Here is a 72,089-nt window from a genome sequence, read left to right on the forward strand (position 1 = left end):
AACGCGCACAATTAACCTAATGGTTCCCGTTGAGTACAACGGACGTGAGGGGTGCTAATACCTCCCTCTTGCGTAATCGACTCCCGAACCCTGATATTAGTTGTGACGACCATAATCATTGTCGTTATTTCTTGGGTTTTATCGATATTTCCCCTTTCCTTTTTAGGAATAAATAAAGTTCGGTGGCGACTCTGTTTAGTCCATCATGCGAGCGTTCTATTGCGTTTCGCTAAGCCGTGTTCTCATTTTTTCGAGGTGCGGCACCTAGTCTATTAGGTATCTGCATAGATTGCCCCAATCACAAGTTATGAAGTAACTTTGTCATAGAACGACCTCGATCTGACCTGCCCTAGTGTCTTGGAACAGTATACCTATGATTAACCATCTTTGAGATATTTACTTCTTATGCTCTTGGGGTGGCCTGCCCCAGTACGAGCCTTGAAGTAACTTTTCCTCTGATTGACTGATCTCTGAGGAAAAGCCCTTGACTAATCGGTCTTGGAGAGATTTGTTGAATCTTGACGTGACTACCTCAGATAGACTGAATCTTATCGATACTTCTCAACGTGATTGCCCCCGATTGACTGAATCTTGAAGTGACTTGTCTTTCTCCTCAACGAAGTCTTTAAATATTCTACCCCTATATGGGATAAACTAAAGTGACTTGCTCCTGCTCAATAGAGTCCTCAGGCGTTCTGTCTTTAGAAATGACCCACCAAAATGGTTTGCCCCTACTCAATGGAGTCTTCAGGCGTTCTGCTCCTTTGATGTGAACAATCAAGATGATTTTCCCCTGCTCAACGGAGTTCTCAAGCATTATGTCCTTTGCTATGATCAAGCTTCTCAATTCATGCTCAGTGTGGAAACTTCCTTGGTGTCAAATGCTTACTCACGAGTAAAACATGTTCACTTTAGAAATGATAATTGCAATGTTATGTTTGTACAAGTTTTGAAATCCAATTTTATTCACTGGAATTATGACATATAGTTAATGGGTCACTAATGAGAATGTCATATCGATACCAACACAAATGATAAGCAAATCATTAAGGAGACAATTTTAACTTAATCTTACTTACTGTAGTATGCTTTCTAAATAAACCTTTCTTCAATTAGATCTTTTGAGGGTTGTAACATGGTCTGGTTCACGGTTTTATAAAATTTGTTTTATGGCTCAAAACCTATTCTAACCTAATCATTTTCCTTGATGTCCTTCGGTCCTACGTTCAGCTAGTTCGACACAAGCACTCATTTTCCGAAATGGATTTGGAAGTGAAATTGATAAACCAACGAGATTTTTGGAGTGGCGATCACATATCTTTTGTTTGGTTTGTGGCCACATGAATTTGTTCTTGTTGAGGATTTTTCTTTGATCCTTTTTCTTTTGTTTCTCTATTTTTTTATTTCCCTACTTTTGCTGGATTGATTCATATTTGTAATCAATAAGGATTCCATAATTTTTTCCTAAGTCACTTGTTTTCAAAATTTTCGACTTAGCGGGCTTTCTCTTTTTCTTTGATTTTTGTGGTTCCTTGTTTTTCTTTTGTTGAAACAAATCATGTAACATTTGTTTGTTTGACTCGAATGGATTGTGACTGCCTCGTTCCTTCTGTTGGTGAGGGACAATCGTTACATATTTGTGGTGTCAGACCTCTCGTGAGGGATATGGTATGGTTGACCCTCAGATGGGACACTCCCTTTCTATCTTTTGAAATCTGAACACATGCTCAAATTAGCTGAAGACTACCCTACCCTGAGTTAAAATTGAAGGTTTTATAGTTTGGAAAGAAACTCTTACTCCTTGGATCAAGGGGGTTAACTAGGGATTATCTTCCTTATACCTCTGGTGTTTGGGGATTTGAAATAATGTGTTACATTATCAACAAGGTTTTATTCAAAAGCATACATGCAATGATTTCGTGTATTTCAATTTCATCATTCTCCTTTTGATTTTGCTTAAAGAAAAGTTAGATACTGACAAAATAAAGTATGAGTGAACATGAATGGATTGATTTAAAACCATGCATATTTATTTCATTGTCATTATCAATTGAAGACAAACGAGTCTTTACAAATGAGTATTACAAATGACAAACAAGAAAGTTACACATGAACATGATTGAATAGAATAATGATTGTCAATGTGGCTAGCCTTATTCCTCCCATAAGTTGGGGCTTTTATGCTTACATAGATTAATGGGGCAGTCCTAGAGATGTAACTTTCTCTAGATTTACCACTGCTTCAGCTATGGAATTGCAGATGTGCTTGCCTGTGGAGGAAAATGATTATTCCATATGTTTGAGTTGCTTGATGTGAATGAGATAGCCCTTGAGTCGATCAAGTCTTGTACCTTATGCTTGAAGATATTACAATTCTTGATCAAGTGCCCCGGTATCCCAGAGTGGTACTCACAACTGACGTTCATATTATACCCTGGAGGAAGAGGTGTTTAGATGAGCCTTAGCTTCCCTTAGTTGAATCAACAAGCTCTTGAGTAGCTGAGCAAGAAGATGACCATATAGCATGGGAACCAGGTCAAACTTTCTTGGAGGCCTTCTTGGTCCCTGCCTACCCTGCTTATGGTAGTTCTGTTGTTGTGGGGCATAAGGTTGTTGAGGAGCGTAAGGTTGCTAATACTGCATTGGTGGAGGACCAGTAGGGATATCATACATTTGTTGTTGATATGGGTTAGGTGCTACTATTGCCACCTTATAGTACGACATTTGGTAGGCTTTATCTTCCCCTTTGGCTGTCGTGGCAGCATTGGTCTCCCCTTCCTTCTTCTTTGGGAATCCGGAATGGGATTTCTGTAATCCACTAGCGACAACTGTTGTATCCTAGATCTTACTGATCTTCAAGCAGTTCTAGATTCTCTCACCAACAACCAATAAATATGAAAAAACAGCAGAAGTACTTCCTATCAATGTTTCCAAGTAGGGCCCATGGAGAATGCCCATGAACATGTCGACAAGCTCCTTTTCAAGAAGAAGAGGTTGGACTCTAGCAGCCATCTCTCTTCATCGTTGGATGTACTCTTTAAATGATTCATCAATTTTTTGGGTAAGGCTCTGGAGCCGAGTCCAGTTAGGAGTTATGTCCATGTTGTACTGATAATGTTTGAGAAAGGCTTCAACTAACTCTCTCCATGTCCGAATATGAGTGCGTTTCAGCTGCATGTACCATTTAAGATATGCCTCACTGAGGTTATCCTAAAAGAAGTGCATAAGTAGTTTCTCATCATCAAAGTGAGCAACCATCTTTCTTCAATAAGATTTGATGTGGGTCTTCGGACAGCTAACCCTTTTTTACTTTTTAAAGTCAGTGACCTTGAACTTGGGATGGATCTTGACACCAGGCACCAAACACATATCAGCGACGTCCAATCCAAAGGCGTTGGAATCTCAAATAGCTTTCATTATCTCTTCTAGAGCATGGACTTTCTTCCCCACTTCAGCAATTAGTGGTCCAAGGGCATCATAAAAGATATCGTGATGATCATCAACTGGCACCCTTCCAAGCAAGGTGGGCCTTTGAATTTGGGTGCCTTGGAGAATAAAAAGAATGATGCCTATAATTTTTTAAACAATAGATACATAAGGATAAAAGAAATAATTGGATAAAAAACACATTTTCATTTGACATTATGCAAAAATAATACAAGTATGAATCTTTGAATCAATGTTTATACTACATCAAAACATAAACCACTATAAAGAGACTTCTTCTTCTTCTTCTTCTTCTTCTTCTTCTTCTTGATCCGATCTTTTTCCAATAAAAAAATTGACCAAACCTTTAAATTATTTAAATACCATCCTCTTAGCATTTTCTGTTGCAAAATTATTAATAATTCGTTCATAATCAAGGTTCTTCAAAAAATTATTTTCAATTGAAATCAACGCAAGACTATTTAATATATCTTGTGACATAGTAGATCTCAAATAAGATTTTAATAATTTTAATTTAGAAAAACTTCTTTCAGCAGATGCAACACTGATAGGAATAATCAATATTATTCTATAAGTTATGCATGCATTAGGAAAACAATTAAAAGTATTTAACTTCACTCTTAATTTTGGGATTATTACTTGTTCGGCTAGTTGAAGTAGTGCTTCTCTTACATCTGAAGTTTGAGACTTAATTGCATATACACTATTCACATGACTTTCCCAACATGTTTGTGACAATGGTTTAATAGTTAAACCTTTCACATTGTCTCTAAGAATTTTCCAACATTTTGTCGAATGAGAAAATACAGTATAAATACATTGTAACACACCAAAAAAATCTTTAGCTTTAGTACAAGAATTTGCAATATCACAAAGTGTCAAGTTAATGTTATGACAATCACATGGTGTGTATAATACTTTAGGGTTAACATCTAATAGTTTTCTTTGTACACCTTAATGTTTACCTTTCATGTTTGATCCATTATCATATCCTTGTCCTCTCACATTATTAATATCTAGACCATGAGTTTCTAATACATTTTGTAATTCCTCAAACAATCTTTGACCTGTTGTGTCATATACTTTTAAAAATTCTACAAAAAAAACTCTTCAATTTTTATTGGACTTGTAGAAGCATCCACACAATATATAATGAGAGTCATTTGTTCTTGATGACTTACATTAAGAGTACAATCAAGAATCACAAAATAATATTGTGCTTCTTTGATTTTTTCGACTATTGTACTTTTGACTTCATTACCTAACATATTAATGAATTCACTTTAAATCTTATGACTAAGATAATGATAATGAATTTCATTATTCTTAATTCATTCAAAATAATTTTGCATGACAGGATCCCATTCAACAATCCTTTCAACCAGAGAAAGAAAATTTCCATTGTTTTCCATATTAATCCTCTCATTTTTCCACGAAATGCTAAATTTTGCTTAGTTAGATATCTAGTAACATAAACTATCCTAAGTAAGACATCATTCCAATGCCCTTTTTCATTTTTTATAAACTCTTGAAGATGTTTATCAATTGTTATATTTTTCTTAAATCTAATTTGTAAGTCAATTCATTTACTCATGAAAGACTGTGTGCACCACTTGATTCATGTTCTTTAAGTCTTTCATAAATATGTTTCCAATCATTAAAACCTTCATTTGCTAAGCGATTCATTCTACAACCTGTACCAAATAACTTACAGCAAAAACAAAAAATTATATCCAATTCTTTTGAATAAACAAGTCAATTCCTATCTTGCTCTTCCCCATTAGAACAATAACGGATATAAAATGATGATGAGAAATGCCTACCAGAAGTATCTTTAGGATCAATCACAATTGACAGATCTCTTTTAGGATAATTTCTTAGAAATTCATCTCTTAAGTCATTGTTAAGGTCATTCCATGTTCTTGGATCAAAATAGGGATATGTTCATTTTCATTATTATAACCTTTATCATCAAAATTTTCAGCTTCATCATCATCTTCATTTTTATTGTTTTAACCAAAATATTTTGCTCTTCAACAATCCTATTCAGTTGTTCATTCTCTAAGTTGTCAACTTCAAGGTTCAAATTTCCTAGATTTGCATCATTTGAAATAGAAATTGGAGGGTATTTTCAAAAAAAATATATGAATATCACCTTTTTGAGATTTATTATCAATTTTAATTAGGTTTTTTCTTTTTCGTTTTCGATGACCAGACAATTATTTTCTAGGCAACATTTCAAGCAATCAAAGAGATGAAACAATAGTACTTGATGTTGATTTTTAACCTTTAACTTAAATTATGATCAATTTGTTTCAAAAGTCTTTGAACACCAAATCAAGTTTGATACTGAAAAGTGAAAATCAATATGAAAATTAGCATCTTATAAAAGATTTTTTTAAATTTTTTTGACTAATAAGTAATAACCACACACATATATATTGATTTTTGGCACTTACGATAGCCACTTATGCTTTTCCAATTTTATTGTTGAATTGACGGTCAGAACTTATGTTTAGAGATGATAATTAGATTGAGATTTGAGAATTAGAAAGAACACATATTCATAAACTAAGGTAATGTTCTCTGACATTTGAGTCTTAATAAAAAAATTAGAAATCTCACTTTTCAATGATTCATATTCCCTATATCATTATTTTAATTTTAATGCACCAATTAGATTCTTTAGTTGCTAAAATTATGGGTATATTAATTGATTTTATTTTAGGGGAATTGATTGATTTTATTCAACTCTATGTTTTATTTAAGAAAAATTACATTCATTTATTAATTTTTACTTTGTAGTGCCCGTATAATTTTGTTAACCAATATTTTTCAAAAACAAAATTCTATCAAGTATTTTCATAATAGAACATTCTCTTTTATTATTATTATTATATATATATATATATATATATATATATATATATATATATATATGGTGGCCCTAAAATTATGGTTTACTGTTTGTGAAGTCAAAATATTTTCAAGCACAAACCATTGATAATCATTTGAACATTCTTTTTCTTTCCCGGTCATAAAGTGAGTCTAGATAAATCAAGAGCTTACACCTCAAAAGGTGTCAGTTAAACCACTATAAATGATCTTGAGAAGCTTACCCGTATCATATTTTTTGATCAATTAGAAAGATATTTGGGATTCAAAATAAAATATGAAAACATAAGGAAAAAGGATTTCTTAGAAATCTATGATAAGGTAGCTTCAAAATGATCTTTTTAACTTTTTTTCTTTTCTTTTTATAAGTGAGTTTAGATAAATGAAGAGTTTACATTTATAAAATGTGTCAATCAAGCCACCATAGACGATCTTGAGAACCTCATAATATCAGATTTACTGATTGCTTAGAAAAATACTTGGGATTAAAAATGAAATACGAACACACTAGGAAAAAGAATTTGTTGAAAATCTATGATAAGGTAGCTTCAAAATGTGCTTCATGTAAAGGTAGATTCTTGACCAAGTTAGGGCATGTCACTCTTGCCCAAACCATTCTTATCTCTACCTATATATAGTATGCAAGTTTGATGGTACCCTCAATGTGTTTGTGAGACCTAGGATAAAGTTATGAGAATTTTTCTATGACATGGTAAGATCGAATGATCCATGAATATGATAAGGTCGGAACAATGTTATTAAGTCTAAAAAGATAGGTGGTTTAGGGATTCGTCCGACTAGATTGAAGAACACTACTATGTTAGGAAAATTATTTTAAGAAAAAATGATTCGCCTACATGGTAAGTCATTCTCAAGGCTCTTAATGTGTTGAAAAATGATTTTATTTTTAATATATAAAATGGAATATCAATGTTTTGTTTTAAACCTAAATCCCAAAATATCATATTTTGCAATATCCAAAATATCTTTTTTACCACTTATGAGGTTGAAGATAAAAAGTAAACGTATAAGTTGATTGTAAAAATATCATAAGTTACTCCTCCTCCTCCAATTCAAATATTACAACCAATATATATTATTTCTATTGAAAATCGTTAATTGTAGAGTGAAAATATTAATAGTAAATAATATTTTTTCCGTCTCATAAAAACGGTTTTATTTTCATTTTTTTTTATATTTTAAAATAAATATTTTTTAAAATATCAATACAATATTTATTTATTTTTTCATTACTATATCCCTATTTTTCAACAACTCTAGTAACTATAATAAATAAGAATATTTTAATAATTGATACTAATTTTATCATTAAAATCAACGTATATAATCATTTTCTTAATAATCACGTAGAGTTTAAATAAAAAATTTACTATGAGACGGATGAAGTAATATCATTAGAAATCAATTTTATTATCTATCATCTCATATCACAAAAAATATTTAGTAAGTAAGATTCCTCTTCTTCTTTTAAAGAAAACATTTTTGATAATAATAATAATAATATTTTCTCCGATTCTAGCTATAAATTTTATTTTTTATTTTTTTAGATTTGTTAAATAATTACTATATTTAAATTATATAATAGATCGCCTACATTAATTATTCAATTTTTTTTTATAAATAGAATTAGAGAGAGGGATATTACTACTTGAGTTCTAAATATTAATAGGAGGGCATTAAAAAAATGAGATAAATGTATTAAAAGTGTAAATTATTTTATATTTCATTTTTTGCTTTTTAATTTTTTTCTCTTACGCAGAAAAAAACACGTCAAGCATTTTTTATCCACCTTTTATTATTTTGGTGGATATCCACGTTTTATTGTTTCGTTGCCACGTTGAAAGGAAGTTGAAACGTAAAAAAATGTAAAAAGCAAAATCAAGAAAGTATAATCATCAGTCATCACCGTTACTTACTAATCTTCCTCAATAAAAATTATTTACCTCATCATTTTTACGCCGTAAACCTACCTCTCTTTCTCACACGAATAAACAAAAAAACAAAAAAACAAAAAAAAAATCTCAGAACCGGTAACTAACTGACATGTACTCACGTAACCCGACCCGATTTCGACCCGCCAAATTCCTCACCTCGAGGGCCGAGCGTTTACTTGGCGTCCCACCCCACGCGCCGCGGCTCGATAATTCCACACCCTTCGAATTCAGCGAAGACGACGTCGTTTTCGGTTACGACTATTCTCACACCTCTTCTTCTTCTTCTTCGATCCCCATCCCCCGCCTCCGCCACCAATACAACCACCATCAACATCATCATAAAAATCTATCTCCCTTAGGTCCTCACGATTCGTCTGGAATCCATCCCGTCTTGCCGGAAAACAAAGAATCTCCCGATGTGGTAGACGGTTCGGATCGTCTCGACGATGATATCGATTCTGTTTCACTCTCCAGTTCCGTTTCCTCCAATTCATCTTCATCCTCCGCAACGCAACCGATTCTCGTCCAGAGATCGGTGTCAGACCGAACTCGGCCGTTTTCGTCGCTCGCGGCGACTAAATTCTACCATTCCGCGCCGATTAATATTCCGATGATGACACCGGAGATGGCAGAGCTAGCAAGGAAATACGAAGAAGAGGAAGCACGAAAGTTGGCGGAGGAAGAGGATTTCAAGAACAAGATTCCTCCGCATGAGTTTCTCGCGAAGCAAGTGGATTTTTCACGGATGCATTCGTGTTCGTTGTTCGAAGGAGTTGGAAGAACCCTAAAGGGAAGAGATATGCGGAAAGTTCGGAATGCCGTTTTGAGCCAAACAGGTTTCATTGATTGAAAAACAATGAGTTTTTCATTTTTCTTCTTTTTCTTCTTCTTTTTGATTCTTTATATTTTATCATATTTTTTGTTTTGTTTTTAATTTCAGCCTATAAATTTTGGTTCAGAAATTGCAAATGAATAAAAATCCTAATGAATGAATATGAAATCGAAGACCTGGTCAATAATTGCTCCATTTCTTTATAGAAACAAAGTATTCAATTTTATTATTTCTTTAATCAACTAGAGTTTATAATTCTTTTATGATCAATGTGATCAATGTGTTATTTTGGAAGATATTGCTGTGAATTTTGGATAGTTGATTTGAATTATATAACTCTAAGGATTATTTTTGAGATGCAACTCCTTTGAAGTAGTTTGTTTATGTTTCCATAGAACTTTTGTTTGGAAATTCTGGTTGAAACTATGTGGTGCTTGATATGATTGTAAGTCACGGGTAGTATAGTTTCTTACTATTTTTGGAGTAGTTTGTTAGGAAATATTTGTCCTTTTATGGTTTTGTTGATGGTGGATTTAGGAATCATGATGATTACATTGTGGATGATGAAAAAAAATTGGTGTCTAAAGGCTTACCGACTTGCAAGCCGACTAATTCGAATGACCAATCACAATGTCCGCTAGCAGGAGCCCAATTTAAGCAAACTAATTTGGAGGACTAGTTCCACCGTCCATTAGCAAGAGCCCAATTAAAGCCAGAGTTAAGCTATGTATGAACTGATCCATTACAAAAATTATTAGCACATAGCGAAGTTCAAACCTGAGACCTTAAGAAGAACATGCTTTCTGAATCAAAGCCTTCACCAAAAGACCATCCCCTCGAGGTTAAAAAAAATTGTAAACACATTATTTAGACTTTTGAATCCAGGGGGCTTTGTGCCTTCTAGATTCATTTAGCTCATATACCCTATATGTTGTTGGGCTTTCAAAAGCTGTTACCTTCCAATGGCCCATCATACTAATTGTACTTGTCAAATTGGATAATATCTCAGTCTGGAGAACCTAGATTCAGCTTACAAAAAAGGCTCAAACCCAATAGTGATATGCTTGACATATCTAAGCCAATCTAGTAATGTTGGTAATCACAAAGCCAAAAAAAAACCCTGCCTAGATATGTCAAGCATTTCACTGTCACATGTTTATGTGTGGTAAAAATTATTTGATCAACACCTCTGGTTTTTTGTATTTAGGGTCCGTTTTTCCAACATGTTCTTTCTTATCATTTGTTTGATCTTTGTTTTAAAATTCAGAAGGCTTCTCGCCGACTCTGTTATCTTTAGGATGATTTACACACTTTCATACAGCATTGCAAATGAAGTATCACGCAGAGAAGAGATGCCAGAAGTAAGTTTTAATAGCTTAGTGAAAGATTCAGAAATTATTCCTAGATTTCTTATGTTATCTTTAGGATGATTTACACACTTTCTCATACAGCATGCAAATGAAGTACCACCATGCACAACAGAGATACCAGACAAAAGTGTGATAGCTTGGTGAAGGATTTCGTAATTATTCGTTTTTCTTCTGCTACAAATCTATAAGCCAAAAAAAGTGGTTACATGCAGCATCCTGTAATGCAATTGCTTTCATTTTGATTTGTGTGCCTTTAATTGTTATACACCTTCTTACTTGTTCTCCCACAAAACTATCCCACAAAACTATAATACTAACAATTTGTTGAGGATTCAACCCCAAACAACAAAACCACTATCACTTAAACAAACAGAACTCTAAAAATATACAACAAATTAAAAGTTGGAATGTAGGTAAAGAGAAAAGTCTGAATGGTGCATGGTTTCCGCCACCATCAAATAATTGGAAACATATGGATGAACCCATAAAGGGAAACCAAAGTCCTAACTAAGTAATGAGTTAGGAGAGGTAAAGGCTTCGTTGCTGCAACAGTTCGAATTAGTGAAGAGAACTTGTATAGAATGTTTAGACGAGGTAATTTTAAATTTTAGAAAATTGAAGTGCATCAAATCAATTCACTTTTTGTTTGCATAAATTAAAAATTATTTATCCTTAAATTTTGGAAACATATGGATGAACCCATAAAGGGAAACCAAAGTCCTAACTAAGTAATGAGTTAGGAGAGGTAAAGGCTTCGTTGCTGCAACAGTTCGAATTAGTGAAGAGAACTTGTATAGAATGTTTAGACGAGGTAATTTTAAATTTTAGAAAATTGAAGTGCATCAAATCAATTCACTTTTTGTTTGCATAAATTAAAAATTATTTATCCTTAAATTTTGGAAACATATGGATGAACCCATAAAGGGAAACCAAAGTCCTAACTAAGTAATGAGTTAGGAGAGGTAAAGGCTTCGTTGCTGCAACAGTTCGAATTAGTGAAGAGAACTTGTATAGAATGTTTAGACGAGGTAATTTTAAATTTTAGAAAATTGAAGTGCATCAAATCAATTCACTTTTTGTTTGCATAAATTAAAAATTATTTATCCTTAAATTTTGTTGGCTATTTTTATAAAATTTTAATAAGTTGAAGAACCAATTTGGATAAATTGTCAACAAAAGTTGCAGGGACTAGTTTTTAATATTTAAAATTTACAGGGGTAAATTTACTTTTTTGAAAATTTGTAAGGACGAATTTTCATAATGAAACATAATGGGATTGATTTTGCAAAATTTGAAAAAATTCTTAACAATGTATTTGAGATTCACATTGTATTAAGGTAGTTTGAGATTCTTAAAAATGAATTTGCTAAAAATTACCAAATAGTTTGCTGCACATTAATTTTACCAAATAGTTTAACCTTGAAAATTATTTGAGATTCACATGATAAAAATTACCATATAGTTTTAAAATTATTTGGTAGAATAATTTTTTATTTTATTTTTAAAGTTTAACATCATAGTTTTATCAATTGTTCTATTCACTAAATATATGGACCGAAGTCCCACATAAACTTCAAAATACATGAATGCATGGTAATATGAATCACAAATATGTATTTTATGGGCAAACATCATAATTCACCAAAATTACGTATAATAATTCTTATAAACACCAAAATTATTCCAAAGGATATCACTAAAATATGTTCCATTCACGAACTACAAATTATCCAATAAGGATCGCCCAAATTCAAATCACCTAAAATTTTGTTTACTAAACAATATATTCACTTTTCCTACACCCAAAATTACTTTTGTTCTGAAGATTTGGAGGCACTACTTATATGGTTTCAGATTTGAAGTTTTCAGTGATCACAAGAGTTTGAAGTATCTCGTTGATCAAAATGAGCTTAACATGAGACTGATGAGATGGTTAGAATTTTTGAAGGACTACGACTTTGGTTTGAATTACCATCCTGGTAAAGCCAATGTTGTAGCAGATACTTTGAGTAGGACATTTTTGCACATGTCGACGATGATGGTCAGAGAGCTAGAAATGATTGAACACTTTAGAGATTTGAGCTTAGTATGTGAAGTGACTTCGAATAGTGTGAAATTGGGCATGTTGAAGCTAACCATTGGTTTTCTTGAAGAGATCAAAGAGAAACGGAGTTTGGATTTGGCTTTGGTTGATCGACAAACATTAGTCGGTCAAGGCAACGATAAGGATTTCCAAATTGATGAGAATGGAATTCTGAAGTTTCGAGGCAGAGTTGTGTATCTGATGTGCCAGAGTTTAAGAGGATGATCTTAGAGGAGTGTCGTCGAAGCAGTTTGAGTATTCATCCAGGAGCCACTAAGATGTATTAGGATTGGAAGAAAATGTTCTGGTGGTCAAGAATGAAGAGGGACATTGCACAATTTAGTTATTCTGGCTTAATTTGTCAGAAATCTAAAGTCGGGCATCAGAGACCATCTGGACTGATGCATCCGTTGAATATTCTAGAATGGAAGTGGGATAACATATCTATGGACATAGATTTACATTGAGGTGATTGTGAAGCATCATAATATTCCATCGAATATCGTCTCCGACAGAGATCCGAGGTTTATATCCATATTTTTGGGGAAGCTTACAAGATGCTTTGGGTACTAAGTTGAGATTGAGTTTGGCGTATCACCCATAGATTGATGGACAGAGAGAGAGAGGATTATTCAGTCTTTGTAGGAATTGTTGAGGGCTTGTGTTCTGGAGCATGACGATACTTGGATAATTACTTGCCTATGATAGAGTTCACGTACAATAACAGCTACCATTCTAGTACTGGGATGACACCATTCGAGGTGTTGTATGGAAGGAGATGTATGACTCCTCTATGTTGGTATGATTCTGGAGGGAGCATTGTACTTGGACCAGAAATTATGCAACAGACGATTGAGAAAGTCAAAGTAAGTCAGAGTACGTCAAAGAGTCACCATAATAAAAAGAGAAAGGATATTAAATTTCAGGATGACGATCATGTTTTTCTGAGAGTCACTCCAGTGACTGGTGTTGGAAGTGCCCTGAAGTCTAAGAAGCTCACTCCTCGCTTTAGTGGACCGTGTGAGATTACTCGGAGGATTGGAGTAGTTGCTTATCGTGTGGCCTTACCCCTGTCCCTTTCGAATCTGCGTGATGTTTTCCATGTGTCACAACTTCGGGAGTATGTTCATGACCCTGCGTACGTAATCCAGATGGACGATATGCATGTTCATGATAACTTGATTGTTGAAGCAACTCCCGTTTGGATCGCATATCGAGAGGTTAAACAACTAAGAGGCAGAGAGATAACTCTAGTGAAGGTCATTTGGGGAGGATCTGCTGGAGGTAGCATGACTTGGGAGCTGGAGAGCAGGATAAAGGAATCCTACCCATAGTTGTTTTCACCATGTAATTTCCGAGGACAGAAATCTTTTTAAGTGGGGGAGAGTTGTAATGCCCCTAATTTATTTAATTATTTTTATTTAATTATATCATTTTATGAATTATTTGATAATTTATTTATGTGATATGGGTCTTTTATGAAGTTTTAGAGTATTCAGGGGTATTTTAATAATTATTAAATTATTATAGTGGGTGATTATTAAGATAGATTATTAACATCATAGTTAAACTTTAAAAAAAATAGTTATTTTACCAAGTAATTTTTGTTTGGGTTATGGAATCTGAATTATTGGTGAATCTGTGAGGTGGATTCTTGACGCGCTGGTGCAGATTTTCAATGCGGCAACATGGACGCGGCTATGTAAGATTAACATTCCAACTGTCAAGTTAAATTAATGAATGAAAAGAGGCAGAATGAGTTACCGTCAAAAACCATACATTTAGCTGCACATGTGGTGGTTTATATATTGTGTGTAGTAATTGGATTTGTGCAATATTAGGCATGTGGTCGACAAAGAACAATTTTCATCCGCAAATTTTTTAAAACTTTATAATATACATTTTTTTTAGTTGCATATTGTACTGAAATAATTTTATCAAACCATAAAAAACAACTCATGTAAAAAATGAGCATTGTTGCACTCGACTGTTCGATTGGGCTTGGTCACTCGATTAGACATAATTATTCAATTGGGTTTGGTCGACCAAAACTGAGCCCGAATTCCCGATCTGATATATATAATCTATTTTGCTTATCAAATGTGAATTGTGAATTGTCTAAGAATATCAGTCAAAGGAAGACATTCTCCCCCACAATTTGAGTGAAAATGAATCTTTCATAACTATCCCTATATTTTATCATGGAATGAGGGTAACCACATATGGATTTTTTAGCCCAGACCCAAGGAGTCTTTTGTTCCGGGTCAGCCAAAAACCTGAATCGTTAAGGCTGAAATTAATACAAATTTACGCCACATGACTCAAGGTATAAAAGTTACATCACATGAAGCACAAGGTACACTTTGTGATCTTCACTTTTTGCTACACTCATGTTCAATCTTCATCTGACTTGGGCGTTAGAGACTAACCTTGAAGGTCCACCCCCGTGCCACTGTACCAAATATCAACCCCACTAGCTTAGGATTATGCATCATCATATTACATCTGATTCTGGTTCCAGAATATTATAGTGACGTCTGTGGGAAATGACTTCTAATTCCTGAGAAAATTCGACAAATCAACCATCCTAGATCCAAACTCAGTTTTGGACAAAAATTACTAAAGAATGAAGGTAATTGCTTCCAAGATCACATTGAAGGTTCCCGATCGACCTTCAAGTCTCGCATCGCCTCAATTATCCATCATTAACACGATCCTTACCATAATGACTTCAAAGATATGGGAAGTCAGTAACGACTTTTGGCGTATATCCCTTACCGGAGCACCTTCTCCATTTGGCGAAGAACCTCTGAACGACTAACGAAGATTATATCGCATCAAACTTACTGGATCATAATGAAGTAAACCAAATTCCAAACATAGAATTATCAATAAAGGAAGCAGTTACCGTAGTGAATCATGCTATACGCCACTGCGGCGCAAAGTTTTAGATATTCTAATTTTACTCTGCCACATCTTATTATCACCAATGAGATCCACAATGTTTTTATATTCTATGGTGATCCATCAGTTAGAGCACCCCCTCCACGTAGAAATTTGACATTGATTCCAGATATGGAGATCTAAATGCACAAAGACGTTCAAAGAACAAGGAAATTTCAAGAATCACAAATACGAACCTACTAGTCATCATAGTAGTTTCCACCACTAACGAAAGTCCTTACGAGGTATCTCATTGGTAGTAAGCTCTTGCCGACAACTTCTGATCAAGTGCAGTCAAACCATCAGATCTTCGTCGATCAGAACTGAACGTATAGTATAACAGGGATCATTTGGTCTTCAATAACTCTATAACTTTCTCTAGCATAACGGTGAAGATCGCACTCTGCAATGAAGAATGTATGGGGGAAGGCACCCCAAACTACCCATAGCATTGAAGCAAAGTACCATCGGAGGAGCCTCCATACGACACTCTCTTCTAACTCCATGTTTTCCTCCCCCAATCTGCAACGATACAATATGGCTGCCTTTGTCGATGTTTCAGTCAACCGAGGAATATGTGGTAAAAATGAGGAGCCTCGTATTCTTATAACCCTCTATATGAGTTAAGTACTATTTAAATCTATTGCACAGTTTTAATAATTAATCTGTTAAATGCGAGATAATGCAACCACAAAAGAGCTTGTAATTGCATGCAAGATGATGTAAGTCACTCTTTTGAGACAAACTTCACATTTAAGGAGCACTCTTATCAATGTAGCTACTGCACCACCTCTTAGGAACAAGCCACTCTAAAAGCATAAGAGTTAGAGCCTAGAGGCATCCGCCCCGAACCAGGTTAACTCTGGTGGCATTGACAAGAAGCTTACCTTTGGTCGGAGACAGTTCCTAGCAACATGGAGGAAACACAATAACACTTCTCAATCGAAGCTAGTAGCATTGAAACTTCGATTGAGACTACATAGTTCAAATAACACATCAAACACCTCAACTTAATGAGGCATTCCTCCTAAAAGAAAATTCGTGAGGATTCTCACACCCAAAGTAAACGACGCCTCATACTTGTCGTGGCGCAGACTTGTGATCGGTTGGTGGACATCAACAACGACCACGAGGACGAAAAAATCTAAATTTCCTAGGGGGGAAAACAAATTTTAAATTGCAGGAACAAAGATAAAACCATCATGAAATAATAACTTGATAATAAATCCAAAGTGAGGACAGAGACAGCTCGTCTGCGGCACTAGCCGATGATAAAGAAGATACAAATATATAACAAACACGCAAAGTTGAATAAAACTCCAACCCAATGAGGTAATCATATACTTATATAAATATAGATGTCATATCCAAGGCCTTAAAGCCTATAGAGTATTACAGTAAAGAACAAAGGAAAACCAGAGAAGAGAAAATAATCAAGCTTTCGCTCCCAGGGACAGGGCAACCTGATCACCCTCGAAACTCCCTTCCGGAGCAGCCTTGAAAGGGTTTAATGCTTCAACAGGAATAAGAACATCATGACATAATTCCTTTGCTTGTTCAACTGCCTCACTAAGGACCTCATGCACGCCCTTCATAGTTCGTTGAAGGGACTCACATAACCTCTCCCCCAAAGCGCCCACCTCGTCTTCGCGAGCTTTCACAACATCAACATTAGTCTCCTTTTCTCGCTGAAGATTTTTATAAGGCTCCTTCACATGGTGGACTGCCTCAACAATAACGTTAGAAGTCTCTTGATGTTGTTTTTCTCTGCCTCAAGGGAGAACTGAAACTCAATGATCCGGGACTGATGATAGTCCATCATTGCATTTAATTAGGTGAAGAATCGGTAAAAATGAGCGAAAGATGAGCATAAATGAATAAGAAAGACTCAACAATGAGTGAAAAATAACCAAGTATGGAAAAATGGAACTTAGTGAAAATTCTAGTGAAAAGGGGTTAATTTTGACGCAGCTACTGGAATAATCACGCGCGCCATCGCGTGCGTGATGCTTATATAATGCACGCGATAGGTGTTTTCTAGACTTCTCTGACGCGTTCTGAGTGCTTTTTAAGGGGATTTTCAGTAGTTTGGCAAGCGTTACGAATTCTTGCACTGGAAGCACGATGTTACAACATCAAAGGGTGATTTTGAGAGCATTGGAGGCCAATCCTTCAAGGAAATTCATATGCTATTCTTTTTTATTCAATTGGTATTGTAATTTTCATTATGAGTAGTTAAAACTCCTCTAAATTAGGTTTTATGATGATGAACCTTATTAAATCTTGTTGGCATTATATGTTGGTTTGACTTTGTATGAATCCTTTGAATTATAATTTTATTCAGTTGTTGCTTATTCTTAATGCTTTTTATTTGAGATACTTTGTTAATCTGATATTGGACACATAGGGATTACTAACCCTTAGCCTATGTGTTGGACCTGGGGCAACTATTCTAATTATGTTGGTTGAATAGAGATAGGATACCCCGAGTAGTGGCATAGGGAATTAGCATTATATACATTGCCTAATCCTGCTTATGCTGACGGACTAGGGATAGAAAGCTCTGAGAAATGATTAGTGAGTTATTTCGTGGGAGACTGGCTATAACAATTTTATTAATTCACCATGAGATTATAATGATAAAACCATTCATACAATGCATTATACATAAATAAGAGAGGATAAGGGGATTCTAATGCACAACCTAACCATATTTATAACTTTTGTTTAAACTCGTAATTTGTTTTTCGTCTAAACATCTGACCCCCCCTATTTACTGTTTTTCCTTTACATTGCACAATTGTTGACTTGTTCGAACACAGTCCTTATGGGTTTAATATTTTTATTACTGCGACAATATCGATACACTTGCCGAGAAGTCATTAAGTTTATGGCACCATTATCGAGGAATGTTGATTTCAACAGGGCAACGCTTTATGCAATGTATTTTAATTTTCTTAGTTTTTATTGCTTTTTGTTTTTTGTTTGTTTATCGTAACGCTATTGAGGTATTTTCTATTTTTGTATGTGCAGTTCAGGATCATCAATACTACCATTTGATCCAGAAATTGAAAGAACAACACGTGCTCTGAGAAAAACAGCTAGAGAAGCGAGTCTGGCTGAAGGTGATCCACCAATACTTTCTTCGAATTATGAAGAGAAGGATAACATGCCAGCACCATAACCTCTCATTATGGGGGACTATTGAAAATAGACTAATGAAGGATAGGTTTCTAGAGGGTTTGTACTGGCAGACCCTGCTAACTTTGATATTAATAATTGTGTGCTTTTAGGTCTAAGAGACAATCCGTTCGACGGGAACGCTATCAAGGATCCATGGGCTCATCTTGCACGCTTCTACGAAATCGCTTTGATGTGCAAGCCTGATGGTGTCTCAGACGACCCGGTAAATTTATAGTTGTTTGGTTTCTCACTCATTGGAAGGGCTAAAGATTGGTTACTATGCCTTCCAAATGGAACCATTCGAACATGAAAGGAGCTAGAGGATAAGTTCTTGGAAAGGTGTTTCACCACTAGCCAGTTTATTGAGAGGAGAGATGAGATTTGTCAACTTTGAGCTACAAGACACCGAGTCAGTTTATGACTCTTGGGAGAGATTCAAGTTACTACTATGCAAATGCCACAATCATAATATGAATAATATGGAGCAGATGAAAAATTTCATTAAAGACCTCAAGAGTCAAACATGTATGTTGCTAGATGCTTCCGCTGGAGGCACCATTAAACAAATGACCGAACCATAGGTAAAGGACCTCATTGAAAAGATGTGCATGAATGAGTAACGTTATAAAAGTGAAAGGTCAGTTAAGCTCGAAACTAGTGGCACGCCCAAAGGTATGTTAATTGTTGATACTCATACTGCATTATTAGCTCAAATTGAATTGTTAAATAAGCAGCTAGTTGAAGGCAATTTAAATAAAGCTAATGTGAGCCAGATACAAGCACTTAAGTGTGACTTTTATGGAGGGGGACAAGAAAACGAACGGTGTTCGTTGGAAGGGGTAAGTGAAGAGGCTCAATTTGAAAATTTTAAGAGAAACAACCCATATTCCAATACCTACAATCTGGGATGGAAGGATCATCCGAATTTTTGTTAGAGTAATAACCAAAACCAAAGTGGTAACCGAGCTATGCAACAAACCCAACAAGCTTCCAACTTCCAAAAGAATCCTTCATAGTTGGAAGAGACTTTACAAAATTTCATCAAGGTCACTCAGATTGGTTTAGAGCGGCGGGCACATAGGAACCATGAAATATTGGATAGAAACCATGATGCATCAATCAAGAATTTGGAGACTCAAATTGGTCAATTATCTAGAAAAATAATAGCTTTACCTAACTCAAATGGAGGATCCACCGGGAACACCATTGATAATCCCAAGAATGAAACTTGCAAAGTTGTGGAAGCGGATTTTAGGTTGGTTACTAGAAAGGAGAAAGTAGAAAAAGTTCAAGAGGATGAAATTAAGGAAAAGGTATGGGAAAGTGAAAAGGAGGAAAATAGAAATCAAGGTGACAAAGAGGAAAGAGGAGTCACCCTTGATTAATCCATTGATAAAAATTCTCCTTGGAGGAGAACCAAAGATCAAATTCTGAATGAACAAAACTCACCTTTACCAGATTACCTGAAACTACCATATCCCATCATTAAGAAGAAACCGGTAAAAGAGGATGAGGCCGAGATGATTGAGAAATTTAAAGAAATGTTAAAATAACTTCTGGTAAGTCTCTCTTTTCATGAAATTTTAGAATTAATTCTCAAGTTTGCTAAGTTTATGCAGGTATTGCTTAAAGGTAAAAAGTAGAAGCTAAATCAAGAACATGTTAACATGGCTAAAAAGAGGAGATGCTAGAACATGAGGAAGTTCCACAAAAGATGAATGATCCAGGAGAGTTCAACATCACTTGAACCATTGGAGGGATGAAAATCTCACACGCTTTATTTGACTTAGGATCACGTATCAATGTCATGCCGCTGGACAAATTTAAGGAATTGGAGATATGAGAGATTGTACCAAGCAACATGACACTAACTTTGGCCGACTCATCTGTGACTCGTCAGCTTGGTATTATAGAAGATGTGTTAGTTCATGTCAATGGATTGACCTTCCCTAGAGACTTTGTGGTAATCTATATGAAAAATGATTCGGAAGGGTCTCTGATTCTTGGCCGCCCTTTCTTGGCAACCGGGAAGGCAAAAATAGATGTGGAGATCGGTGAGTTAATTTTGAAGTTTAATAAGGAGAAAGTGGTATTTAATGCCTATCAATGGACATAATATATGGAGGATCTTGAGACATGGTATCAATTGGAAGAGAAAGGTAATGAAGTCCACAAGAGGGTAGAAAAAGGAGCTTTTACCGGCGTAAGGTATCCCTTGCGCCTGATGTGTTTTAAGCATTAGGCATCAAGCTATTGACATAAAAGAAGCATGGGATGAGAGGAAACCCATCAATTTTTAAATTGGTTTATGTTTTGCAAAATTTCTTTTATTTCTATTTAAGGCCAGCCTAAGAGGAAGTAAATACTCAAGCATCAATTTTTCCATGAAGATCTCTATATCCTTGTTTGTAGTTGCTTATGTTTTTTTTCTTCTTCAGATTGCAAGTTCTAACTTTATCAATTGAATAAAAGATCCAAGAAAAAATAAAGAGGACTTGATCATAATGAAAACAACTTACAACTTGAAGGCAAAGGAAGATAAAAGAATCAACAAACTTGTACTCAACCTTCAGATACCTCCTCTGGTAAGGTTTGAGCCAAAATATTCCCATTGTTCACTTTTTCTTTTTTTAGAGTGTATCCGTGAAATTTTATTTTATCTGGTTTAATCTATTTTCGATTAATTTTTATAGTTTGATTGACACACATTGAGGCAAGTTCTTTGTTTATAACTTTGAGCCTTAGTAGCCACCTTGTAGTATTAGGAACATCCTTTGCTAGCCACGTTGAGTCTAAGCCTTTCTTTCGGTGACGTAGCCTACAACTCTTAACCATTTGACTTGAAAAATTCTTTCTTTCTGCCCTCTCTTTGGAGTTAGGTAAAATTTTGGTTCTTAAAGTTTAATGAAAAAGACTAAGTTTGGGGTTGCTCTTGGAAGTGAGCAAAGTTCTAATTTTGGGGTTGGGGTACTAGAGTTAAGTGGTCAAAATTTTAAATGGGGTACTAGAGTTAAGTGGTCAAAACTTCAAAAATATTGAGAAAATAAGAAGTGGAAAAAGTCACTTCTTCAAAAAAAAATGAGAAAAAAAAATCAAAAAGAATGACCAAACTCTAGTACCAACAAGAAGGAACGAAACGGTACGACAATATAAGGAGAACTAGGTACCCAACTTCAAAGATTTAAACCTATTTTCCTAAAAATATCCTACCCGAACATAAACCAAGTTACAACCTGAAAAGACCTCTTATGTGTGTGTTATGATTTCTATGCAAAACTATATTAGATCATGATAAAGCTAAGTAAAACTTATTTTGCATGTTGATTGAGTGATAATCCTATCCATTAAGCGAGTAAAGTGAGCTAAGAGACGGGTTAAGTACTCGTCAATGTTGAGGACATTTTCCAAATTTGCCGGATAGAAGTTGGAAGTTAGAACAATGGCTAGGTAATGACAAAATATGGTGATGTTTAATTGTTATTGTACGATTTGTTGTCTGTTGAAATATGCAGTTGCAAGTGAATTGCTTGAGGACAAGCAAAGATTTAAGTTTGGGGTTGTGATGACAGTCTGTCATTGCATATAATTAGGCGAAGAATCGGTGAAAACGAGCGAAAGATGAGCCAAAATGAAGAAGAAAGACCCAAGAATGAGTGAAAAATAACCAAGTATGGAAGAATGGGATTTAGTGAAAATTCTATTGAAAAAGAGTGAATGTTGACGCAACTACATGAATAATCACACGCGCCATCGCGTGCGCGATAGAGTTGAAAAGGTTACATCGGATGTGTATGCTTATATAATGCATGCGATGAGTGTTTTTCTGACGCATTCTGAGTGCTTTTAAGGGGATTTTCAACAGTTTGGCAAGCGTTACGAATTCTTGCACTGGAAGCACGATGTTACAACATCAAATGGTGATTTTGAGAGCACTGGAAGCCATTGGAGGCCAATCATTCAAGGGAGATCATATGATATTCTTCTTTACTCAATTGGTATTGTAATTTTCATTATGAGTAGCTAAAGCTCCTCGAGGTTAGGTTGTGTGATGATGAACCTTATTCAATCTTGTTGGAATTATATGTTGGTTTTACATTGTATGAATCCTTTGAATTATAATTTTATTCAGTTGTTGCTTATTCTTAATGTTTTTTATTTGAGATACTCTGTTAATATGATATTGGACACATAAGGATTATTGACCCTTAGCCTATGTGTTGGACCTAGGGCAACTGTTCTACTTATGTTGGTTGAATAAGGATAGGAGACCCCGAGTTGTGGCATAGGGAATTAACGTTCTATACATCACTTAACCCTACTTACATTGGCGAACTAGGGATAGAAAGCTCTGAGTAGCGGTTAGTGAGTTATTTCTTTAGGGACTGCCTATAACGGTTTTGCTAATTTTCCGTGAGATTAAAAAGATAAGACCATTCATACAATGCATCATATATCAACGAGAGAAGATAAAGGGATTATAATGCACAACCTAACCCTCTTTATTACTTCTATTTAAACTTGTAATTTGTTTTTCGTCTAAAAACCTGAAACCCCTATTTACTATTTTTCCTTTACATTGCACAATTGTTGACTTGTTCGAACACGGTCCTTGTATGTTCGATCTTTTTTATTATTGTGACATTATTAATACACTTGTCAAGAAGTCATCAGCGACCATGGTTGAAGGAGATTCGTGGAACTTCGCCTCTTCTTGAAAAGCCTCGATAAGCTTGACATTCCCTTGCAGATCAGCTAACTCTTCTAGAAGGCCAAGCACTTATGCTCCATATCTTCACATTTTCCATTCCAAGTGTCCCTCTCCTTGGAGGGATTACATATAACCAAGACATCCCTTATACCAGCAGTTTCTAGAGAGAACAAGGAAGTAGCCCAGTAGGTGTGCAAGGTAACCTCAGAAAAGAGCTTCATCTTTTCTTCCTCAGAGAGATTCTGATTGAAAGACAAGTCCCTCATAAAGATAGTAATAAAAACTTCCTTGGGAGTGCGAGGGATACGAGAAGGAAGAATGGTAGGAAATCAAAGGAAGGGAGTGACCGACCCTGAAGCAATATCCCTAGAAAGTTGGGTCCATTTAGGGGAACACTCTTCCAAAGAGGAACGTTGGTCTTTATCCCGACCTCTCTTCACTGAAGCACAAGATTGTCGTAGCACTTATAAGTTGATCAACCTCAGAGGCAGCTGTTGTGACCTCGACAGTTGAGGTAGGGGTAGAAGTCGTAAGAGAGGGCATAACATCCCGACCAGTAGAACTAGTGTAAATGTCTTGAGCGTTGGTGAGATTGTAGAACATCTATAATTTATCCATATTATGTGAAAGATACAATCACACATGTCAAAATAGTAATAATAATAATAACAATAATAGTAATAATAATAATAATAATAATAATAATAATAGTAAACTACGAGACTCTGTCCTCACCAAAGATCTTTTTTCTCTCCGATCAACTGACCACACTCATTATGGAGTAGGTGTCAATTTGATTCTTCATTTATAGGGAAGGTGACACTTCAGCGAGGCTATACCCCTCTTTATAGCCAAGCCCCTAAAACAAGGAACACAAGTCCTCCTTCATCGTAACCCATTCAATAGAGAAGGGACCTAATTTTAGGTTGTAAAAATCAATAGCAAAACTGAAGTGATGCAAATATCAATACTTTGGGAAACTATTGTTTTAAAAGCGAGAAGGCGCAACCGAGGCATAATAGAAAGCAAGACGGGCCTCTGGTGTGAAGGATTTCACTAGTAAGAAATACCTCAAAAAATCACCCTAATAATTGGTGAAATGGATGAACCAAGGATCATCCGGGTGAAATGTGATAACCCCTTGATTATGGATATCGTTCTGGGAGGTGTGCACAACGTATAACAGGTCGAAGAAAAGTAAGAGAGAAGGCTTCCAAGACTTATGCTCAACCCAAAACTGGAACACCTTCATGTAAGCCTCTTCCCCAGAGTGAAGCTTAGAGGGAGCAACCTTAAACTGTTTCAAGACGACCACCTCAAATTCAGAAAAGGGAAGCCGTAATCCTATTTTGGTTAACAAACACTCATAAAATGGGATCAAGCACTCGTCAAATGAGCTACACATCCTTTTTTCTTAACCCAAAGGAAGAACCGACCAGTCCAGCATGTCGCTGACCATGATGTTTGCAAACTTTATGGTCGCTTCAGTATTTAGAAGGGGCTCCCACAACTTTTGTAGTAGCCAGGCTGTACTTGCTTGCATCGTCCTACTACACCAATGTCACACCTCTCTGAGACAACTGGTCAACTTTAAAATTCTCTCCATACTTGAGCAAATAAACTACACTTGGTCTACTCTTAAACTACATCACTCTCTTTCCTCAACTTAGTAGCTTGCATTTCCACAGTAGACGTAATAGAAGGGAGCATATGAACGATCATATGGCCCTCCTCACCACCATCATCAGACAACCAAGCCTTGATATAATCCAGGGAGATACTCTCTCATCAAGGGAGTTCCCATATGCCCTTTTTGAATTACAATCATCGGTCAAGGATATAACTTCGTGGACCATGCGATCATGACTAAGGGAATAAGGATTTGAATCAAGAAATGTTCTTGTTCTCGCAGTAAAAGAATCATCACTCTCAAAATCACTAACTATATGAATAGGGCCATATCTCATCCTGCCAAAGAACAGAAAATGCTGAAGGTAAGAGTTTGAATTGAGAAGGGTCCTTGGTCATACGAGGTTGATGAAGAAAACTAATGAAGAAAGGCAGAAGATTTAACCAAAGCGTTGCAACTGTTATGTTAATTTCTTTCAGAAGGAAAGAGAGGAAGACACTTGCTAATAGAAACACTTTGAAGGTAACCTGAATTTCAAGGATTGCAAAAAGTTTCCTTTGTGCTCAACCACCCCTATATAGGTGAAAGTGATTAAACGAACCAGATTAGTCGCAAAAAGAAGCTATGAAATCAACATATGGATCTTCCCTTGGAAACATAAACAAACTCGAGTGCACTTAAGTGCATTATATGCAATTCCATTCCATAACTAGTCGCTTCAGCCCATGTGATAGATAGAAGTATCGAAACATTTCAATGATTGAATTGCATTTAATGCGCTTGTTTCTCATTACTTTTTTTTAACTAAATCCAAGCATTTCACTTCTAGTTCGAAAAAAACGACATCCTTGAAGGCCAGCCACTACCGCTAAAGACTTTCTCAACTTTCTAAGCGTCCGACAAGCCTTTGGGGAAACTGTTCTTGGCCGACCAAAGGCTAAAATCCCTAAGGTTCAAATTAACGCAAATCCACTCCACATGAACCAAGGTATAAAATTAAAATCACATGAAATGCAATGTACACTTTATGATCTCCACTTTTCGCCACACTCGTCTTGAATCTTAAACTGACTTGGGGGTTAGAGTGCTAACCTTGCAGGTTCACCCTCGCACCGCCATATCAGAGATTTACACCACCGATTCAAGATTTTTCACCATCAGGTTACATCATGTTTTGGTTCCTAAACATAACATCGTCTATAAATGTCTTAATCCCATAATTGAGAAGGGTTTTGAAATCATTCATGAGAAAGCTTCTCATATCCCTACGTGAAATATACCTAAACGCAACCAAATACCCTAAACTCTTAGACAATCCTACACAACAAGGATTTGTTTATCATTATGCTTTTTAGAAAGTACAATCGGCTTCCATTACGGGACTTGATAAAACTTATTTGAGACTCAAACTTGATCCATATAACACTATGTCGGTGGTGACAATGATGATGATGAAGACACTAATGACAAGGAACCCCAAGGAAAAACTCACTATTAAACACAAAGATAGATTAATCAGTTATTGTTAAGAAGATAACAAATGCTTTCCATAATCATGGATATGTGAATGGTGCGTGGTGTAAAAGCTAGCTTATTAGGCATTTAGATCATGAAAATGAAAGAGGAAGAAAGCTTGATTTAGGCTTCTAATATGGCGAATGTATTATGTTTTCTTCGCTACCTTCGTTGCATTATCCTTCATAGGCTATAACAAAGTCTTTACATATTGTATTTATGGTCTTTTACCATTGAAAACATTGGACACCTTTATCCTCATATATGCATAACACACATAAAATCTAAAAGAATCTACCTAACTATGAATTGAAGCAATATATTGGGTTTGATTGATATTGTGAATAACAAGTGTTTTTCTTAGTGAATTCAATGCGGTGGAGAGAGGGATAACTGGATAGGTTAACACTCCAGCAGTCAAGTGATTAAGATAGTGAAAAGTAAAAATTGAATGGAAAATATTGTAATATCTGGAGAGTGGTACATTTTGCTCTTTAAATAGGGGAGATGGCTAATAATTGCATGCGTGTTGGATGCGATCAACAATTGGATGAGAGATTGACATGGCATCCTCGTGATAGGTACTACGTGGCTTGGAAGGAAAAAAGTATACTTACTCTTCATGTGGTGGCTTCTTACTTCCCTACTAGGCTTCTGCTTCTTGGGCCTTGCGACCGTCTCAAAATAATGCACGTTCCTAGTGAATGTATCAAATCGCAGATGGATCTAATAACAATCATAAAAATCGATGAGGATAGGATTGACATGAAAAATGAGTAGATATTAGGGCTGGACAAACGGTACAGGCCCGACCAGGAACTGACAAAACTGCAAAAAAAGAGGAAATGGATTGGATGGATCGGTTGGGAGGTTCTAATGGTTGACACAAGTTTTACATGGGTAACATTTGACCGATTCTGACCCATATATTTGAACCACATAAAACCGAACCGAACCGGACTCATTCATGTGTTTACACGTTGTAATTTTGTATCGTATATGTTCATAATATTTTCACTCAGCAAAACATATTTCCAAGTTCCAATAGTCAAAGTCTTACAATCTCTCACTATCTCTCGTATCATTTCATCTTCCCTTTTCAAAGCGCAAACCCTAGCCCACCGTTGCCACTGTAAAAACCCAAAAATGACGTAGATCCTTCCTCCAAACCGTGTGTTTTTCTCATCAAACTCTCCTTCATCTTCTTCTTCCAGGTAATTTCATTTTCTTCCTCCTCTTATTTTCTTCTTCGATTTTTTTTCAGTGTTTTGTTTCTTCTATACTTGGAATAGCTTAACATGTCTTAAAAAGTTTCCTATTTTTTAACTTTTTGTTCATGAATTTTTTATTTTGTAGCTATATGTTAAGGGTTTGACTATGTTCGTGAGTTTTTAAAATGAATTTGAGTTTTAAAGTTTCAAAGTTTTAAACTAACATTATTTGTTTTGACATGTTGGATCTCTGATTCGTTTAAAACACTCAAGTAATCCGGTATGTTTACTTTTTATTTTTTAGATTAATGTTATTTATATATTTCACCTTGCCACATTCTTAACTTACTTGTATTAATTTTTTGTTGGATTTTGTTTTGACATGTTGGATCATATGGATTGGAAATTGAAAAGATGGAGCAAGGAGATGGTAGCAAACAAGGACCAAGTGCAAAACAAAGTGTTGAGTAAGAAGATAGTGGTAGAGAATGACTGGAAGTTGGGTTGGATATTATGGAGAACCAACACTGTAAGTATATAAGAATATTAATATCTTACGGCGGCCGTAATGTATATGAGAATGTTAATATTTGGATAAAAATATTTGGTTTAAAAATTCTTATTCAATGTTTAAATATTTGGAACCTATCAACAATATTGTATTTACACCAAATATTTGGATACAAAATTCTCATATACTTACACTTTAATATTAGGTCAGCAATATTTAAGTTAAAGAATATTTAAATATTTTTCAATGTTTTTATAAACCCAGAAATGTTACAAAAAACCATCTTGATCTTAACACAAAAGTTTAGAATCAATGTCAAGAACAGAAGCTTAATTTTAATACTAAGCCTTTTTATTTATTTTTTGGGGCCACAACCATTGAAAGTTTTTCACTTTATATTCAAACAGGTTATTTGACCCTCTAAATTGGTAGAGTACTTGAAACTTACATGTGTAGCATGGAATTGGAGGTGGAAAACCATATTTACTTTTGTTTTCTCAATCTTCCACTTAGTAACTCTAGACATTGTTCCAGAAAATTAATCACACCTAACACGAAGGTTTCATTTTCATTCTCAGTTCCAACACTAAGTTAAAAACTTGAACACAAAAGAATCAAAGATATATTCCTATATGCTTTATTAACTAGTGTTTATTATAAAAATCTGAACACCGTTTTCATTCCAATTATATTCTACTAATAATATGATTTAATACTATATGCTTTCTTATTCTACTATTATTCTATTAAGATATATTATTCTATTATCATTCTCAGCCCCTTTCTGAACTAACTGTATGCTTTATTAACTAGTGTTCTTTTTTTTTTTGAATGCTTTTCCTTTACTAAGTTCACTTTTGTATGCTTTATTAATTGGTTGCAATTGAAGCTGCAACTGAGGCGATGAACGAGACCGTTATTCCTCGTATAGACCATAATATAAAGAAAAGGAGGCATAATGTGGATGGTCCTAAGAAAAAATCTTCATGTTGGGACCATTTTATTTAATTAACTGATGTTGGTGAAAGAACTACTACCTGCAAGCATTGCCATAAACGATATAGATGTGATCATAAATTACACATAACCTCTAACATGCTGGCCCACTAAAGAATTTATAACACAAATCCTTACCCAAAATATGACCTCAAACAAACAAACCTTGTTTTTGGAAGTGGTGTCTTGGTTTCTGTTAGCCCAAAGTTTGATAAAGAAGCTTGTAGAAAGGCAATAACTTTGTTTTTTATGCTTGATGAACACCCATTTAGAGTAGTTAAGGGTGGGGGTTTTAAGATCTTATGTAAACAATTGGAACCACTTTTGATTATCCCATCTAGGAGGACAACTGAAAGGGATTGTTTTCATTTCTATCTAGATGAGAAGTTGAGATTGGAAACTTATTTTAGGCCTGATTGCAGTAGGGTAGCACTTACTATAGACTGTTGGACATCCATTCAAAACCTTAGTTATATAATAATAACAATCCACTTTATTGACAATGACTGGAACTACCAAAAAAGGATCATTAGCTTTAGCTTAGTTCCTAATCACAAAGTTGAGACCATTGGTGTAAAACTTGATGATGTAATGAGGGAATGAGGTCTTAGAAATGTGTCTACAGTCACTATTGACAACGCATCATGCAATGACATGGATGTAGCATATTTAAATAAGATAATTCATGTCAAGAATAAATTAATCGGTGAAGATGAGTTTTTGTATATGCATTGCTGCGAACATATTCTGAATTTGATTGTTAATGATGGATTGAAAGAACAAAATCCATTGATTTCAAACATTCACAATGATGTGAGATTTGTGAGGTCTTCACCGTAAATGACGTTTCAACACACTAGTGTGTTGAATTTTCTAGGATTGCTTGTAGGAAGCAAGTATGTCTCGATGTTTCCACAAGGTGGAACTCGACATACATGACGTTGTATGCTGCAGAGAAGTTCCAAACAACATTTGAAAAATTAGAAGGAGAAGGTGTAGGGTATGTGGAGTTTTTTCGACGTCTTGGTCCTCCTAGTTGTAGTGATTGGGAAAAGGTTAGAGCTTTTGTGAAATTATTGAAAATTTTCTATGATGCCACCAAGGTCTTTTCTTCATTCATCTCAACAAGTGTCATTGCACTCTACTTTCCATCAGTTATCTTCTGTTTTTGGTGAGCTTCAAGAAGAATCTATGAACTTGAACTCTGATTTAGCCTTAATAGGATATGAGATGAAGCGTAAGTACGATAAATATTGGGGAGAGGAAAAGAACATCAATTAATTACTCTATTTTGGAGTGGTTTTTGACCCTCATTATAAGTTTAGATATATTGAGTGATTTTTGATCAAGCTTATGGGGAAGGGACCGAAAAATCTATGAAAATGGCCAAAAATGTCAAGGATAATTTGTTTGAATTGTACACCTGGTACAAATCTGTCCATGACCAAACTAATGTGACTATTTAATCATCCGGTCTATCAGATAACCATTCTGTTGTTGATGCTCAACCTATAAATTCTTCACATTTTATAAAGGATGATGTATTTAAGCAACATTTGAAGGATAAAGATACCATTGATAAACAAAATGAACTTGAGAGATACATGAATGATCCTTGTGGAAATGGTAATGATAGATCATCCATTCTAACTTGGTGGAAACTAAACAGACCTCGTTATCCAATCCTATCAACAATGGTTAAAGAAGTTTTGGCCACCCCTATATCAACCGTAGCTTCAGAGAATGGATTTAGCACATGGGGAGAGTTTTAGAATATTATATGAGCTCTTTGAGTCCAGAAGTGGTTAAAGGGTTGATCTGTACTTAGAACTGGTTGGGGCCCTCTCTTACATATTTCAAAGACGTTAACTACACATAAGAGTTTAGGATAAATGAGGAAATTATACCAGGAGCCAAAATTTATGCTTTGTGTTTATTTTTGTATTTGCTTTTGTTAGCTGCTACTAATTATAACACTGTCATTGTTATTGTTTTAGAATTTCAAAAATGTTTTATTACTGCAAATATTGGGACAAGTATTGTTGAAGCTGGAGTAGCAGTTGGATTGAAGGTGTTGCTGTAGGTTCTATTCAAACACAACCAATAGGTTGTGATTAAGAAATGGTGGTAATTCCTCTCTTCTAAGAGAAATCCCCAAACATCCGATTCCCTTTATGTTTATGGTCTCACCCGACTCGCGTCGGGGAGGTTATCCAAAAATATTTATCAGGAACATTTAGCGTCCAATGTGGGGCCTCGATAAAACTAACACATGCCTCAAGTTCAAGCTTCAACCATACCAATGGAGAAAACGTGACATTTTTCAGATGTCGTTCACATTCTTACTTTCACTTTAAGGTGGGGATTTAATTTCCTTTTCAGATTTAATTATATTTGAAATTCTGGTATCAAATATGAGATGTCGAAGGTAATGTCACGACACTAATATCTGAATAATATAAACAGGATAAAAGATAAAGAACAGTAATGCAAGTGACATAAGCAATTATTAACCCAATTTGGTGCAAACTCACCTACGTCTGGGGGCTACCAAGCCAGGAAGGAAATCCACTAAACAAAATTAGTTCAAAGACTCTCAGTAAACAACTTCAAGTTACAGTCTTTTCATCTAATCTCTACCCGTGTGACTTCTACCTAAGAACTCTTAGATATGAGATCCTACTCACTCCCCCTCAATCACATCAGTGATATAAAACAAGAATTACAATGAAAAGAAGACAATCTTCAAAGACACATACTTGATCTTGCTTAAAAGCTTCAATTAAGTAAACACACACTCATGCTTCAAAGCTTTGAATGGACAAATTACAACTCAAAAATCAGTCAAATTCAATCATCTATGGATGAATGAATGGCTTACAATACACACAACCGCACAAGACTAAAACCCTTATTCTCTCTCAATATTTCGTTCGTTATTTCTTGTGTATAAAACCAGGTTTTCCATGTCCTTTATATAGAAGCAATTGGCTGGGCTTGGACATCATAAAACCCTAAAACGATTTTCCATTCATATCTTCTCACGACAGCTGATTATATCTCGTTGGAAAATAAGTCAATCTGGTTGTAATTACTGATTGAATGCGCGTTTAATCATCTCTTCAATCATACATAGATTAGCATAAAAAACGCAATCACACAATACATAACATTCAGACTGAATGTTCTGTATACAGATGTGATGACATCGGGTCTGACATCTCAGTAAAATCCTGCATATTCACATTTTAAACATCCTGCAGGTGCATGTTATCTTATGTCAAGACAACACTTGTGACACCTTTTGAACACACTAGATTTTACCAAAATTGCTGCCAACACATAGAACCAACAAACTCCCCCTTTGGCAAATTTTGGCTAAAACATACATCAGTCCATTTGTTCACAAGAGTACAAAAAACACACATAAGTAGTTTAGCAGCAGAAGTAATAAACCACATATTTACTAGCTATAATAGCAAATAGTAAACACACATTAAACACATATATGTGCTTTTTCTCCCCCTAAGTCTGTTCAACACAGACATCTCCTTCAACAACACCTGTACCATCCATCACCCCATCTGACATCACCTTCAACATCACCTGTACTACACAAAACATCCTTTTCAACATCATCTTCCATCTGTTTATAGCCTAGCTACTTCATAGTACATATTAACTGCAACTCTCCTCTGCAACTCTCCTTTAGCTACTACTTCTCCCCCTTTTTAGTCAAAATAGACCAAAGAGACCAATGAGACAAAATAAATGTCTATTAGTCCAACAGAGAATGTCACATAGAATGTTAAAACATATTGTCAGATGTTACAGAACCGCAAACAAACACAGCTATATAAGCTGAGATAAAATCCAGAGACATCAAAGAGAACCCAAAAATTACATCAAGGCATCAAAACAAGACTGCTAAAAAAAACATCAACCATCAAGGCATCTAGAACAGTAAATCATCATAAAAGGGGAACAATCTTCACCAACACTCAGTCAAAGGAGCTAGCATCTTCATCAGCTTCAGACCCAGAACTGCCACTTGATTTATCTTGAGATTCAGACCTCTCACTTGAGGTGTGGACATCTGTTTCCTTGGCTTGACCAACATCTTCTCTATCACCTTGCTCCAAGCTATTAATAGAACCTCCAAAGCTTCTTTCCTAGCTTTAGCCACCCTTATCCCAGTCTCCAATTCCTTACAGGTCTCTTTCAGTTCAGCAATCAGACCACCTTGAGAGGTTGTCTTCTTCATAGCAGATGTCATGACAATGTCATTGACATGACTGCCTTCAAATAATTTATAATGAACTGACAGGGGAGGTTTTCTTCTACTAGGGATATCACTTGTGCTCAGAATCCCAGGTTGCTGACTTAGGATTATCCCACAAATTATTGAGGGAAAAGCTATGGGCAACTTTATTGCATTTGTAGAAGCATGTTTGATAATTTGTTCAAACATGAATCTTCCATAATCAAAATTAAGCTGCCCATAGCTTTTCCCTCAATAATTTGTGGGATAATCCTAAGCCAGCAACCTGGAATTCTGAGCACAAGTGATATCCCTGGTAGAAGAAAACCTCCCCTGTCAGTTCATTACAAATTATTTGAAGGCAGTCATGTCAATGACATTGTCATGACATCTGCTATGAAGAAGCCAACCTCTCAAGGTGGTCTGATTGTTGAACTGAAAGAGACCTGTAAGGAATTGGAGACTGGGATAAGGGTGGCTAAAGCTAGGAAAGAAGCTCTGGAGGTTCTGATTAATAGCTTGGAGCAAGGTGATAGAGAAGATGTTGGTCAAGCCAAGGAAATAGATGCCCACAACTTAAGTGAGAGGTCTAAATCTCAAGATAAATCAAGTGGCAGTTCTGGGTCTGAAGCTGATGAAGATGCTAGCTCCTCTGACTGAGTGTTGGTGAAGATTGTTCCCCTTTTATGATGATCTGCTATTCTGGATGCCTTGATGGTTGTTGTTTTTTTTTTGCAGTCTTATTTTGATGCCTTGATGTAATTTTTGGGTTCTCTTTGATGTCTCTGGATTTTACCTCAGCTTATATAGTTGTGTTTGTTTGTGGTTCTGTAACATCTGACAATATGTTTTAACATTCTATGTGACATTCTCTGTTGGACTAATAGACATTTATCTTGTCTCATTGGTCTCTTTGGTCTATTTTGACTAAAAAGGGGGAGAAGTAGTAGGAGTCCCTTTCTTCAAGGTTACTCTGTTGTGAACATAGCATGTTGTGTTCATAGCTTCAGCCTAAAAGTGGTAGGGCAACTTCTTAGCATGAATCATAGCCCTGGCTGATTCTTGGAGAGTTCTATTTTTCCTTTCTACCACACCATTTTGCTGAGGAGTAATGGGAGATGAGAACTCATGACTAATTACTTCTGATGCACAGAATCCAGCAAATTTGTTCTTCTCAAATTCCTTCCCATGATCACTTCTAATTTTGATAACCTGACTTTCTTTTTCTCTTTGAAGTCTTAGACAAAGATCTTTGAAGACTTCAAATACATCAGATTTTTCTCTTATGAAATTGACCCAGGTGTATCTGGAGAAGTCATCCACCACTACATAATCATACTTCTTCCCACCAAGGCTTTCCACCTGCATGGGTCCCATCAAGTCCATATGGAGAAGTTCCAACACTCTGGAAGTGGTGTCATGTATGAGCTTCTGATGTGACATCTTTGTCTGTTTTCCAATCTGATACTCCCCACAAACTCTTCCTTCATCAATCTTCAAGTTGGGAATTCCTCTAATAGCTTCAACATATATAATCCTCTTCATTCCTTTAAGATGCAGATGGCCCAATCTTTGATGCCATATCTTCACTTCTTCTTCTTTGGCTAGAGTACACATTGATGAATAACTAGTTTCTTGAGAACTCCACATATAACAGTTATCCTTAGACCTGACTCCTTTCACGATCACTCCATTTTCTTTATTAGTAATCAGACATTCAGTTTTTGTGAAGTTTACAGTTAGACCTTGGTCACATAGTTGACAGATGCTTATTAGGTTTGTAGTCAGTCCCTTAACAAGTAGGACATTGTCAAGGTTAGGAACTCCATGGAAATTAAGCTTACCAATCCCCTTAATTTCACCCTTTGCTCCATCACCAAAGGTTACATAGCTGGTGGCATGAGGATGAAGGCCAATTAGCAGGTTTTTGTTTCCAGTCATGTGTCTGGAGCACCCACTGTCAAAATACCAGTCTTCTTTGGCTGAAACTTTGAAGGAAGTGTGAGCTATCGGGTTTGTAACACCAGTCCTAGGAACCCATTATTTTCTGTTGACAGGTATGTGATGTTTGGGTCTAGGTTGATGATGAGAAAGACTAGGATAACCATACAACTTATAGAAGAATGGTTTTATGTGGCCAAATTTTCCACAGTAATGACATCTCCATCTTTGATGTTTCCCTTTCTGTTGTCTTCCTTTATGATGTTGTGACATATGATGTGACATCTTTGGTTTGCTACTAGTGTGACTGCACTCAAGTTTGGATTTTGGTCTGCTACCAGTGTGACTGCACTCAGGTTTGGATTCATTGAACCCAATGCCAGACTTGTCTCCTGCCATTTGTCCAGACTGGAGAATTTTGTCTAAGGTGTCAGATCCATTGTTTAGCATTCTGACATACTTTGTCATCTCATCCAGTTTGGAATTCAAGAACACTGCTTCAGTCTTTAACTTAGAGATGGTTTCCAAGTGTTCTACCTTCTCATTCTCCAATTATGTTATCACTTTCTTCTGACTTTCAACTTGTTGACACACTTCTTCACTTCTGTGGCACAACTTTCTGTAGGTAGTGGCTAACTCATCACAGGTTACTTCATCATCACTTGAGTCTTCATCAGAACCCCATCTTCTAGTCAAGGCAGTCACAAGATTTGTAGACTCTAGTGTTTCACTTTCATCAGATCAAGTAGCAGCAAGACTCTTGTTCTGTTTCTTGAGGTAGGTTCCACATCCAGCTCTAATGTGTCCATACCCATCTCATTCATGGCCTGAACTCCTTTTCCTTCTTTGGACTTTTCATCAGATCTTGTTCTTCTTCCAGCATTATTGGACTTACTGATGTCAGATGAGATGTTCTTGACATTAGACTTAGACCTTACATCCATCTTTTTCAGAAGTTTGTTGAACTGTCTTCCCAGTAATGCTACATCATTTGCCAGATCTTCATCAGTATCTTGACCACTTTCTTCCTCTTTCTCTTCAGTTTTTGACATGAAGGCTATGCTTTTGACTTTCTTTTCAGATCCATCACACATTCCCATCTCAAATGTTTGGAGGGATCCAATTAGCTCATCAAATCTCATATTGGAAATGTCTTGAGACTCTTCTATGACTGTCACTTTCATGGCAAATCTCTTAGGAAGTGACCTGGGTGTTTTCCTCACTAGTTTTTCATCTGACATTTTCTCACCCAGGGCTCCTGAGGCATTAGAAATTTCAAGGATATTCATATGAAATTCATGAATATTTTCATCTTCTTTCATCCTTAAATTTTCAAACTTCGTAGTGAGCAGCTGCAGTCTAGACATCTTCACTCTAGAGGTGCCTTCATGAGTGGTTTTGAGAATGTTCCAAGCATATTTAGCCACCTTACAGTTGTTTACCAATCTGAAGATGTTCTTATCTACTCCATTGAATATAGCATTCAATGCTTTAGAGTTCCAAGGGCTAGATCATCCTCCTCCTTGGTCCATTGTTCCTCAGCCTTCTTATCAGTTGTAGCTTCTCCTTCCTTAATAATAACTGGATGTTCCCAGCATGTTAAAACAACCTTCCAAGCCTTATTATCCAAAGATTTTAGGAAGGCTACCATTCGAGGTTTCCAGTAGTCATAGGTGGATCCATCCAGAATAGGTGGTCTGTGAACAGATCCTCCGTCTCTATCCATAGTACCAGAAAGTAACGTCCCTAGATCTCACCCAGAACCAGAGCAGGATGCCTGCTCTGATACCAATTGAAATTCTGGTATCAGATATGAGATATCGAAGGTAATGTCACGACACTAATATCTGAACAATATAAATAGGATAAAAGATAAAGAACGGTAATGCAAGTGACACAAGCAATTGTTAAACCAGTTCGGTGCAAACTCCCCTACGTCTGGGGGCTACCAAGCCAGGAAGGAAATCCACTAAATAGAATTAGTTTAAAGACTCTCAGTAAACAACTTCAAGTTACAGTCTTTTCACCTAATCTCTACCTGTGTGACTTCTACCTAAGAACTCTTAGATATGAGATCCTACTCACTCCCCCTTAATCATAGTAGTGATATAAAACAAGAATTATAAAGAAAAGAAGACACTATTCAAATTCACATACTTGATCTTGCTTAAAAGCTTCAATTAAGTAAACACACACTCATGCTTCAAAGCTTTGAGTGGACAAATTACAACTCAAAAATCAGTCCAATTCAATCATTTATGGATGAATGAATGGCTTACAATACACACGACCACACAAGACTAAAACCCTTATTCTCTCTCAATATTTCGTTTGTTATTTCTTGTGTATAAAACCAGGTTTTCCATGTCCTTTATATAGAAGTAATTGGCTGGGCTTGGACATTATAAAACCCCAAAACTATTTTCCATTCATATCTTATCATGACAACTGATTATATCTCGTTGGAAAATAAGTCAATCTGGTTGTAATTACTGATTGAATGTGTGTTTAATCATCTCTTCAATCATACATAGGTTAGCATAAAAAATGCAATCACACAATACATAACATTCAGACTGAATGTTCTGTATACAGATGTCATGACATCGGGTCTGACATCTCAGTAAAATCCTGCATATTCACATTTTAAACATCCTGCAGGTACATGTTATCTTATGTCAAGACAACACTTGTGACGCCTTGTGAACACACTAGGTTTTACCAAAATTGCTGCCAACACATAGAACCAATAATATTGTTTGTGTTGATTTTGTTTTCTCTGCTAATGTTAAGCATTGAAGTTTAATTCTCTTTTTCATGTTAACATCATACCAACCTCCATACGCATGGAGGGGCGCGATCTTCTAGTGTTCCTATCACCGTGTTAATAATAATTTATATCATGATATGGCCTTCGGCGATGGAGAATCACTTTATCTCAACCTCGTAAAAAATTCAAGATAAAGTATTATCCATAAGAAAATCTGGGAAAGTTTCCCTGATGAGTTCGGTTGGAGTGGTCAATAATATAGAAATCGGTGACGACGAAGACGACAATGATGATTAGAAGGTGCATCCAATGATTTTCCTGGATAATATGCTGAAGTTATTTTTTCTAAAAGAGATGTTGTTAGATCTTACTATCAATTAGTTTTCATATTACCGTCTTTCTCTTGTTATAATTTAATTGAAGGTAACATTTTTACGCATAGATAATTGCTATGTGAAATGGTCAATAAATCTTATTGTCAATAACAATTGGATAAAATTAGGGTTATTAAGAGAAAATGTTATCATCTAATAAGTTTAGCAAGTGAGACAAAAAGAGAATTGACCGCATGACTCTTAATCGATCCTGCATAGAATTGTAATTTTTTGGTTTGTCTATGTGTTTAGGTTTCAATAAAAAATCACCTTGAGTGTATCAGCTCCCTATTGGTGAAGATGGTCCCTAGATACCCAAGTCAGTTACATCCAGAGTTGAGGAACCATGTAACTTACTATTTAATATAAACTATCTGTCTCTCATAACCGTTGTAAGTAATATCTTACTATTATATTATTATCGTTATTGACGACACTCCATCAGTGCATGAATTCAATCAAAGAAGCAGATCAAAACAAGTTAAAGATGAGAATAAAAATGAAGAAGAAAGATCAAAGAATGAGGAAAAAATAGCTAAGTGTGAAGAAATAGGGACTTAGTGAAAAATCAGGTGAAAAGGGGAGCAAAAGCGTGCAACTATTTGAATAATCACGCACAGCGTCGCGTGATGCAGGTCATCACGCACGTGATGGCCCATTTTTCTAGGCTTTTCTGACGCATTCTGGTCCATTCTGAAGGCTTTTTAAGGGGACTTTTTGCACTTTTTAAAGGGTTACAAAATTTGGCATAACAAGTATGAGTTTTACAACACCATAAGGGATTTTTGAAAGCATTTGAAGTCATTGGAGGTCAATCCTTCAAGGTATCTCAAATGCAATTCTTCTTAATTGTTTTGGTATTGTATTTTGAATTATGAGTAGCTAAATTTTGCGTTACGGATTCTTGCACTGGAAGCATGATGTTACAACATCAAATGGTGATTTTGAGAGCACTAGAAGCCATTGGAGGCCAATCATTCAAGGGAATTCATATGATATTCTTCTTTATTCAATTGGTATTGTAATTTTCATTATGAGTAGCTAAAGCTCCTCGAGATTAGGTTGTGTGATGATGAACCTTATTCAATCTTGTTGGAATTATATGTTGGTTTGACATTGTATGAATACTCTGAATTATAATTTTATTCAGTTGTTGCTTATTCTTAATGTTTTTTATTTGAGATACTCTGTTAATATGATATTGGACACATAAGGATTATTGACCCTTAACCTATGTGTTGGACCTAGGGCAACTGCTCTACTTACATTGGTTCAATAAGGATAGGAAACTCCGAGTTGTGGCATAGGGAATTAACATTCTATACATCGCCTAACCCTGCTTACATTGGCGAACTAGGGATAGAAAGCTCTGAGTAGTGGTTAGTGAGTTATTTCTTTAGGGACTGCCTATAACGGTTTTGTTAATTTTCCGTGACATTAAAAGGATAAAACCATTCATACAATGCATCATACATCAACAAGAGAAGATAAGGGGATTCTATTGCACAACCTAACCCTCTTTATTACTTCTATTTAAACTCATAATTTGTTTTTCGTCTAAAAACCTGAAACCCCTATTTATTATTTTTCCTTTACATTGCATAATTGTTGACTTGTTCGAACATGGTCCTTGTATGTTCGATCTTTTTATTATTGTGACATTATTAATACACTTGTCGAGAAGTCATCAGCGGCCATGGTTGAAGGAGATTCGTGGAACTTCGCCTCTTCTTGAAAAGCCTTGATAAGCTTGACATTCCCCTGCAGATCAGCTAACTCTTCTAGAAGGCCAAACACTTATGCTCCATATCTTCACACTTTCCCTTCCAAGTGTCCCTTTCCTTGGAGGGATTACCTATAACCAAGACACCCCCTATACCAGCAGTGTCCAGCCAGAACAAGGAAGTAGCTCAGTAGGTGTGCAAGGTAACCTCAGAAAAGAGCTCCATCTTTTCTTCCTCAGAAAGATTATGATTGAAAGACAAGTCCCTCATAAAGACAGTAATAAAAACTTCCTTGGGAGTGCGAGGAATAAGATAAGGAAGAATGGTAGGAAATCAAAGGAAGGGAGTGACCGACCCTGAAGCAATATCCCTAGAAAGTTGGGTCCATTTAGGAGAACACTCTTCCAAAGAGGAACATTGGTCTTTATCCCGACCCCTCTTCACTGAAGCACAAGATTGTCGTAGCACTTATAAGTTGATCAACCTCAGAGGCAACTGTTGTGACCTCGACAATTGAGGTAGGGGTAGAAGTCGTAAGAGAGGGCATAACATCCCGACTAGTAGAACTAGTGTAGATGTCTTGAGCGTTGGTGAGATTGTAGAACATCTATGATTTATCCATATTATGTGAAAGATACAATCACACATGTCAAAATAATAATAATAATAATAATAATAATAATAATAGTAAACTACGAGACTCCGTCCTCACCAAAGATCTTTTTTCTCTCCGATCAACTGACTACACTCATGATGGAGTATGTGTCAATTTGATTCTTCATTTATAGGGAGGGCGACACTTCAGCGAGGCTAAACCCCTCTTTGTAACCAAACCCCAAAAACAAGGAACACATGTCCTCCTTCATCGTAACCTATTCAATAGAGAAGGGACCTAATTTTAGGTTGTAAAAATCAATAGCAGAACTGAAGTGAGGCCAATATCAATACTTTGGGAAACTATTGTTACAAAAGCGAGAAGGCGCAACCGAGGCATAATAGAAAGCAAGACGGGCCTCTGGTGTGAAGGGTTTCACTAGTAATAAATACCTCAAAAAATTGCCCTAATAATTGGTGAAATGGATGAACCAAGGATCATCCGAGTGAAATGTGATAACCCCTTGATTATGGATATCGTTCTGGGAGGTGTGCACAATGTATAACAGGTCGAAGAAAAGTAAGAGAGAAGGCTTCCAAGACTTATGCTCAACCCAAAACTAGAACACCTTCATGTAAGCCTCTTCCCCCGAGTGAAGCTTAGAGGGAGCAACCTTAAACTGTTTCAAGACGACCACCTCAAATTTAGAAAAGGGCAGCCGCAATCCTATTTTGGTTAACAAACACTCAGAAAATGGGATCGAGCACTCGTCAAATGAGCTACATATCCTTTTTTTTAACCCAAAGGAAGAACCGACCAGTTCAGCAGGTCGCTGACCATGATGTTTATGAACTTTATGGTCGCTTCAGTATTTAGAAGGGGCTCCCACGACTTTTGTAGTAGCCAGGTTGTACTTGCTTGCATCGTCCTACTACACCAATGTCACACCTCTCTGAGACAACTTGTCTACTTTAAAGTTCTCTCCATACTTGAGTAAATAAACTACACTTGGTCTACTCTTAAACTACATCACTCTCTCTCCTCAACTTAGTAGCTTGCATTTCCGTAGTAGACCTAATAGAATGGGGCATATGAACGATTGTATGGCCCTCATCACCACCATCATCAGACAACCATGCCTTGATATAATCCAGGGAAGATACTCTCTCATCAAGGGAGTTCCCATATGCCCTTTTTGAATTACAATCATCAGTGAAGGATATAACTTCGTGGACCATGCGATCATGACTAAGGGAATAGGGATTTGAATCAAGAAATGTTCTTATTCTCGCAGTAAAAGAATCATCACTCTCAAAATAACTAACTATATGAATAGGGCCATGATTCATCCTGACCAAAGAACAGAAAATGCTGAAGGTAAGAGTTTGAATTGAGAAGGGTCCTTGGTCATGCGAGGTTGATGAAGAAAACTAATGAAGAAAGGAGGGAGCTTTAACCAAAGAGATGCAACTGTTATGTTAATTTCTTTCATAAGGAAAGAGAGGAAGAAACTTGCTAATAGAAACACTTTGAAGGTAAACTGAATTTCAAGGATTGCAAAAAGTTTCCTTTGTGCTCAACCACCCCTATATAGGTGAAAGTGATTAAACGAACCAGATTAGTCGCAAAAAGAAGCTATGAAATCAACATATGGATCTTCCCTTGGAAACATAAACAAACTCGAGTGCACTTAAGTGCATTATATGCAATTCCATTCCATAACTAGTCGCTTCAGCCCATGTGTAAGATAGAAGTATCGAAACATTTCAATGATTGAATTGCATTTAATGCGCTTGTTTCTCATTATTTTTTTTAACTAAATCTAAGCATGTCACTTCTAGTTCGAAAAGAACGACATCCTTGAAGGCCAACCACTACTGCTAAAGACTTTCTCAACTTTCTAAGTGTCCGACAAGCCTTTGGGGAAACTGTTCTTGGTCGACCAAAGGCTAAAATCTCTAAGGTTCAAATTAATGCAAATCCACTCCACATGAACCAAGGTATAAAATTAAAATCACATGAAATGCAATGTACACTTTATGATCTTCACTTTTCGCCACACTCATCTTGAATCTTAAACTGACTTGGGGGTTAGAGTGTTAACCTTGCAGGTTCACCCCCGCATCACCATATCAGAGACTTACACCACTGATTCAAGATTTTGCACCATCAGGTTACATCATGTTTTGGTTCCTAAACATAACATCTTCTATAAATGTCTTAATCCGATAACTGAGAAGGGTTTTGAAATCATTCGTGAGAAATCTTCGTATATCCCTACGTGAAATATACCTAAACATAACCAAATACCCTAAACTCTTAGACAATCCTACACAACAAGGATTTGTTTATCATTATGCTTTTTAGAAAGTACAATCAACTTCCATCATGGGACCTGATAAAACTTATTTGAGACTAAAACTTGATCCATATGACACTATGTCGGTGGTGACAATGATGATGATGAAGACACTAATGACAAGGAACCCCAAGGAAAAATTCACTATTAAACACAGAGACAGATTAATCAGTTATTGTTAAGAAGATAACAAATGCTTTCAACAATCATGGCGATGTGAATGGTGCGTGGTGTAAAAGCTAGCTTATTAGGCATTTAGATCATGAAACTGAAAGAGGAAGAAAGCTTGATTTAGGCTTCTAATATGGAGAATGTATTATGTTTTCTTCGCTACCTTCGTTGCATTATCCTTCATAGGCCATAACAAAGTCTTTACATATTGTATTTATGGTCTTTTACCATTGAAAACATTGGACACCTTTATCCTCATATATGCATAACACACATAAAATCTAAAAGAATCTACCTAACTATGAATTGAAGCAATATATTGGGTTTGATTGATATTGTGAATAACGAGTGTTTTTCTTAGTGAATTCAAAATTCGTTATACTTTTGAGAATTTAAAACCTACTCTTTAAATTTATAGTGTGTTCACTTATGTTATGCATGATACCTGTTATGCTCTAGAACTAGATGATGATTGGAAAGAGTGCATTTATAGTCTGCCACAGTGATTGACTATTTTCGATGCGGTGGAGAGAGGGATAACTGGATAGGTTAACACTCCAACAGTCAAGTGAGTAAGAGTGTGAAAAGTAAAAATTGAATGGAAAATATTGTAATACCTGGAGAGTGGTACATTTTGCTCTTTAAATAGGGGAGATGGTTAATAATTGCATGCATGTTGGATGCAATCAACAATTGGATGAGAGATTGACATGACATCCTCGTGATGGGTACTACGTGGCATGGAAGGAAAAAAATCTACTTACTCTTCATGTGGTAGATTCTTACTTCCCTACTAGGCTTATGCTTCTTGGGCCTTGCGACCAACTCAAAACAATGCATGTTCCTAGTGAATCTATCAAATCACAGATGGATCCAATGACAATCATAAAAATCGATGAGGAAAGGATTGACATGAAAAATGAATAGATATTAGGGCTGGACAAACGGTACAGGCCCAACCAGGAACTGACAAAACTGCAAAAAAAAAGGAAATGGATTGGATGGATCGGTTGGGAGGTTCTAATGGTTGGCACAAGTTTAACATGGGTAACATTTGACCGATTATGACCCATATATTTGAACCACATAAAACCAAACCGAACCGGACTCATTCATGTGTTTACACGTTGTAATTTTGTATCGTATATGTTCATAATATTTTCACTCAACAAAACACATTTCCAAGTTCCAATAGTCAAAGTCTTACAATCTCTCACTATCTCTCGTATCATTTCATCTTCCCTTTTCAAAGCGCAAACCCTAGCCCACCGCTGCCACTGTAAAAACCCAAAAATGACGTAGATCCTTCCTCCAAACCGTGTTTTTTTCTCATCAAACTCTCCTTCATCTTCTTCCTCCAAGTAATTTCATTTTCTTCCTCCTCTTATTTTCTTCTTCGAATTTTTTCAGTGTTTTGTTTCTTCTATACTTGAAATAGCTTAACATGTCTTAAAAAGTTTCCTATTTTCTAACTTTTTGTTCATTAATTTTTTATTTTGTAGCTATATGTTAAGGGTTTGACTATGTTCGTGAGTTTTAAAATGAATTTGAATTTTAAAGTTTCAAAGTTTTAAACTAACATTATTTGTTTTGACATGTTGGATTTCTGATTCGTTTAAAACACTCAAATAATCCGGTATGTTTACTTTTTATTTTTTAGATTAATGTTATTTATATGTTTCACCTTGCCACATTCTTGACTTACTTGTATTAATTTTTTGTTGGATTTTGTTTTGACATGTTGGATCTCTGATTCGTCTAAAACACTCAAGTAATCAGGTATGTTTACTTTTTATTTTTCAGATTAATATTGTTTATATGTTTCTTCTTACTACATTCTTGATTTATTTGTATTAGTTTTTTTGTTGGATTTTGTTTTAACATGTTGTATCATATGGATTGGAAATTGAAAAGATGGAGCAAGGAGATGGTAGCAAACAAGGACCAAGTGCAAAACAAAGTGTTGAGTAAGAAGATAGTGGTAGAGAATGACTGGAAGTTGGGTTGGATATTATGGAGAACCAGCACTGTAAGTATATAAGAATATTAATATCTTACAGCGGCCGTAATGTATATGAGAATGTTAATATTTGGATAAAAATATTTGGTTTAAAAATTCTTATTCAATGTTTAAATATTTGGAACCTATCAACAATATTGTATTTACACCAAATATTTGGATACAAAATTCTCATATACTTACACTTTAATATTAGGTCAGCAATATTTAAGTCAAAGAATATTTAAATATTTTTCAATGTTTTTATAAACCCAGAAGTGTTACAAAAAACCATCTTGATCTTAACACAAAAGTTTAGAATCAATGTCAATAACAGAAGCTTAAATTTGATACTAAGCCTTTTTATTTATTTTTTGGGGCCACAACCATTAAAAGTTTTTCACTTTACATTCAAACAGGTTATTTGACCCTCTAAAATGGTAGAATACATAAAACTTACATGTGTAGCATGGAATTGGAGGTGGAAAACCATATTTACTTTTGTTTTCTCAATCTTCCACTTAGTAACTCTAGACATTGTTCTAGAAAACTAATCACACCTAACACGAAGGTTTCATTTTCATTCTCAGTTCCAACACTAAGTTAAAAACTTGAACACAAAAGAATCAAAGATATATTCCTATATGCTTTATTAACTAGTGTTTATTATAAAAATATGAACACCGTTTTCATTCCAATTTTATTCTACTAATAATATGATTTAATACTATATGCTTTCTTATTCTACTATTATTTTATTAAGATATATTATTCTATTATCATTCTCAGCCCTTTTCTGAACTAACTGTATGCTTTATTAACTAGTGTTCTTTTTTTTTGTTGAATGCTTTTGCTTTACTAAGTTCACTTTTGTATGCTTTATTAATTGTTTGCAATTGAAGCTACAACTTAGGCGATGAACGAGACCGTTATTCCTCATATTGACCATAATATAAAGAAAAGGAGGCATAATGTGGATGGCCCTAAGAAAAAATCTTCATGTTGGGACCATTTTATCTAGTTAAATGATGTTGGTGAAAGAACTACTACCTGCAAGCATTGCCATAAACGATATAGATGTGATCCTAAATTACACATAACGTCTAACATGCTGGCCCACTAAAGAATTTGTAACACAAATCCTTACCCAAAATATGTCCTCAAACAAACAAACCTTGTTTTTGGAAGTGGTGTCTTGGTTTCTGTTAGTCCAAAGTTTGATAAAGAAGCTTATAGAAAGGCATCAACTTTGTTTTTTATGCTTGATGAACACCCATTTAGAGTAGTTAAGGGTGAGGGTTTTAAGATCTTATGTAAACAATTGGAACCACTTTTGATTATCCCATCTAGGAGGACAATTGAAAGGGATTGTTTTCAGTTCTATCTAGATGAGAAGTTGAGATTGGAAACTTATTTTAGGCCTGATTGCAGTAGGGTAGCACTTACTATAGATTGCTGGACATCCATTCAAAACCTTAGTTATATAATAATAACAATCCACTTTATTGACAATGACTGGAACTACCAAAAAAGGATCATTAGCTTTAGCTTAGTTCCTAATCACAAAGGTGAGACCATTGGTGTAAAATTTGATGATGTAATGAGGGAATTAAGTCTTAGAAATGTGTCTACAATCACTATTGACAACGCATCATGCAATGACATGGATGTAGCATATTTAAATAAGATAATTCATATCAAGAATAAATTAATCGGTGAAGATGAGTTTTTCATGTGCACTGCTGCGAACATATTCTAAATTTGATTGTTAATGATGGATTGAAAGAACAAAATCCATTGATTTCCAACATTCACAATGATGTTAGATTTGTTAGGTCTTCACCGTAAATGATGTTGAAATTCAAAGAGTGTGTTGAATTTTCCAGGATTACTTGTAGGAAACAAGTATGTCTCGATGTTTCCACAAGGTGGAACTCGACATACATGATGTTGTATGCTGCAGAGAAGTTCCAAACAACATTTGAAAAATTAGAAGGAGAAGGTGTAAGGTATGTGGAGTTGTTTGGACGTGTTGGTCCTCCTTGTTGTAGTGATTGGGAAAAGGTTAGAGCTTTTGTGAAATTATTGAAAATTTTCTATGAAGCCACCAAGGTCTTTTCTTCATTCATCTCAACAAGTGTCATTGCACTCTGCTTTCCATCAGTTATCTTCTGTTTTTGGTGAGCTTCAAGAAGAATCTATGAACTTGAACTCTGATTTAGCCTTAATAGGATATGAGATGAAGCGTAAGTACGATAAATATTGGGGAGAGGAAAAGAACATCAATTAATTACTCTATTTTGGAGTGGTTTTTGACCCTCATATATATATTGAGTGATTTTTTGATCAAGCTTATGGGGAAGGGACCAAAAAATCTATGAAAATGGCCATAAATGTCAAGGATAATTTGTTTAAATTTTACACCTGGTACAAACCTGTCCATGATCAAACTAATGTGACTATTTAATCATATGGTGTATCAGATAACCATTCTGTTGTTGATGCTCAACCTATAAATTCTTCACATTTTATAAAGGATGATGTATTTAAGCAACATTTGAAGGATAAAGATACCATTGATAAACAAAATGAACTTGAGAGATACGTGAATGATCCTTGTGGAAATGATAATGACAGATCATCCATTCTAACTTGGTGGAAACTAAACAGACCTTGTTATCCAATCCTATCAACAATGGTTAAAGAAGTTTTGGCCACCCCTATATCAACCGTAGCTTCAGAGAATGCATTTAGCACATGGGGAGAATTTTAGAATGTTATATGAGCTCTTTGAGTCCAGAAGTTGTTAAAGGGTTGATCTGTACTTAGAACTGGTTGGGGCCCTCTGTTACATATTTCAAAGACGATAATTACACATAAGAGTTTAGGATAAATGAGGAAATTATATCAGGAGCCAAAATTCATGCTCTGTGTTTATTTTTGTATTTGCTTTTGTTAGCTGCTACTAATTATAACATTGCCATTGTTATTGTTTTAGAGTTTCAAAAATGTTTTATTACTGCAAATATTGGGACAAGTATTGTTGAAGCTGGAGTAGTAGTTGGATTGAAGGTGTTGCTGTAGGTTCTACTCAAACACAACCAATAGGTTGTGAATAAGAAAAAATATGCTTATTGTCGCTACGCGAAAAATACAGAGTTGCCATCGATTTTTATTTATTCCAATAGGAATGAGAAAATATCGAGGAAACCCCAAAGGAGGTGGTAGAAAACAAGGACCAAGTGCAAAACAAAGTGTTGAGTAAGGAGATAGTGGTAGAGAATGAATCGGAGTTGGGTTGGATATTATAGAGAAACAACACTGTAAGTATATAAGAATATTAATATCTTATGTCGACCCTAATGTATATGAAAATATTAATATTTGGATAAAAAGTATTTGGTTTAAAAATTCTTATTCAATGTTTAAATATTTGGAACCTATCAAAAACATTGTATTTACACCAAATATTTGGATAATAAATTCTCATATACTTACACTTTAATATTAGGTCAGCAATATTTAAAGTAAACAATATTTAAATATTTTTCAATATTTTTATAAACATAGAAGTGTTACAAAAAACCATCTTGAACTTAACACAAAAGTTTAGAATTAATGTAAATAACAGAAGCTTAAATTTGATACTAAGCCTTTTTTTTTGGACACAACCATTGAAAGGTTTTTCACTTTACATTCATGATGTCTTGGGGTCAATCCCCAATACTTGATAGATCAACACATAAATATTCTTATCAATATCGTCTCTGTCAACAACTATGTCTCGATGTTTCCACAAGGTGGAACTCGACCTACATGATGTTGTATTCTGCAAAGAAGTTCCAAACAGCATTTGAAAAATTATAAGGAGAAGGTGTATGGTATGTGGAGTTGTTAGGACGTCCTGATCTTCCTTGTTGTAGTGATTGGGAAAAGGTTAGAGCTTTTGTGAAATTTTTGAAAATTTTCTATGAAGCCACCAAAGTCTTTTCTTCATCTCAACAAGTGTCATTGCACTCTGCTTTCCATCAGTTATCTTCTATTTTTGGTGAGCTTCAAGAAGCACCTATGAACTTGAACTCTGATTTAGCCTCAATATGATATGAGATGAAGCATAAGTACGATAAATATTGGAGAAAGGAAAATAAAATCAATCAATTTCTCTATTTTGGAGTGATTTTTGACCCTCATTATAAGTTTAGATATATTGAGTGGTTTTTTGATCAAGTGTATGGGGAAGGGACCGAAAAATATATGAAAATGGTCAAAAATGTCAAGGGTAATTTGTTTAAATTGTACACCTGGTACAAATCTAGCAAACTAATGTCACTATTCAATCATCTGGTCTATCAGATAACCATTATGTTGTTGATGCTCAACCTAGAAATTCTTCACATTTTATAAAAGATGATGTGTTTAAGAAACATTTGAAGGATAAAGATACCATTGATAAACAAAATGAACTTGAGAGATGCGTGAATGATCCTTGTGGAAATGATAATGACAAATCACCTATTCTAACTTGGTGGAAACTAAACAGACCTCGTTACCCAATCCTATCAGCAATGGTGAAAGAAGTTTTGGCCACCCCTATATCAACCGTAGCTTCGGAGAATGAATTTAGCATATGGGAAGAGTTTTAGAATGGTATATGAGCTCTTTATGTCCAGAAGTGGCTGAAGGGTTGACCTGTACTTAGAACTGGTTGGGGCGCTCTCTTACATATTTCAAAGATGCCAATTACACATAAGACTTTGGGATAAGTGAGGAAACCATATAAGGAGCCAAAATTCATGCTCCATATTTATTTCTTTATTTACTTTTGTTCGCTGCTACTAATTATAACATTGTCATTGTTATTGTTTTAGAATTTAAAAAATGTTTTATTACTGCAGATATTGGGACAAGTATTGCTAAAGCTAAAGTAGCAGTTGGATTGGAGGTGTTGATGTAGGTTCTACTCAAACATAACCAATAGGGTGTGATTAAGAAAAAATATGCCTATGTTTTTGTAAGATAATGACTTTGTTATGTATAATTTTTTTCTACTTTTCTATATTTAATTTGTATTATACTTGTACATCCCGAGATATTTATGAGGTCGGGCAGCGAGTTTTGTGCACATCTCGGACTCAATTCATCCTAAGAAAGGATCGTCCAAGTAGGAGCCGTTATGAGGTCCCTGGAACAATCAATGGCTGAATTTGTTACAAAAGTGTACACCCCGAAATTCTCAAAGCCGTGTGTACATCCCGAATTTTGATATGGCTGGGATGGCTTACCTAGCTAGGATGGACTCATCTCAGATTCTAAAAGGATTACCTAATATAATTTCACTGTTACAACACCCAAGGGTCAAATAATAATTACCGGTCCGTTACAGTATTAAATCCATTGGTAAAAGTAATCGATTACATCATTATACCAATTTAAAGACCATTAAACCTATTGAAATCAGAATTACCAGGGGAAATATATAGAGGGGGACAACATAAAAGACGGATACAGAGAATAACCTGGAAGACCACAAAAATGGTGGTCATTCCTCTCTTCTAAGAGAAACCCCCAAACACCCGATTCCTATTGCGTTTGTGGTCTCATCCGACTCGCTTCAGGGAGATTATCCAAAAATGTTTATCAGGAATATTTAGCACCCACTCTGGGGCCTCAGTAAAAGTAACCTAGGCGTCAAGTTCAACCTTCAACCACACCAATGGAGAAAACGTGACATTTTTTAGATGTCGTTCACATTCTTACTTTCACTTTAAGGTGGGGATTTAATTTCCTTTTCAGATTTAATTATATTGTTTGTGTTGATTTTTTTTCTCCGCTAATGTTAAGCGTTGATGTTTAGTTCTCTTTTTCATGTTAACATCTTTTTAGCATCAACTTCACCAATGGCATACTCGTTGAACCATTCAGACTCCGGGAAATCGCCAATATCATACCAGCCTCCATGCGCATGGAGGGGCACGATCTTCTAGTGTTCCTATCACTGTTTTAATAATAATTTATATCATGATATGGCCTTCGGCGGTGGTGAATCACTCTGTCTCAACCTCGTAAAAAAGTCAATATGAAGTATTATGCGTAAGAAAATCTAGGAAAGATGCCCTGATAAGTTCGCTTGGAGTCGTCAATAATACAGAAACCCGTGACGAAGATGACAACAATGATGATTAGAAGGTGCATCCAATGATTTTGCTGGATAACATGCTGAAGTTATTTTGTCTGAAAGAGATGTTGTCAGGTCTTACTATCAATTAGTTTTCATATTACTGTCTTTCTCTTGTTATGATTTAATTGAATGTAACGTTTTTACGCATAGATAATTGATATGTGAAATGGTCAGTACCTCTTAAAGTCAATAACGCTTAGATAAAATTAGGGTTATTAAGAGAAAATGTTATCATCTAAGAAGTTAAGCAATTGGAACGAAAAGAGAGTTGACCGCATGACTCTTAATCGATCCTGCATAGAATTATACTTTTTGGGTTTGTCTATGTGTTTAGTTTCAATCTAAAATCACCTTGAGTGTATAAGCTCCCTATTGGTGAAGATGATCCCTAGATACCCAAGTCAATTTCATCCAGAGTTGAGGAACCATGTAACTTACTATTTAATATCAACTGCCTATGTCTCTCACAACCGTTGTAAGTAATATCATACTATTAAATTGTTATCGTTATTGATGACACTCAATCAGTGCATGAATTCGGTCGAAGAAACAGATCAAAACAAGTCAAAGATGAGAAAAAATGAAGAAGAAAGACTAAAGAATGAGGAAAAAATAGTTAAGTGTGAATCAATAGGGACTTGGTGAAAAATCAGGTGAAAAAAAGAGCAAAAACGTGCAACTATTGAATAATCACGCGCATCATTGCGCAATGCAGGTCATCACGCACGCGATGTCCCCTTTTTCTAGGCTTTTATGACGTGTTTTGGTCCATTCTGAAGTCCTTTTAAGGGGCTTTCTGCATTTTTTCAAGGGTTACGAAATTTGGCACAACAAGTACGATTTTTACAACACCATAAGGGATTTTTGAGAGCATTTGAAGCCATTGGAGGTCAATCCTTCAAGGTATATCATATGCAATTCTTCTTAATTGTTTTGGTATTGTATTTTGAATTATGAGTAGCTAAATTTCTCTAGGTTAAGTTATGTTTGATGAACCTGTTTCGATATTGTTGTGACATATGTTTGATTTGATATTGCATGAGTATTTTGACTTATAATTCTATTCAATTGCTTCTTGCTCGTAATTCTTTTTATGCGAAATACTCTTTTAATATGATTCTAGGCACATAGGGAATACTGACCATTATTCTACATGTTGGACCTTCAACAATTGTTGTGCTTACGTTGGTTGAATAGGGATAGAAGACCTCGAGTAGTGGCTAGTGAATTAACGATATGTTGCATTGTCTAATCCTACTTACGCTGGTGGACTGGGGATAGAAAACTACGAGTAGTGATTATGAGCTATATATCAAAGGATTGGTTATAGCAGTTTTGTTAATTTGTCGTGGGATTATAGTGATAATATCATTCATGTAATTGATCGAACATCAACAATAAAGAAATAAGGGATTCTATACACAACCTGGCCGCTTTTGTAATTTTGTCTGAACACTTTGTTTTATTTTTGAATTTGAACTTGAACCCCCGTTTACTATTTAATACGCATTGCACAATATTTTCTTGTTAAATAGAAGTCCCTATGAATTCGATCTTATTCTATTACTGTGACATTATCGATACATTTGTCAAGAAGTCATCAAGTTTTAGGCCCCGTTGCTAGAGACTATTGATATTTCAACAAGGCAATGCTTGTGCAAAGTTTTGTTTTCATTTTTTAATTTTCATTTTATTTTCTTGTTAATCATAGTGCTACAGAGGTATTTCCTGTTTATGTATGTACAAAATTACAGTTTGTGAGCAAAGAGGAACTCTGCAGAAATTTCATCTTCTTCCTTCTCTTGATAAACCCTAACTCTTTTCTTCTCAATTCAATCTTATTTTCTTTTTTTTCATCACCATTATGCAACAATACAATCTTGCAATCAAGGTTGGTTGATTCACTCGAGTGAAGACTGAAGAACAAGAGGGAATTCGGCCAGTGCGATTGAATCTTGTTCATCAAGATTGATTCAGAATTACTCAAAGTCTTGGGTTTAATTCCAACATCTGGTATCTAGAGCATTGGCTGATCGATTCTTGGAAGCATAACATGATGAATCATCCGAACGGGCATTTTTCAGCGAGTCTCCCAATTATGAAGAATCAGAATTACGAGAATTGGTGCAAGCAGATAAATGTTGTCTTTTACTATCAAGATCTTTGGGATCTTGTGAAAGACAGAGTGACACCGCTTGCAACAAACGTGAAGAATGAAGAAAAAGCTGCACATAAAGAATTAAAGAAGAAATATTATAAAGCTCTCTTTATAATCCATCAATATGTTGATTCTGATAATTTTGAAAATGTTAGTGATGTTGAATCAACAAAAGAAGCATAGGAATTTCTTGAAAAATTGTTTGGAGGCGAAGAGAAGGTGAAAGATGTGAGGTTATAAACTCATAAAAGAACATATGAATTGCTTCAGATGGAAGACAGTGAAAGCATAACTGACTTTTTCACTAGGGTTACAAAATTGGTGAATCAAATCATGGTACGTGGAGAAGTGTTGACATCAAGATCAGTTGTTTCAAAGATCTTGAGGCCATTGACTCCAAAGTTTGATCACATGGTAGTAGCCATAGAAGAGACGAAAGATTTGTCAGAATTGAAAAAGGAATAGCTTCAAGGTACACTTGAATCTCATAAACAAAGAATGGATGATAGATCTGCAGGAAAGTCGAAGAGTGATGTGGCTTTGCAGGTACAATCAACAATAGAAAATAAATGCAAAGGGAAGTGGCTCGACAAGAAAGGTAAAAAAGGCTACAACAATTTGACTGGTCAAAATCAGCAAGAAGGAGGCTAATCGAATCAGAGAAGACCCTCATACCAAAGTAACCAAAAAGGTGGTGTTGTAGGTAGAGGAAGAGGTGGCAGTCGAAAACCTGACAAAAGTCATATTCAATGTTTCAATTGTAAGAAGTATGTCACTACTTAAGTGATTGTCTTGAAAAATAGAAGAATTAGGAAACTAATGAAAAGTTTGCAAAATATGAAGAAGAAGAGTTATTGTTGATGGTCACACCAAGAGATGAATAAAGATTACATGACCAATGGTACTTAGACTCAGGATGCTCATCACACATGACTGGTAGGAAAGATTGGTTTGTCAACATGAAAACCTCAACGAAGAACATAGTAAAAATTTTAAATGACAATACTCTAGCAGTAAAAGGTATTGATGATGTTCTGATTATGAGGAAAGATGGAAAGAGGTCAGTAATTTCCAATGTATTGTACATACCATGCATGAAAAGTAATTTGCTTAGCATAGGGAAGTTGGTCGAAAATAACTACAAAGTGTCGATCAAAGACAAGATGATGGAGTTCTCGACTCAGGTGGAAGGTTAATCTTGAAGGCACTTCGGTCTCAGAATAGAACTGTAAGACCCCAATTTTGGCCCTAAGATCCCTCATGGCCCATATCATATCATATCATGGCCTCAAGGATCAGTGCATACCCTAGCTGCCCTCCTAGTGGGTGGGTTATCTTGTGAGTATGGTTCTTGATCACCAAGCATGTATTGCATTTGTATATCATTGCTTTTCATATGTTTACTAACCAAAAGTACAAAAATATTGTCATCTAACCTTGTTTCTTGCAGCTGAAGCAATCATCAGTCAATCAATCAAATCAGGCATTGAGATAGATGGTGACCATTTTTGAAGAATTTGGACACCATGATCATTCATAAAGAGTTCATATAACTTGTGGTATCATTTGGAACCAAGATCCCATGTGAAAGAGGCTTGGAATTCATCAGAACATGGCCCAGTCAACCAAAAGTCAACAGGAGTCAACTACGGTCAACTGTGGATTTAATCAGTGATTTGATGATTGAGATGGTTAGAAAGACCTCATTCATGTCCATACAAGCCTCATTTGATATTTCAAAGGTCAAGGTTGAAGGATTTGAAGTCAGACAAAGAGTTTCCTAAAATGGAAATGACTTGTAATTTCACCTGCCCAAAGTGGAAAGTTTTGCTCCTCAAAATAACTTCATCATACAAGCTTCAAATAAAAATGTGTCCAACATGAAAGTTGAAGATCTTGTTCTCACCATTCCGAAAAGTCCAAGAACTTGAAATTCTCATGTATGGTTTGCAAGATATGGCTCAGTGAATTTCAAAAAAGACCCGTAATCAGGAGGGCATAACTACCACATGGATTGTCCAAATTGCAAGTTCTTTATATGCACAAACTCCATTTAATATGTACTTTCATGGTGCATAATTGTATTTTTCCAAAAGTGCTCAATGCAAAAGGTCAAATTTCAACTGGACTGTTAAATGAACCAGGGGCAAAATCGTCCAACTTGTGAAATAATTGGAATTTTTGAGTGGGGATTGTTGCAACACTTCATAAATGGTATTTGAAAATTGTTGGAATATTCACAACATGGCTAGGCCTCATGGTTTGATATCTAGCTTTTGAAATGGACTTGAAGATACATGACATTACCATGACATGGTGAATTTGCAAAATACATGGTCAATGGAGAGGGGACTTGTTTCTACACATCATATATGGTATTTTGGACTTGCTTGAATCAAAAAATTGGACTGATATGGACTGGTTTAGAGGAAGGGCATAAGGGCCAAATTCACACATAAGCCAATTTTCACTAATTACCATTTTTTCACTAATCATGTTTATAGTTGGATTAGGAGCTTGGTATATATAGATAATCTCTAACAGAAACTACAACACTAATCATAATTCACAAATTCAACAAAAAATCTGAAGAACTCTCTCATTTTTCTCTCACTTTTTCACATTACATATTGACATTTTTCCAATCTTTCATCAACAATCCTTCAAGATTCATGCTAGTTCTTGGTGAATTCATCATCTATAGTTGCTTTTGAAGTTCTGTTTTCAGGTATTGGATCAAGAAACGTGTAGAATCTCCAACTGTCCAAACTTCATCCTTCAATGGCAATCGGAAATTTCTCCATGATCGCGCACTTGCGAGCTGAAATATCTTCACCGATCATCTTCCTAACGGATATGCTCCATCTGTTTCATTGAAAAACGGCCAAAAAACGCACGAATCGCGCACTGCTCCTCAAGAAGGTTAGGAATCAATTCTCGCCATTCTCAAAATCATTGTGTGGTTCTTGTAGAGTACACCTTGTAGATCATGCAGCACTTTATAGAATCGAAAACCGTTAAGATTAGAGAGAGCAATCTTGAATTTACACTTTGATGCGAAATCTTCTTTCGCTCGATCTGTGCGATACGATAGGAATTAGGAGTTTTCTTTGGCATATTGTTGTTGTACGTGGAATAACCTTTCCAACGGTATACGGTTTGTTGGATTTGGTGAAGAAAAGTCTGAAACCGTTGTTGCCGTTGAAGAGCATAAGCTGTGCGAAGATGATGACGGATTTCTGGAGTTTTCTGCGTTTTGATCCATCGAACTACAGTGCCGCGTTCAAATTGTGTTCGCGCGCCCAGCTTCAACCAACCACAAAGCGACACCGCGTTTCAGGCTTGGCTTAGTTTATTACGGATTTGCCACCAGACCTTAATTAATTCAATTAATTCAAGTAACACTTAAATGAATATCTCAATAATTATTTCAATAACCCACAAATCTTCAAAAAATCATAAAATGACCAATATTAGTCCAATTAATTCGAGACTTTTCTTGTTGGACTCCATTTTTTATCTAGTATTTTTTAGACATGAAAATAAAAATTGTGCTTGGTAGAAAAATTAAATGGTATAGGGATGTTCACAATGTATGCAATATTCACATGTTACACCATTTTAATTATAAAATCACCATACATAATCCAAATTAAATGAAATTTTAGGTGTAGAATCTTGACACATTTCTGGAATTTTTGGCATAGGTTTTATAATTTTTGGCCTTCTGGTTTTTGATATATGATTTATTGAACTTGAGTGTGACAAAATGTGATATAATGTGATATGCTGAGTTCCCTGATTTTTTTGCCATGCTTCCCATTGGCCAATGGCCTTGATTTTTTGCATGTAGCACCATTAACATGTTAGCATTCACTGTGAATTTTTGTGGATTTTTTCAATCCATTTCCTAATTGATTAGGATTTTTACCTTCTGCCTATATTTTTTTGGACCTAGCTTGTGTCACATTGTTCCCTATGTTGCCAAATCCACATACCTTATCCAATGACCATGAAATTTGGTAGAGTAGTTCCTGACATGTGTAGCTTTCATTTGGCTTTGGTCCTACTCATTTCCCATTTAATATCACTGTTTACCATTTGATTGAAGTTGATGTACATTTTTGGACTTCATTTGATTGTGTTTTTGCATGCTTTGTCATGTTGAATTAATTCCTATAGCTCCTTTTATCCAAATTGTATGAAAATTGACATGTAGCTTTTTGAATGTCCTCTGTTTAGGATATAATTTTTGTGGAATTTTCCATGCTGTTTTGATATTTTTTGTGATGTGATCTTGCTGATTGCTCATATGTGGTTTAACATTGCTCACTTTGCCTTACATGTTGCATAGATTGAGATGTGTACATATTTTGGATATGGGACCAATTGGGATCCCTTTGTAATTGAAATAGCTTGACTTTGATTATGAATTGGTTGCTGTTTTAGGATTTTTCCCTCTTTTTGACCCTAGGCTAGTCCTAGTGGTCTTGTCACTTACATTTGAACTTGTTTTTGGCTTTTCAGGTTAAGAAGTTAATGATTAAAGGAATTGTTTCACATTTGGGATTATTTTACTTGACTTGTAAACTAATGTGGCTGTTTTGTAGGATGTTGGTTCACATTGAGCTTTGTGCTATGCGCGTTATTGTTTGATTATGATTGTACACTGTTGATTCTTGTATTGTTGTTTGATTTTGAATGGGATGCTGATTCTGTTTGATGATTACAGGTACCCTTTAGTTGCTCAGTTCTCTTAAGAACTTGCATTGCTTTGCTTATAAGCAATTGGCATTGAGGTATTGCATCTTCTTCTTCATGTAGTCTGGAGACCCGGTCTGTTATTTGACCGGGCAAATTGTCTGAAGTCCTCCTTAAGAGGCATTGATTGTGTATGTTTATATTTGTCCCAAGCAGGAAAAGTCCTCATTTGAGGCAATTGGTGGAAGGTAGGGATAAGCAATCTATCCCCCACTATTCTGTGAGTCTTCTCCTTGCTCCCATTACATGGTTGTAGCATTGAGATCCAAACCCAAGATCGATCGAGTCAACAATTGGGGAAAGAGTTCCATCTTTCTGAACTCCCCCACATTCTTATATTTACATGCTCTCTCGGACATGAGATAGAAGCAATGAGGCACACCCCTCATATCCTTTCATCTGCTTCACCTGAGCCCCTCAATGGCCAGGTTAAGAGCGACACTCACCTATTACAGTGGACTTTCATAGTCAAACCCTTTGATTGAGCCTCCTTGTTTGGTTATAGAGTGTGCTATGTGATTATTTGTGATTTATTACTCATTTGTACATGATTGCTTGCTTGCCTTAGTGCATTTACTATCATTCATTGCTCCTTGTAGCATGTCCATTATTTCATACCTATGTGACTTGTTTGCTTACCCATTGAGGAACCAGTTATAAGTCCCTGTAAGTTGGCATCCGTTCCCATGACATGGAAGGGGTAGAGTGTAAGACCTCATTGGTCACTCATACCCGTTGCCTAGTGCATTCATTTCTTGTATGTGAGGATTCATTGTAAGTCCCTGTGATGTGGCATTTGTATTCCTAGGATCATACTGTGGAGGTTAACATAAGTCCAGATGGATTGGCAGTTGATTTCCCTATTTTGTTTTTTTGTTTTATTCTGATGGAGATTAGTGTAAGTCCATAGAGTGGCTTCTGATATCCTTACTTGTTTTAGGAGACAGGTATAAGACCATTGAGTGGCATCCAGTATCCGCTTTTATTTACTTTTATCTGTTACCATGTTCAGATTATTGCTCATTTGTAGCCTATTCCTAAGGACCCACTTGAATCATCTTCTATATGATTTCAAGAGGCGGACCCTCCTAAGAAGTTTTACATTCCACCATTATCCATTCATCCCATTGTGTCCTACCTTTTCACACATGTTTTAAAACTTGACATAAGTGTTGTGCAAACATTCTCACTCTTCCCAAATTAGAAACTTGGACCTTAAGTCCATGATTTTCCAAACTTTATTTTGTAAATACTTCATTTTGAATTGACTTTAATCATACTTTGACCTTTTCGTAAATAATCCAAATAACTTCACCCATTCAAGTGATTTTGTGGCTTTGTCCATGTTTGTTAAGTCTTCATACATTGGCTATAGGTTTGATTTACCCTAGTTGGTTGATATTAATCTCACCTATTTGTCCTTAGTAGATGAATTGTAAGTCTTCCTTGCCTATTATAGGGTTAACCCCTCTCTGGCAAGTTGAAGCTTTTCTCACATGGTGGACTAGTTGTTATACAAGGTTGAGTTTTCTCCCGTGGGTAACGTAAGACCTTTGAGCTGGTGTTTAAAATTGAACTCACTAATGTTTGGAAAGTTTTTAGCCGAACTACGGCGTTTTGATCCTTACCTTTGATGGAAGGTACGTAGGCAACGGGTTCATCCGTTCGAACACAAAAATAATTAACTTGTACATTCTTTTCTCATCATCCCACTCATGTTTGCACAATACTTATGTCATGACAAATAATAATTTTCAAACAACAAAGTGTGAAAAAGGTTCCCTAGGAGTACCTAGGACGCATTGGGTGCCTAACACCTTCCCATTGCGTAATTTACCCCTTACCCCGATCTCTGATCTTTTCATTAGTTTTCTACGTGTAAAACTTCTTAGGCTTTTGTTCGCTTTTTAGCCAGTCCTTAGGATAAATAAAAGTGCGGTGGCGACTCTATGTTCATTGTATACTTTGCTTATGATTTAACCAATAGATCATATAGTAACGAATACACCGCTACAGAAAAGTGGCGACTCTGCTGGGGATAAATCCTTGGTGGTATTGCCAACTTTTCACCATTGTTATGTGATATATTATTATTTGTTATTTGACATATTTTTGTACAATTTGGGATAATTGTATTGATTGTAATGTTTGAATTGCTTGATATACAAATGTTGTTTGCTTTGGTGATCTCTGTGAGATGAGTTCTATACCCGAACTCGAGTGCACTCTAGGATAGGAGAATGGCATAGTCTTGTTGACTGGTGTGGAGTAGTCCTTAGCCAGTTGACTTGCGAGTCCATTCACTTGGTGGAGGTCATGTTGGATTGATAATGTCACACAAGTTATTTGTGGTTAGGCATTATTCGTTCAATCATGTGCCTTAGAAGCCAAGGACCTTAGTTTACCAAACCCATCTTGGCCTATTTTTAGGACGTAGTGCGGAGGTCGTTCAGATGTAAGTTCTGATGCGATTGTCACGCGATGCTACACTCATAAGAGTCTCTCTTGAGAATATTTTTGGAATACGAGTATTCGTTCCTCCGATAATATCCGAGAGATGGGACGATGATTATGGGAACCTCTGGTAGAACATGTCTGGCAGGTTTAAACCCTAGTACATTCCCTTTGGGTGGTTCTTAACCAAGACTCCATGCTCGTGACTCTCAGCAAACCCGTGATTCGTGGTTGAGTCGTTCGAACATCGTTAATATCAATGGATCCCGGATCAGGTGTAAAACCTAAAATCCACCAAAGCGGCTGGTTGATATTAGGGATGTTTGAGCCGGTTCATGTACCTTTAATATCAATGGAACTTGGGTGTCGATAAGGTGAAAAACCTAAATCCACCAAAATGGATGATTGATATTAGGGATACAATGAGCTTTCCCACGACCTTTGTTTGGTGTGCTTTGCTTGATCCTTGAGTGTGATTGTTGCATTCATACATTCATGCATTCATCTACATCCATATCATCAGATAAAAAGAAAATTTTCAAGGAACTCAAAGAAGTTTATTTGCAAAAAATTTCAAAACATGAAAAAACCGGGAAAAATTTTTCACCTGATATATCTGATGAGATATTCTCATATATGATCAAAATGTTAATATTTCAAAGTTTGCATATAAAACCTTCGAGTTCCTTTGAAATGAAAAAACAAGCATATGCATAAACACTTCATGCATCATTTGCATAAGCGGGTGTTTTGTTCCAGTCTCCCGTCCTGTGGTCTGACCCTGCGATCTTCATTTATTTTGAAGACGCACCTCGCCGGTATTATACCAGAGCCGATTCTTCGAGATTGATGGATCAGTTTGAACAAGAGAATTGTGAACTCGAGGAGGATATTTGCCAGACTATGTACTGTTGATGGATTTATTCCTGGTTAACTAATCCCGGGCTGGCATTGGCTACTGTTCTGGGGCATATAATGAGCAAGGTCTGTTCAAGAGTGGAGGATTCATCAATGCCGATCAACCTGCAGAAGAAGCTGCTGCTATCATTGAAGGAGATGCAGAGGGTATGAGCAATTTTGTCATTCCTGGTGGTGTCTGCCACAATTGGGTCGCTGTAGATGTTCCTACAGTCATCCATAGATCAGAGTAAATAATGCTCACTTTGTTTAAAACCCTTCTCCCATGCCAAAAGGAGAAGTGATGACATTGTTGGCAACATTTAAAACAATGATGTTTCATTCAATTAATGCATTGTTAAACATTTGTTTTTCCATTTGTTTTCACTTTTTGCTTTTGCATGAAGTCAGTGATCACAAAAAACCTGAAAAACAAGAAAATAGCTTTTTCATCTGCATAATGGTTTGCTTGTTTAAAATTCAAAAGCTTTTCATTATCCAAAGTCATTATGCAGGGATTTCTAAACCCATTGAACATAATGATCCAACGCCATCTCCCAAATTTGAAGTCCTTGTATTCGAGGCAGAGGAAGATGATGTTGAAGGGGATTCCTGATGAGATTACCCGAGCACTTGAGCAATGAAAAGCAGATCATTCAGCTGCGTCTCAAGAACCCCGCAACAGTCAAACTGGGGCATTACAAAATGTAAAAAAAAAAAAATAATAAAAAAAAAAGAGAAGAGGGTGGAAAAAGATGAAAAATCAAAAATCAGCAAAAAATTTTCAAGATTTCTTCAAAAAGAAAAAAGAAAAATTATACCCTCAAGTCCCTAGTTGACTGATGCTGAATGGATTCAGAGTCGTTATGACCAGCTGAATTTGATTAAAGAGAAGAGATTGACTGCCATGTGTCATGGTCGGTTATATCAGCAGAGAATGAAGAAAGCATTCGACAAGAAGGTCAAGCCTCGTGTGTTCAGAGAAGGTGACCTTGTGCTCAAGAAAGTCTTGTCTTTCGTGCCCGATTCCAGGGGCAAGTGGACTCCTAACTACGAGGGTCCATATGTTGTTAAGAGAGCCTTTTCAGGCGGAGCTTTGATGCTTACAACAATGGATGGGGAGGATTTCACTCGTCCTGTGAATTCAGATGCAGTTAAGAAATACTTTGCCTAGAAAAAAAAGTATATGCGAATGAAAAACAGAATAGCTTGCTAAGTTGAAAACCCGAAAGGGCGGCTTAGGCAAAAATGAGCGTCTCGGTGGAAAACCCGCAAGGGTAATTCAAGCAAAAGTTAGAGACTTGAAAAAAGGATATATTGGTATCCCGCTAGATTGAGTACCTCACCATGGGGCAATCTAGGCAAAAATTAGGGATCAGGCAAGTAACTGCATCCTGACGAGACTTTCTGTTTCACCAGCCGTCATTTCGTCAGAAGATTCTCGATTCGTCGTCAACTGAAGCTTCGAATACATCGAGATTCAAATTGGTAGAGAAAGGATCATTATGTTCAATGTAGCCCTCTTCCAATATATATCACTGATTTCAAATTTGTAAAGATCTATGGAGTCTTGCCATTTGCAGACTACCATTCCATCAAATAAATTTGAGCTTTTATCCAATTATTTGCACTCTTATTTGTTTCAATTCAACAAATGTTTTGCATGTTTTACTTGATAAAACTATCATTGTTTTAAAAACAAAATTTTTCAAAATTATTGTTTTAAACAAAGTGAACATTCACGATGATAAAAGGATACTCAAAGAATTTCTCAATGCTCTCCCAAGGGTGGCATGATTCCCAACAGGTAATACATTTGTTCATACTCCTGGTTTGGTTTGTATCCTTCTTCTCCAGATTTGTTTGTTGGGGTTGTTCCCCAAGCAGAGATTTCGGTTGTTGGGGTTGTTCCCTAAGCAGAGCTTCTATGGATTTTGACTCCCCGAAGCAGAATTGTGTATTGAAGGCTCAGTCTGTTCTCCAGCAGTAGTCTCTCCCCGGCTTGATTGCTCAGGTGTTCAGAAAATTTGTGGTTAGTGGGTTGATATCCCCGTATCCCGTATTCCTCCCCAAGTGGGTTGCCAGCATAATTGCAAGTCGAGTTGTTGGTGGGGTTGTTCCCTAAGCAGAGGGTTGTAGAAGACTCAGTTTTCTCCAACAGCAGTTTTCCCCCAGCATGGATGATTTCCTTGTGGAAGATTCGGCGGTTGATGGTTTGTCACCTTGGCGCCTCGTCACTTTCTCCAGTGGATCGCTATCCCCAGACTTTATTTGTCTCTTCAGCACAGTCACGAGTAGTGCAGTTGTTGATATCCCCATTGCAGTCGCGAGCAGAGTTGTTGTCACTCTCCCCAGCGCAGTTGCCAGCGGATTTATCTGTTTTCTCAGCACGGTCGCTTTCCTTTTGGAAGACTCGGTAAGTCAGTGGTTTGATACCCGGTACTTTACCTTTTCCCGGCAAAGTTGTCAGTGGAGGCGTTTATTTTCCCTCTATCAGAATGATTGTTATTCTCAGCAGAGCAGGATTTATTTTCCTACTCAGTGGTTGATTGGGTTGATATCCCAGTATTTTCATCCATCTCTCTCCAGCATTTGCCCGCAGAGTGGTTGTTGTGGCAGTATTGCCCGTTGAACCTCTTCAATCCCCGGTATGGTCGGTCGATGGCTCCGTCACCCAGAGATTGTATTAATTTCTTGATTACTTTTCGATCCTCAGTAGAGCGGATTTTGTCACAGAATCTGCTGATGTGATCCATCAGATGCGTGTTCGCCCCGAGTAGAGTGGTTTGTTGCAGAATCTACTTGTTTGGTGCTTTCCTTCCTCAGTGGGTTGTTCCCCAAGAGAGTAGTTGATGATATCCCCAGTAGAGTTGCTTGTGCAGTCCAACTCTATCCGGTGACCTTTGCTCCCTCAGTGGGTTGTTCCCCAATGGAGCTATGTTGGATCTGTTTCCATAGCAGTGTTTGCTAGGATCCCCTGCAGGACTTTGATTTTCTCTTGTTCCCCGACAGATTCGTCTTGGTGGCTGTTTTGCCCGTTGTGACTTTCTGTGCCCTAGTCTGGGTGGTTCGCTGATCCATTACTCAGAATTGGTATTCTCCAGATATCCCTGATTCTTTTGCTTCTGCTTCCCAGCAGTACCCGCAGATCTTTGCTTTATAGCATGTAGATCTCCAGCAGAATTGGCTTTCCAGTTGGTTTTTCCCCTGGAAGTATAATACCGGACGTTTGATTCCTGGACCTGTTGTGTTAGTAATGTCTGTTTTGTCAGCACTCATCAAACATAAATCACGCATATTCATGCATATTCATAAAACATCCAGATATTCATGTTGCATTTTTGCCATATATCCTTTGTTTGTTGTTCCCTGCTATGGTGATATAGATCTTTATGGATCTTCCTAAGCAGATGTCGGGTGTTAAATCTCTCCATATAGAGTCAGCCCATAAGCAGAAAGTGTCTGTCTGTCCTTCTGCAGTTCCCCACTGAGATATACCCTCGTGGATGACGGTTTCTTCCGTTTCCTCCCAACACATATATTGGGATGGAGGTTCCTAATTGAGTTATATCCTCATTAGGACATGTCTTGATTCAGTCTGTCTTTTCGGATCTTTCCTGAATTGACATTTGTCGTCTGTTCATTGTGCTTCCCAGTGGTGATTTTTATCCCCAGCGGAGTTTTCGGGCCTCTACCCTTATACCGGTAGTTGTAAGTCCTATTGTTCCTTGTCCTCTTGGCGGAATTTGTGGTTATATACTTTTCATTCCTCCGCAAGAGTCGATTTTGGCTTCTACCCTTATACCGGTAGTTGTAAGTCCTATTTTCTCCTGGCTTTCTTGGCGGAACTTGTGGCTATATACCTTTTAGTCCCCAGCCAGAGTTGTTGGTTTTCTACCTGATAGTCGGTAGTCGTAAATCCTAATTCCCTACTCTCCAACAGAGTTTGTGGTCTGTTATAAACCTCATTTTTGGTTTCTCGTGCGGATTCGTGATCTATTCTATCCCCACGCAGAGTTTTTGGTTTTCTACCCCGTATTCGGTAGATATAAACCCTAATTTGTGGTTATTCCCACCAGAGTATGGCTTCTACCCCGTATTCGGTAGTTGTGAGTCCTATCTCTTTTTCCCCCTAGTAGTGGTAACCTTTGTGGTTCGGTCTGGCTGATGGTGGATCTTCTGTTGTTGTGGTGTTATCCCAAACAGAGTGTTGTTCCCTGTGGTGATTTATATCCCCAGTGGAGTTTGTGGTCTTCTACCCCGTATTCGGTAGTTGTAAATCCTATGTCGCTGTGATTTTGCTCTCCAGCGGAGTTGTATCCTATGGTACATTTGGATAATTGCCGGTTGCTAGCAATTTTATCCTCAGCTGAGTCCTTGGTTTCTTACCCAGTAGTCGGTATTGTTAAACCCCTTGTTTTCTCAGCCAGATTTTTGGTCTTCTGCCCCGTATTCGGTAGATGTAAACCCTAATCTCTCCTTTGTGGTTATCTTCATTCAATATTCGATGTTGATATTCCTCCCTGCTTTGGGTAGTTGCTCTTGAGTAAGCACTTGTATTCCCAGCAGTCTTCTGGATCATTGCCGGATGCTTGCAATGTTATCCTTTTGAAGTCGCCAGTGGGTCTTCTCACCGTTTGCTAGTGATTTGTTCCCCAGATCATTGACTGTTTATCAATGTATCCCCAGCCTTGCGGATAATTGCCGGATGCTTGCAATTTATCCCTAGTGAGTCTTTCATTTACCCTTTTGTCGGTAATGTTGTCGCTCCTTTGATTGGTCATCATTATATGCCGGTTGGTATCCCGATGCCTTTCTTTTCGGTCGATTTATCCTTTATTAACCCTTATACCGGTTGTGGATAATCTTCCATGCGAGTATACTATCCACGTTCTGACGGTAATGGATAATATATCTCATGCACTCTTCAGTTGAAGCCTTTTGTGTTTCCCTGGTCGAGTAAGATTCGTTATTCCCCTTTGCGGAGTCGAATATTCTTGTTGTTGGATAATTGCCGGATGCTTGCAATTTATCCCTTTGAGTTGTCTTTCGTTTACCCGGATGCTTGGTATCGATTGTCTCTCCTTTTGGTTAGTCACCTATTATATACTTCGGTATCTCTGGTGTCTTTTCCTTTCGAGTATATCATTCACGGTCTGCCGGTAATGAATAATATGTCTCATGCGCTCTTTGGTTGGAATCCTTTGTTGACTTTCCCCACCTGAGCAAGATTCGTATTCTTTGTAGAATCGAATATCCATCCTTTAACCAATTGTGTTCCGGATGTGTGTTTTGGCATATATACCAATTCACGTTGCGGTAGTTCACCTATTATATACCTCGGTATCTCTGGTGTTTCTTACCATGCGAGTTTATTATCTACGTTCTGACGGTAATAGATAATATATCTCATGCGAGTATTCTTATCCACGGTCTGCCGGTAATGGATATTATATCTCATGCACTCTTTGGGTTTGTGTCCCCAGTCGAGTAAGATTCGTGTTCCCGTTGTGGATCCGAATGTCCATCCTTTAAGTCGATTTTGCTTTTTCAAGCCCTCCTTTCGGATGATGAGTGTCTTGGCATATATACCAATTCACGTTCTGTCGGTCACCTATTATATACTTCGGTATCCCTGGTGTTCCTTCCTTTCTACTCCCTATTATGACCTTGGTCCCCTGTGGAGTCAGATTTTTCTAAGTATTATACCCTTTGTTGGTCTTTCTCAGATGTTGGTTGATTGATATCTCTCACCCTTATACCGGTCTTAGATATTCATTCTTCCTGAGTTTGTTACCCTTATACCGGTAACACCTCATTCCTGTTGCTTTTCCCAGGAGAGTCTCTTTGTTAGACAGTCCCCTGCGGAGTTCCCTTGGTGAGTTTTACCCTTTGCTATATGGGTGTTTATTCCCCAGTATATGCATTTCCCGGCAGGGAGGTTCTATGTGAATCTTTTCCAGGTCCGAGTCCGGATTTTTATCCGAAGTATCCTTTCTGGATAGTTGAGTCAGCTTATGTCTTTCCAATGGATTTATTTTCCTCTGGAATCCTTTATTCCCCCGGTGTGAGTCCTTTGCTTCCCCAGCAAGCTCTCCAGTCCGATGTCTGTTTTCCCCACTCGGAGTCGTGCCTTAGTCACGTTGTGTCAGTTTTGTTTCCCTAATCAAAGTCGTGTCCTGCTCACGCATTCTTTTTCCTTATTATCCCCTAATAGAGTTCAATAAGAGTCTTGTTAGAATCTCTGTTCCTGGTGAGTGTATTACTCCGATGGATCGTCTTTTCTTCTGTGTGAACCATATATTCTCCACAGAATTTGTTTTTGCATGCATACATCTGCATCATGAGGTCTCTTAGGGACCAAAATTCGTCTCATTACTATTATTTAAGCCCATTCTACCGCGTCGAGATGAAGATTTCTAAACTTCACTTCTCCGGCTAGAATGACCTTAAATAGGGGCATCTGTAAGACCCCAATTTTGGCCCTAAGATCCCTCATGGCCCATATCATATCATATCATGGCCTCAAGGATCAGTGCATACCCTAGCTGCCCTCCTAGTGGGTGGGTTATCTTGTGAGTATGGTTCTTGATCACCAAGCATGTATTGCATTTGTATATCATTGCTTTTCATATGTTTACTAACCAAAAGTGCAAAAATATTGTCATCTAACCTTGTTTCTTGCAGCTGAAGCAATCATCAGTCAATCAGTCAAATCAGGCATTGAGATAGATGGTGACCATTTTTGAAGAATTTGGACACCATGATCATTCATAAAGAGTTCATATAACTTGTGGTATCATTTGGAACCAAGATCCCATGTGAAAGAGGCTTGGAATTCATCAGAACATGGCCCAGTCAACCAAAAGTCAACAGGAGTCAACTACGGTCAACTGTGGATTTAATCAGTGATTTGATGATTGAGATGGTTAGAAAGACCTCATTCATGTCCATACAAGCCTCATTTGATATTTCAAAGGTCAAGGTTGAAGGATTTGAAGTCAGACAAAGAGTTTCCTAAAATGGAAATGACTTGTAATTTCACCTGCCCAAAGTGGAAAGTTTTGCTCCTCAAAATAACTTCATCATACAAGCTTCAAATAAAAATGTGTCCAACATGAAAGTTGAAGATCTTGTTCTCACCATTCCAAAAAGTCCAAGAACTTGAAATTCTCATGTATGGTTTGCAAGATATGGCTCAGTGAATTTCAAAAAAGACCCGTAATCAGGAGGGCATAACTACCACATGGATTGTCCAAATTGCAAGTTCTTTATATGCACAAACTCCATTTAATATGTACTTTCATGGTGCATAATTGGATTTTTCCAAAAGTGCTCAATGCAAAAGGTCAAATTTCAACTGGACTGTTAAATGAACCAGGGGCAAAATCGTCCAACTTGTGAAATAATTGGAATTTTTGAGTGGGGATTGTTGCAACACTTCATAAATGGTATTTGAAAATTGTTGGAATATTCACAACATGGCTAGGCCTCATGGTTTGATATCTAGCTTTTGAAATGGACTTGAAGATACATGACATTACCATGACATGGTGAATTTGCAAAATACATGGTCAATGGAGAGGGGACTTGTTTCTACACATCATATATGGTATTTTGGACTTGCTTGAATCAAAAAATTGGACTGATATGGACTGGTTTAGAGGAAGGGCATAAGGGCCAAATTCACACATAAGCCAATTTTCACTAATTACCATTTTTTCACTAATCATGTTTATAGTTGGATTAGGAGCTTGGTATATATAGATAATCTCTAACAGAAACTACAACACTAATCATAATTCACAAATTCAACAAAAAATCTGAAGAACTCTCTCATTTTTCTCTCACTTTTTCACATTACATATTGACATTTTTCCAATCTTTCATCAACAATCCTTCAAGATTCATGCTAGTTCTTGGTGAATTCATCATCTATAGTTGCTTTTGAAGTTCTGTTTTCAGGTATTGGATCAAGAAACGTGTAGAATCTCCAACTGTCCAAACTTCATCCTTCAATGGCAATCGGAAATTTCTCCATGATCGCGCACTTGCGAGCTGAAATATCTTCACCGATCATCTTCCTAACGGACATGCTCCATCTGTTTCATTGAAAAACGGCCAAAAAACGCACGAATCGCGCACTGCTCCTCAAGAAGGTTAGGAATCAATTCTCGCCATTCTCAAAATCATTGTGTGGTTCTTGTAGAGTACACCTTGTAGATCATGCAGCACTTTATAGAATCGAAAACCGTTAAGATTAGAGAGAGCAATCTTGAATTTACACTTTGATGCGAAATCTTCTTTCGCTCGATCTGTGCGATACGATAGGAATTAGGAGTTTTCTTTGGCATATTGTTGTTGTACGTGGAATAACCTTTCCAACGGTATACGGTTTGTTGGATTTGGTGAAGAAAAGTCCGAAACCGTTGTTGCCGTTGAAGAGCATAAGCTGTGCGAAGATGATGACGGATTTCTGGAGTTTTCTGCGTTTTGATCCATCGAACTACAGTGCCGCGTTCAAATTGTGTTCGCGCGCCCAGCTTCAACCAACCACAAAGCGACACCGCGTTTCAGGCTTGGCTTAGTTTATTACGGATTTGCCACCAGACCTTAATTAATTCAATTAATTCAAGTAACACTTAAATGAATATCTCAATAATTATTTCAATAACCCACAAATCTTAAAAAAATCATAAAATGACCAATATTAGTCCAATTAATTCGAGACTTTTCTTGTTGGACTCCATTTTTTATCTAGTATTTTTTAGACATGAAAATAAAAATTGTGCTTGGTAGAAAAATTAAATGGTATAGGGATGTTCACAATGTATGCAATATTCACATGTTACACCATTTTAATTATAAAATCACCATACATAATCCAAATTAAATGAAATTTTAGGTGTAGAATCTTGACACATTTCTGGAATTTTTGGCATAGGTTTTATAATTTTTGGCCTTCTGGTTTTTGATATATGATTTATTGAACTTGAGTGTGACAAAATGTGATATAATGTGATATGCTGAGTTCCCTGATTTTTTTGCCATGCTTCCCATTGGCCAATGGCCTTGATTTTTTGCATGTAGCACCATTAACATGTTAGCATTCACTGTGAATTTTTGTGGATTTTTTCAATCCATTTCCTAATTGATTAGGATTTTTACCTTCTGCCTATATTTTTTTGGACCTAGCTTGTGTCACATTGTTCCCTATGTTGCCAAATCCACATACCTTATCCAATGACCATGAAATTTGGTAGAGTAGTTCCTGACATGTGTAGCTTTCATTTGGCTTTGGTCCTACTCATTTCCCATTTAATATCACTGTTTACCATTTGATTGAAGTTGATGTACATTTTTGGACTTCATTTGATTGTGTTTTTGCATGCTTTGTCATGTTGAATTAATTCCTATAGCTCCTTTTATCCAAATTGTATGAAAATTGACATGTAGCTTTTTGAATGTCCTCTGTTTAGGATATAATTTTTGTGGAATTTTCCATGCTGTTTTGATATTTTTTGTGATGTGATCTTGCTGATTGCTCATATGTGGTTTAACATTGCTCACTTTGCCTTACATGTTGCATAGATTGAGATGTGTACATATTTTGGATATGGGACCAATTGGGATCCCTTTGTAATTGAAATAGCTTGACTTTGATTATGAATTGGTTGCTGTTTTAGGATTTTTCCCTCTTTTTGACCCTAGGCTAGTCCTAGTGGTCTTGTCACTTACATTTGAACTTGTTTTTGGCTTTTCAGGTTAAGAAGTTAATGATTAAAGGAATTGTTTCACATTTGGGATTATTTTACTTGACTTGTAAACTAATGTGGCTGTTTTGTAGGATGTTGGTTCACATTGAGCTTTGTGCTATGCGCGTTATTGTTTGATTATGATTGTACACTGTTGATTCTTGTATTGTTGTTTGATTTTGAATGGGATGCTGATTCTGTTTGATGATTACAGGTACCCTTTAGTTGCTCAGTTCTCTTAAGAACTTGCATTGCTTTGCTTATAAGCAATTGGCATTGAGGTATTGCATCTTCTTCTTCATGTAGTCTGGAGACCCGGTCTGTTATTTGACCGGGCAAATTGTCTGAAGTCCTCCTTAAGAGGCATTGATTGTGTATGTTTATATTTGTCCCAAGCAGGAAAAGTCCTCATT

The 72,089-nt window shown here is 36.3% G+C and overlaps 2 protein-coding genes across 3 annotated transcripts; both read left to right on the forward strand.

Annotated features, from left to right (window-relative positions):
• Positions 1–8,272: 8,272 nt before the first annotated feature.
• On the forward strand, positions 8,273–10,739 carry LOC127086639 (uncharacterized). 2 transcript variants are annotated; one of them, XM_051027432.1, is made up of 3 exons: positions 8,273–9,133; positions 10,400–10,490; positions 10,581–10,739. In XM_051027432.1, exons 1-2 carry the CDS (start codon positions 8,407–8,409, stop codon positions 10,429–10,431), a joined length of 759 nt encoding a protein of 252 aa, XP_050883389.1. In that variant the 5' UTR covers positions 8,273–8,406; the 3' UTR covers positions 10,432–10,490; positions 10,581–10,739. The 2 variants fall into 2 exon arrangements, with proteins under 2 accessions (XP_050883389.1, XP_050883388.1); XM_051027431.1 differs by having other exon boundaries at positions 8,274–9,133; positions 10,397–10,490.
• A 19,475-nt stretch (positions 10,740–30,214) lies between these two features.
• Positions 30,215–50,116, forward strand: LOC127082198 (zinc finger BED domain-containing protein RICESLEEPER 1-like). Its single transcript, XM_051022435.1, has 9 exons — positions 30,215–30,334; positions 30,435–30,516; positions 30,762–30,905; positions 31,238–31,358; positions 47,360–47,537; positions 47,638–47,719; positions 47,957–48,148; positions 48,433–48,545; positions 49,790–50,116. The coding sequence occupies exons 1-9, from the start codon at positions 30,215–30,217 to the stop codon at positions 50,114–50,116; spliced, it is 1,359 nt and encodes a 452-aa protein (XP_050878392.1).
• Positions 50,117–72,089: the final 21,973 nt, after the last annotated feature.

Source organism: Lathyrus oleraceus, chromosome 5 (assembly GCF_024323335.1).
Source record: "Lathyrus oleraceus cultivar Zhongwan6 chromosome 5, CAAS_Psat_ZW6_1.0, whole genome shotgun sequence".
In the NCBI taxonomy this organism is placed as follows: Eukaryota; Viridiplantae; Streptophyta; class Magnoliopsida; order Fabales; family Fabaceae; genus Lathyrus; species Lathyrus oleraceus.

Excerpts from the sequence above, each read along its gene's own strand:
- LOC127086639 (XM_051027431.1), top strand. The coding sequence starts at position 8,407 with ATGTACTCACGTAACCCGACCCGATTTCGACCCGCCAAATTCCTCACC. Across the intron at positions 9,134-10,396 it reads TGCCGTTTTGAGCCAAACAG|AAGGCTTCTCGCCGACTCTG; the intron begins GTTTCATTGATT and ends TTTAAAATTCAG.
- LOC127082198 (XM_051022435.1), top strand. The coding sequence starts at position 30,215 with ATGACGTTGTATGCTGCAGAGAAGTTCCAAACAACATTTGAAAAATTA. Across the intron at positions 30,335-30,434 it reads GTTGTAGTGATTGGGAAAAG|TTATCTTCTGTTTTTGGTGA; the intron begins GTTAGAGCTTTT and ends ACTTTCCATCAG. Across the intron at positions 48,546-49,789 it reads GAGTAGTAGTTGGATTGAAG|CAAACTAATGTCACTATTCA; the intron begins GTGTTGCTGTAG and ends GTACAAATCTAG.